The following is a 72,089-nucleotide window of genomic DNA, read 5'->3' as shown; positions in this document are numbered from 1 at the left end:
TTGGGAGGACCCAAAATGCCACAAAAATAAACAAACAAGAAAAAAACAAAATCAAAAGCGAAAAATAAAAATAAAGCCAAAAAAAGCCTTGAGTCCCAAATTAACTAATTTGTTCGTGATTGAGGATTAAATGGGAGGAAAGTAAAACGAGAAAAGAAAAAACGAATAGAAAGGAAAAAATAAGAAAAAGAGAAAAACGAAGGAAGGAATAAAAAAGGAAGAGAAAAAAACAAAATAAAGCAAAACAAAAAAAAACAAAAGAGGAGAGAGTGAGAGTTAAGTGTTTTGGAGTATAACCTTAAAGGAGGGTGAGGATGAAGAAGAGAAATAAAATGTAACACTTATGGGTAGTGTAGTTCAAGAAAAGGGAAGCATAAGATGGGCAGAGAATAGAAGGACCGAGGTGAAGGAAATAAAGGCAATAAGATAGAAGAAACAAACAACAACAACAAAAAAAAATTAGTGGAACAAGTTGTAAAGTCTGTGGATTTTTCTTGATTTTGAGATGTTAACTTCTTCCTTTTTCTTTTCTCTCCCTCTTCCTTGTCGGTGACTCTGTACCCCAGGCTCTGCCCCTGTGTCACACTTAGGTAGGGATTTGCAGTTGATGGGATTCTATGGCAATGTCATATAATTGGCTTTAGTCTTGCTGGTAGTCAAGGCTTGTTGGCGTTTGCAGGGTCCAACGATGAGAGAGTTTGCTTTCCTGGATTCTCTCTCCTAGTCCCCCCTTCCTGAATTAGCAGCCTGGTGATCCAGCTATAAGGCTGCCACTGCTTCTGCCTGGGGAGTAAGAGGCTCAAAGAGCTGGGAAATCCCCACTCTATCCCCACTCAGTGCAAGGCTTTGGGAAAGGCTCTGGCAGTCAGGGCCTCCAGTGTAATCAGGCGGGGGTGGGAGTCAATTGTTGTCAAGGTGACTGTTCAGCGCCTAGCATTCAGTTGGACCTCTCAACCCAGGCTTTCCACACTTTGTAGCCTGTTTTGGCTGGGAAGAAGAGGCACTAGTCTCTGCTTGCGACTAGTGTAGTATAGATCTTATTATCTGCCAAGTCCTTCTTGTTAGCGTTTATCCCTGAATATGGAGGCTCTATCAATCAGAAGTTGCCCCCACCCCTTTAGCGAGAGGCACTAAAAAATATCACGCCTCTTGTCTTGGATCGCTGAACTGAGAGAGATCTTATCAATTAGAACCGAGGGTGCGCAGATTTCACGGGTTAAGTTAATTTCAGTGATTGGTTCCCAGCTGTGCTCCCAAAGGTATTTCAGGCTGCCTGCGCGCGCCCCTCCCCCAACGCTTGATTGTTAGCTTGAATGGCTGGGTGAGGTGCCCCGCCCACGGAGAGAATCTCCCAAGTAGGGAATACCGCCCTGGGGCCTCTCCCGCTCCCCCAGCTGCTGGCGGCTGGGGCGCACCGGGCGCAGGATGATGGGGCACCCTGGGTGTGCGGGCCAGCAGGGCGCTCTGGGTGCGTGGAATGCCCAGGGTACACGCGCGAATGGGGTGCTCCGGGCACCGATGGCTGGCGACTCTCACTCGCAGTGCGCGGGCCGCTGGGAACGTTAGCGGTGCTCGGTCTGCAACCGGACCGGGCGCGCGCCAGTGGCTGCTCGCCACTCCGGAGTGTGGGCGGTGCTCGCTCTGCAACCGAACCGGGCACGCGCCTGCGGCTGCTGCTCGCGGCTGCTCGCGGCGGCTGCTCGTGGCTGCTCGCGGCGGCTGTTCGCGGCTGCTCACGGCTGCTGCTCGCGGCTCCCGAGTGTGGGCTGACTCACCACCACCACAGGCGCACTCCCTCGCGGCTTGAATGAACGTCCCTGCGGTAGCTTCCTCCACACCCTCGTCTCTCAGATTCAAGTGATAACAGTCCTTTCGCTTTCAGTTTGTGTGGAACTCCAGAATGCTCTGAGGATAAATTTTCCTGTTTCTAGTTGATAAATTTGTTGTGATTTTGGGGAGATCTGTCGGACGCGCTGCTCATGGTGTCATTTCCGTGACGTCACTCCAATCTTCATATCTTAAAGTCATTTGAGTAGCAACCTTAATTCCATCTACAACTTTAATTTCTTTGCCATTTAACCTAACATTTTTATAGCTTGCAGGGATCAGGACATGGATTTCTTTGAAGGCCACCACACTGACGACCATAGATACAGAGAGATAGTCAGATAAATGACAGATGGATAGACACACAAAAATACACATTATTTTCCCACCTGTATCTGTTTCCTCATTTATAAATCTTTACAATTTATAAGTTGTGTAATAGTTACTATATAATAATAGTATCTCTTTCAAAGGGTTGATAAGAAGATTCTATGAGTTAATATGAGTAGTGGTCATAGAATATACCTGGTATATAGTAAGAGCTCCATTAAGTATTTTTTACAAATTCTCATTTCATTGTTTTATCATTTTTTTATTAAATGTAATGCAGTGACATTGATAAATAAGGGTACATGTGCTGAGAGAAAACATCTCCAGATTATTTTGACATTTGATTATGCTGTATACCCCTCACCCAAAGTCAAATTATCTTCTGTCACCTTCTATCTTTTTCTTTGTGTCCCTCCCTTGCCCCACTCCTTCGCTCCTTCCTCACCCCATCCCCCACTTCCCCCCACCCCCATTACCATCACATTCTTGATCATGTCTCTAAGTCTCATTTTTAAGTCCCATCTATGTATGGATTCATATAGTTCTTAGTTTTTTCTGATTTACTTATTTCACTCCGTATAATGTTATCAAGGTCCATCCATGTTATTGTAAATGATCTGATGTCATTATTTCTTATAGATGAGTAGTATTTCATAGTATATATGTACCAAAGCTTTTTAATCCACTCGTCCTCTGACGAACACTTGGGCTGTTTCTAGATCTTCGCTATTGTGAACAATGCTGCCACAAACATGAAGGTGCATTTCTCCTTTTAGAGCAGTTCTATGGTGTTCTTGGGGTATATTCCTAAAAGTGGAAGAGCTGGGTCAAAAGGCAGTTCAATTTTCAATTTTTTGAGGAAGCTGCATTCTGTTTTCCACAGTGGCTGCACCAGTCTGCATTCCCATCGGCATTGCAGGAGGGTTCCCGTTTCTCCACATCCTCGCCAGCACTTATTCTTTGTTGTTTTGTTGATGAGCGCCATTCTGACTGGTGTGAGGTGATATCTCATTGTGGTTTTAATTTGCATTTCTCTAATGATTAGTGATGTTGAGCATTTTTTCATATGCCTATTGGCCATCTGTATGTCCTCTTTGGAAAAGTGTCTATTCATTTCTTTTTTCCATTTTTTGATTGGATTGTTTGTCTTCCTGGTGTTGAGATTTACTAGCTCTTTATAAATTTTGGTTATTAATCCCTTATCAGACGTATAGTCAAATATGTTCTCCCATTGTGTAGTTTGTCTTTTTATTCTGTTCTTATTGTCTTTAGCTGTGAAAAGCTTTTTAGTTTGATATAGTCCCATTTGTTTATCCTGTCTTTTATTTCCCTTGCCCGTGGAGATAAATCAGCAAATACAATATATTGCTCCAAGAGATGTCGGAGAGCTTACTGCCTATGTTTTCTTCTAAGATGTTTATGGTTTCATGGCTTACATTTAAGTTTTTTATCCATTTTGAGTTTATTTTTGTGAATGGTGTAAGCTGTTGGTCTAGTTTAATTTTTTGCAGGTAGCTGTCCAATTTTCCCAACACCATTTGTTAAAGAGGCTGTCTTTACTCCATTGTATCTCCTTACCTCCTTTGATAAATATCAGTCGTCCATAGAGCTGTGGGTTCTCTGTTCTGTTCCATTGATCTATATGCCTGTTCTTATGCCAGTACCAGGCTGTTTTGAGTACAATGACCTTGCAGTATAACTTGATATCAGGAGGTGTGATATCTCCCACTTTATTCTTCTTTTTTAAGATTGCTGAGGCTATTCGTGTTCTTTTCTGATTCCATACAAATTTTTGAAATATGTGATTTATATCTTTGAAATATGTCATTGGTATTTTAATTGGTATTGCATTGAATTTATAAATTGCTTTGGGTAATATAGACATTTTAATGATGTTTATTCTTCCTAAATATGAGCAGGGTATGTGCTTTTTCTTGTTTGTATCTTCCTTGATTTTTTTTATCATTGTTTTATAATTTCCCAAGTACAAGTCTTTAGTCTTCTAGGTTAAATTTACTCCTAGTTACTTTATTATTTTGGTTGTAATAGTGAAGGGGATTATTTCATTAATTTCTCTTTCTGACTGTTCATTGTTGGCGTATAAAAATGCCTCTGATTTCTGAGTATTAATTTTATATCCTGCCACTTAGCTGAATTCATTTATCAGGTCCAGTAGTTTTTTGACTGAGACTTTAGGATTTTCAATATACAATATCATATCATCTGCAAATAATGATATATTTACATCTTCTTTTCCAAGTTGAATGCCTTCTTCCTCTTCTCTGATTGCCATGGCTAGGACTTCCAGGACTATGTTTAATAAGAGGGGTGAAAGGTGGCACCCCTGCCTTGTTCCTGATATTAGGGGTATTGATTTTAATTTTTTCCCATTGAGTATGATGTTGGCTGTGAGTTAGGCATAGATGGCTTTTATCATGTTGAGGTATGTTCCCTGTATTCCCATTTTGTTGAGAGTTTTGACCATGAATGGGTGCTGGATTTTATAAAATGCTTTTTCTGCATCTATTGAAATTATCATGTGGTTTTTCTCCTTTTTTATTTATGTGATGAATCACATTAATTGATTTACGAATATTGTACCAGCCTTTCCTTGCCAGAATAAATCCCACTTGATCATGGTGTATGATTTTTTCCATATATTGTTGGATCCGATTTGCTAATATTTGTTCAGGATTTTAGCATCTATATTCATCAGAGATATTGGCCTATAATTTTCTTTTTTGTGTGTTGTCTTTGCCTGGTTTTGGAATCAGGATTACGCTCACCTCGTAAAAGGAACTTGGAAGTCTTCCTTCCCCTTGAATTTTTTGAAATAGCTTGAGAAGGATAGGAGTTAGTTCTTCTTTGAATATTTGGTAGAATTCACTTGTGAAGCCATCAGGCCCCGGACTTTTCTTTCTTGGGAGTTTTTTAATAACTGTTTTGATCTCATTTGGTGTAATTGGTCTGTTTAGGTTTTCTGATTCTTTCAGATTGATTTTTGGAAGATTGTATGTTTCACGAAATTTGTCCATTTCATCTAGGTTGTCTATTTTTTTTGGCATACACTTCTTCATAGTATTTTCTTACAATATTTTGTATTTCTCTTGTGTCAGTTGTTATTTCTCCACTCTCATTTCTAATTTTATTTATTTGAGTCCTCTCTCTCTTTTTCTTGGTGAGTCTACTTAAAGGTTCACCAATCTTGTTTACCTTTTCAAAGAACCAGCTCCTAGTTTCATTGATCCTCTGGATTGATTCTTTTGTCTCTATGTCATCTATTTATGCTCTGATCTTTATTATTTTCTTCCTTCTACTAGCTCTGGGCTTTACTTGCTGTTCTTTTTCTAGTTCTTTTAGATGCAGGTTAAGTTGTTAATTTGAGCTTTTTCTAGTTTCTTAAGGTGTGCTTGTAGTGCTATAAACTTCCCTCTCAGTACTGCTTTTGCTGTGTCCCATAAATTTTGAGTTGATATATGCTTACTGTCATTCGTTTCTAGGAATTTTTTTAAAATTTCTTCTTTGATCTCATTCTTAGGTGTGTCCTTTAAGTCTGCTGTTTCTTTGTTAATTTTCTTTCTTGAGGATCTATCTAGTGATGTTAGTGGAGTATTAAAATCCCCTACTGTTATAGTATTGCTGTTGTTCTTGCCCTTTAAATAGGTATCTCGCTCCTGATATAGGTATTGCTACCCCAGCTTTTTTTTCATTTTCATTTGACTTGAAATGTTTTTTTTTTCCATCCTTTTACCTTTAATCTATGTGCATCTTCTGTTTTAAGGTGTGTTTTTAGTAGACAGCATATGTACGGGTTTTGTTTTCTTACCCATGCAGCTACCCTATGTCTTTTGTTTGGATCACTTAATCCATTTACATTAAGGTTATTATTGATATGTAGTTGTTTATTGCCATTTTATTCTTTAAAGCTATATTCCTTTTTTGCTATATTCTTTTCCCACTTTAATCTGTTTACACCAGGCCCCTTAACATTTCCTGCAGCCTTGGTTTGGTTGTGATGAATTCTTTGAGTTGTTTTTTGTCTGGGAAGCTTTTTATTTCTCCTTTGATTTTAGTCTTTGTTGTAGGTTCTTGTTCTGCATTACTTTGAGTATTTCTTGCCATTCCCTTCTGGCCTCAAGTATTTCTCTTGAGAATTCAGATGTCATCCTTGTGAGGCTCCTTTGCAGGTGATAATTTTTTTTTCTCTAACAGCTTTTAATATTTTCTCTTTATCACTTAGGTTTTATATTTTAATTATGATGTGTCTTGGTGTAGGTTTCTTTGGGTTTCTCTTTAATGGAGTTCTCTGTGCTTCTTGAACTTGTGAGAGTTTCTCCTGCATTAATTTAGGGAAGTTTTCTGCTATGGTATGATTGAAAAAGTCTCTTTCTCTTGTTCTTTCTCTTCTTCTTCAGGAACCCCGATGATGTGGATGTTATTTCTCTTCATGTTGTCACAGAGCTCTCTAAGAGTTTCCTCAGACTTTTTGAGTCTGTTTTCTTTTTTCTTCTCTGCTTTTTTGCCTTCATTCAAGTTGTCCTCCAACTCGCTGATTCAATCCTCAGCTCTCTCCATCCTGTTTTTAATTCCTTCCATTGTGGTCTTAATTTTTGATATTGTATTTGTCATCTCCAACTTATTCTTTTTTAATATTTCAATGTTCTTTTTTATACTTGCTGTTTCTTCATTTAGGTGTTCATATTGACCATCCATTGTTCTTCTAAGATCCCTAAACATCCTTACAATCATTATTTTGAACTCCACATCTGGAAGTTTGATTATTTCCATATCACTCAGTTCATCTCCCGAAGGTTTCTCTTGTGGTTTCATTTGGATTGCACTTCTTTGTCTTCTTATTATCTGTGTTTGGGTGTTTTGTTTGTAGAGTTGGTTGAGTCTAGGCTTGGTGTTGTCTGCCTCCATTTTTCAATTGTGTTATTTCTAGGTCTTCTTGGGTTGGTATCAGCTATTATTTGTAATTCACTTTCAGATTTGGGCCGCTTTGAAGTCTTGATTTGTTTGTTTTCTTAACAGGTGATAGCCTTGTTTACTGATCTCAGCAGGGGGCTTCCTTGAAACTATCCAGGAATGTGATGTGTGTAACCTGAGACTCTGAAGGCCTCTTCCACCAATTAATCTCTCTGGGGGCAGGGTGTTTTCTCAGCTTCAGTAGGGGAAGGTGTATCTCAGATCTCCATGGAGACCTGAATTACTGCCCCATCTCCCCACTTCTTGTTTTCAGCTCTGTCTTGTTGCACTGATTGGAGCTGGAGAGATGTCTGGAGATCTGTGATCTGGAAGCAATTCAGTCTTGTGTTTTGTGGAAGGATCAGTCCCTCCCCCAGGTATGGCCGCCTCCAGCACTGATGAGTCAAGCTTTTTAGGTCATCTCCTGCATTTTTCCCCCTCACAGTCTGTCCCTCTCCCTCTCCTTTCCACTTGGGAGATAAGCCAGTTCTTTCAACACACCTTGCTCCCTATTCACCAGGCAAATGGCTGTGAGCAGTACTTTCTGTTCTTTTCCCTGGAATGAGAGCCCCTCTGGTTCTCAGCCTCAACCCCCTCCCCATTTCTGTAAGCAGGGGAAATTCAGGCACTCTCTACCAGGTTTGTTGTGGCTTCTTCTTTGCTCCTTGGTTTTTGAGAGCTGTTCTTGTAGTCCAGAGTGGGTTTTTCATGCTTATTTTTCCTAAATTGATTTGTATTCCAGTTTGATGGTGAGAGCTGGGCATCTGTGCGTCTGCTTACTTTGCTGCCATCTTTGATTCCCCTCTCATTTCATTTTTGTTTAAACTTTTCTCTCATTATGGAATGTATTTTCCCAACACCTGTCTAGCTATGTGTTACCTACACTTCTAGACCCTCTCTTGCATAAATCTTCCCCACATGCTATTACACTGCACTGTCTAGTACAGTTGCTACTAATCATATGCAGCTCTTGAATACCTGAATTGTAGCTAGTCAGAACTGAGAGAGTCCATAAGTATAAAATATATAATGGATTTTATAAACCTAGTATATAAAAAATACAAAGAATTTACATATAAAAAGAATATGAAATTACATGCTGAAATATTTTTCATATATTGAACTTAAAAAATTTTTATTACAATTCCCTGTCTCTTTTTAATGTTTTAATATGTCTCCCAGGAAATTTTAAATTACATATGTGGCTCATGTTTATGGGTCACATTGCAGTTCTACTGAGTAGTGCTGCTGTAGACAGAATTATTCTCTCCCTCTCATGTACAATTTAGCATTTAGTTTGCTTTCCTAGCACACACTGTATCAATCTGCTGTGTATTAGAGTAATTTGTTTACATGCTGGCTCTCCAAACAGATTGGCAGCCCTTAATGGGTAAAGCTCATGGATCTTTTCATCTCAATAAAATCCATGGTAATTGAACTACAGTGCTTGTGCAGATGAATGGAAAAGAAAACATTATTCATCTAATATGTTATTTGTATAACCATGTGATATATTGTTAACAGGAATACCCAGAAATCAATTTGTCACTCTTTAAAGCAACCTTTTCTTAGGCTAAAGATGGAATTAGGATGTATAGCAAATGGAAAAATAAAGTTTCATACAACAATAATTTGTTTATTACATGCAATGTACTCACCTATCTTCAACTCTATTCTATTCTATCCATTTTTTAAGTGGTCAGTGCAACCCATAAAACTATTTTCATAATCCACTAATGACTTATGACACTTCAGAAAGCACTGCCTTGATGGGTCAGGTGCAAGCCTTCCTAGATTAACACAAAGCATCTTAAAGATGTCATGTTTTACTTAGCACTCCTTTGACCTCCATGGCTCCACCAGGTAAGGGATTAATCCTGTGTTGTGGTCATGGTCCTACATGGGCCAAAGATGGGCTCATGTGTGGGAATGCAGGTCCACTTATGCATTCTTCTACTAGCTCTCTTATTCAGATTGGGGTCAACAGATGGTATGTTCAGGATCCACTCCCCTGTGATGCAGATCCCAGCTCAGTCTGGCCAAAAAGAGTTGATCAGTGCTGAAGGTACAAAGAACATGAAAGAGTTCATGATGGCATAAATGAAAGTAGAAACTGGCCAGAGTTTCTGGACTACTCTTGTGTAAGGAGTTCCCAAGCAAACCTGGAGAAATGTCATCAACTCAGTACTATGTATATAAAATCAAATTATAGCCTGACCAGATGGTGGCACAGTGAATAGAGTGTCAGACTGGGATGCAGAGGAACCTGGTTCGAAACCCTGAGGTTCCCAGCTTGAGCATGGGCTCATCTGGCTTTAACGTGGGTTCATCAGCTTGAGTGCAGGGTCACTGGCTTTAGTGTGGGATTATAGACATGATCCCATGGTTGTTGGCTTGAGCCCAAAGATCACTGGCTTGAAACCCAAATTTGCTGGCTTGAGCCCAAGGTTGCTGGCTTGAGCAAGGGGTCACTTGCTCTGCTGAAACCCCCTGGTCAAGGCACATATTAGAAAACAATCAATGAACAACTAAGGAGACTAAGGAGCCACAATAAAGAATTGATGCTTCTCATCTTTCTTTCTTCCTGTCTGTCTGTCCCTATCTGTCCTTCTCTCTATCTCTCTCTGTCACGAAAAAAAATTATATATTAAATCAAATACTAGACATGTATTTTTCTCAAAGAAGAGAAAGAGAGAAGACATAAGGGAAGTAGAGGGGGGAAATGGTAGAGGGGAAAAATACCAGGACTTCAGAGACTTTTATGGATCAAGACTTGGGCTACTGGCTATAGAGAACTTACAAAAAGAGGATGCGATGGAGGAGAAACTGAAAACAATAGGTAAGAGAATGGCATCACAGTAATCAAGGAAAATAATGGAAATTAGTAAGAAATGTCCCTTCAGAAAGAGGCTTGATATGGAGTCATTGAAAAGACTAATGCAATAATACTGTAATAAAAATGTATGGTATCATCAGGTGGGTATTACACTTATTGGGGTGACCACTTCATAATTCTATAAATGACTAATCACTAAGTTGTACAACTGAAACTAATACTGTATGTCTACTGGAATTGAAAAATTAAAACATATACTAAAAAAGAAAATAAAAGACTAGTGGATAAGTCTAAGTCCATAACTGTTCAGAGTTAAGCAAGTCCAGACAGACTCTGAACCAAACTAGCCTCAAGTTTCTAATACAAGGTAAAGAGTAAAAGAAACTTGCTAGAAAGGAAGAAAGTGAAAGGAATCTCTCTTTAAATTATAAAAAAAGAAAGGAAAAAATTAATAATTGAAGAGATCCTAAGAATAAAGGGTATCTATGTTACAATTTCAATTGAGGAGTTTTTTTATATTTTATTTTGCTATTAGTTTACATCTTAATGATAGTAGAAGGTGGACTTGACAGCATCAAATAGGACTGGTGGTCTGCGGGCTTGGCACTTACCACCTCAGTAACCTTGTAACTTTGGACTAAAATGCTTTCATTAATTAGATTTTATGCAATTAAATCTTCATCCCCTAATACAGGTGCATTTACAAAAGTAGAGGTAATAAAACAATTCTTAACATCTTACACAATTGCTTCCCAACTTTCTGTTAAAGCTGTCTGGCCCTGCCTTTGGAGCGCTCTATAATAATCAGTAAGATTCCTCCAGACTCTTCAATGACTATCAATAAACACTTTTTGTGCTTTTCAACTAGAGATAATCCTGCAGAGTTACATGCAATGAAATGCATTAAGGAGGTTTCTTATTTAGATAAGCCCTTTAGCAAGCACTTTTTTAAAATTTATTTATTTAAGTGAGAGGAGGGGAGGCAGAGAGACAGACTCTTGCATGCGCTCCAACCGGGATCCACCCAGCAAGTCCTCTAGGGTTGATGTTCTCCCATCTGGGGCCTTGCTCCCTTGCAACTGGAGCCTTTTTTTAAAATTAATTAATTTATTATTATTATTATTTTTTAATGGGATGACATCAATAAATCAGGATACATATATTCAAAGATAACATGTCCAGGTTATCTTGTCATTCAATTATGTTGCATACCCATCACCCAAAGTCAGGTTGTCCTCTGTCACCTTCTATCTAGTTTTCTTTGTGCCCCTCCCCCTCCCCCTTTCCCCCTTCGTCTCCCCCCTCCCCCCCATAACCACCACACTCTTATCAATGTCTCTTAGTCTCACTTTTATGTCCCACCTACGTATGGAATAATGCAGTTCCTGTTTTTTTCTGATTTACTTATTTCACTTCGTATAATGTTATCAAGATCCTACCATTTTGCTGTAAATGATCCGATGTCATCATTTCTTATGGCTGAGTAGTATTCCATAGTGTATATGTGCCACATCTTCTTTATCCAGTCATCTATTGATGGACTTTTTGGTTGTTTCCATGTCCTGTCTGATGTGAACAATACTGCAATAAACATGGGGCTGCATGTGTCTTTACGTATCAATTTTTCTGAGTTTTGGGGGTATATACCCAGTAGAGGGATTGCTGGGTCATAAGGTAGTTCTATTTGCAGTTTTTTGAGGAACCACCATACTTTCTTCCATAATGGTTGTACTACTTTACATTCCCACCAACAGTGTATGAGGGTTCCTTTTTCTCCACAGCCTCTCCAACATTTGCTATTACCTGTCTTGCTAATAATAGCTAATCAAACAGGTGTGAGGTGGTATCTCATTGCAGTTTTGATTTGCATTTCTCTAATAACTAAAGAAGGTGAGCATCTTTTCATATATTTATTGGCCATTTGTATTTCTTCCTGGGAGAAGTATCTGTTCATATCCTCTTCCCATTTTTTTATTGGATTGTTTGTTTGTTTTTGAGTTTTATGAGTTCTTTGTATATTTTGGATATTAGGCCCTTATCTGAGCTGTTGTTTGAAAATATCATTTCTCATTTAGTTGGCTTTCTGTTTATTTTGTTATCAGTTTCTCTTGCTGAGCAAAAACTTCTTAGTCTGATGTAGTCTCATTCATTAATTTTTAGCAAGCACTTTTGAAGAGTAAATATTACCTATTAATTTATCATGTTTCAAAATTTGAATTTTCATACATATATGTTAAGCACACCCATTAAAAGTGCTAACTAGATATATAAAAACTATCAGTACCAAGGAAACTACTGAAAATATGATGGCATTTCTGCCAGAAAAGGAATTAGTATACTTATTTAAAAGAAAATCAATATGAAACAGATTTTTATTATTAAGATGATCTTTTCATTAAATATTTTCCTAGAGATATTTTCCTACAATGTGTGAGATTTATCTATGCTACTTAATGTGCTGCCATTTCTATTACCACAATCAATTTTTTAATTCTAAATTTTCTGAATGGTAAAATAAAAGTATTGTGCAATAAACATAACGAAATAGAATGACACAGCAGTCAACTTTATTTTCTACTCTAAAAATAAGGAATGAGAAAGATGAGAAAGACAGACTGGGGAAAAAAAAAGATTTTCTAGTGAGCATTACACCAGAAAAGGTATGAAGTGCAGTGCCAGAGATAAGGCTGGGACTTTGTTATCATCAATACTAATCCTTAAAATAGTTACCTAACTCCTTGTCCAGGATATCTTAACCATGCAGATTTCATTAATTTTCACTGTAAAGAAATGTCTGTGAAAATGTTAGGATGTTTAAACAAACTAATTTTAAAGAGGTATTTTTTTTTAATTTTTAAAGAATAAAAACAATAAGGAAAAAATTATAGAAATTAATATGGTCTTCCCAAAAGAAGTCTGAGTTGGCTATGCCCATACCATTTAAATATACATTAGCATCATATATGTTATATGTATGACTTTCCAGCTACTACAACAATCTCTATGTTTATAAAACACAAATCACTTTTTTTGAAGAAAAACAAATAGGAAATACCATTATTCTCCTTATTCCAAAAGTCACTCGTTTAGTCATTCAATTCATCAAGCATTTACCAAGTGCTTACTATATGTGAGCTACTATGACAGGCACTGAGGACACAAAAGATCATTATAAGATGGCTTCCACCACCAGCCATTCTTTCTCAGTCTTTTTCACAGGAAACTTTTTATCCAATCGTTCCTTAATATAGCTTTCTCTCCTCTGTTTTTCCTTTGATTCTCCTTAACTTTCACTTTACATTGCTTTTGTCTCCAAATCCCACACCTGTCCTGCCTCAGGTGACCACACTTACTCTGGCAGAACAGGCTACCAAACTAGTTTTTACTCCCTAGAAAAACCACACTCTTACATCCACCTGCATAGCTGTTATTCTTCAATCCTCAGTTCTGGCATTCTCTTCCTGAAAGCCTGGCATAACTCCTCCAGGCAAAGGTTGCTGTTCTGTGGTCCATGCATGCCCCCTTCCCACAAAGGTCCCAGTGTCCAAACACAAAACAAATGGCTTGCCCCGGGCTGTGTACTGCATATAGTTGCAAGGCACATTACACAAATTACAGCAACATGACAAATTATACAATTTCAACAATTACAAAGGTATATTTCACCAGTTTCTGAGTACTTTGCCAAAAGCAAAAAATGTCCTCAGCCTTCTTTCTAGCCATGGGACAAGCTTCCCAGGACAGAGAAAGGGCCTCTAGCAAAGCCGCCCCCCACCCCCATCAGGGTATTTCACATTGTCCAAAATCCGTAAGTACATCCAACAAAGGAGCCAGTGCTCACTTGGGTCGTAGTCCAGGAAATCAGTCCATGCACATGAGGCCTCAGCCACCCCTCTCATCCCTGCCATCCTGGCAGGTCTTACACTGTCCCAAAGAGGAGCACATGGCAATGGCAGTCAGCATTTCTATCTCTGCTCTGGAGAGCAGATGGCATTCACCCCTATGTCCCAAAATGTCAGCGAACCCACCAGTGGCTTAGCAGGCACTCCCTGCTGTTCCAGTAGCCACTCTGTGATGCAAGCCTGGCTTCCATTCATCCTCCTGCCACAGATGCCACCATCTACCTTCTGGAGTCTGCGAATCACAACTTCGGCCCAATTCTCCACATACTCCAAAGATGAACTGAAAACACCAGCTCGCACTGCCGGGCTCGAGCCCCAGGCTGCTGCCATCTGCATCTGGGAGTCAGCGGTTACTATAGCACACATAAGCAAGAACAGAGCACCAGGGCCTGGGGGCCCATCAGGGGCAATTCTCTGGGCCCACCCGCCAAAGCCTCCACATCCCCTCAGGTGTTGGGGTGCACATGCCCACCATGAGGTCTTTTCTGGAGCACTGAAGACCTCCTCCCCTCAGGCATAGTCAGTGTGGAGAAGGTCAGGGCTATGGCTTTGGATGGGTGAAGACCCACTTAGTGGGTGCCCAAGAAACCCTGTCAAGCAGGTTGGGGGATTTCTAGGATCCAAATTGGCTAAAAAAACACAAGCATAACCTCTCCCTTGCATTAGAAGAGGTGTGATCTCTGCCACTGTACCATGGCTGGGACCTTCCAGCGTCATTTCAGAGAGAGGGGCGGGGAAGAGAGAGAGCGAGAGATACAAAAAAATAGACAAGACAGACAGACAGAAAGAAAAAAGACACATGGGGGTGTATAGGCTGGCCCATAGGTCTGCAGCAGAAACACATGTTGAAGAAAATGGCATCTGAGAAGTTGGGGTGGGGCATTGAGTCCTGGCAAGGTATGTGGAAGTAACGACTTCTGCTCTTTCTGGTGGCAGAGCTGATGGCACAGTTAGCAATTTGGTTGGTTTTGTTTCTGCACTCTCAGCTGCGATTTTGTCAAACTCGGAGGCTAAACTACTTTCCTCCTCAGTGGAGGAGGGCGAATAGGGAGGTAGGGGCTTCCCAGAGAGAGAAGTAACCTGTAATATTTTTGGCACTGGCGGATGGTCCCCAGGAGGAGCACCAGTCAAGCAGGCGCATATTGCCAATAAGGCAGGAGTGAGGCCGAGAGGGAACATTTGCGGCCCATACACCATGGCCTAACAAACACGTCGGAGAGCTCAGGCTCAAGTATTCGGGTCCCAGAGAGGTGCGTCCCTAATCCAGGGATTGAAACCAGAGAGTATCTTCTAGTAGGTACAGGGATCCTTTTCACAAACTTTAACTTGCCTATTCTGTAATAGGGCATGCAGGGCTCAAGTCTGCAGGGCTCGAGAGTGGGGAAAGAGGTTTCCCATTGCATAGGGTCACTCACCCATCCCTTGGACGCCGGTTAGGTCCCTACTCGACATTGGGTGCCAGTTGTGGACAAGTCCTGCCGGGGGTGAGGACAACGGAGATGCAAAGACCCGACTCCAGGGACCAGGTTCAGTGATGCAGATCCACTTTATTCAAGAAGTAAGCTAGCTTATATACATGGGTTCAGCCAATAGGGTGTTACAGTATGTCCTTCATAGCCAATAGCTGAAAAGACCAGGGAGCTGCATGGTTGGCTCTAAGAAGTCACTTCCTTATAGCAGGCGAGCTCCCTCCCTGGATATGCCCAGGAGGGTTCTGGGAACTGGAGTATTCTCACAGCATTGCATTAGCCACAGCTGCGAGGAATACACTCAGCGCTCCACCCACAATGTTTTAATGCTATCAGTTATTCTGTAAAACCTTAACAACTGGCACTTCCCTTTTAATGGCTTATTTCCAGGACTACCACCCCTTATGAACCTGGAAGGTAGGGATCTTATTCATTTTTATATCTCCACCATCTACTAATGAACTTGACATACTGTAAGCACCCCATAACTGTCCTAAGAATGAATGAATGAATGAATAAATGCATAACGATGTGCAACACAAGAGGCTGTACCAGTATGTTGAGAATCTACTGGAAACATCCATTAATACAGATATTTTTAAGAAATAAGAAGAGGATAATCAATTAAAATTTACTGCTAGAAATATAAATTAATAAAATAAACTTGAAGGAAGCATAAAATACCTTAATTAGAAAGGTGAGCTATTATGAAAAATGGAAAGTGACCCATCTTCTGGCCATTTTCAGGCCTCAAACTCATCACTTGTATTTCTCTAAAACTCTGCTCTAGGTTGGGGTTTTTTTCACTTAAATAATGGTCCTATTTATACTGAACTTATCTAAGATGTGCATAGAGAATCAAAATGAGAAAAAGATAAATGTGACATACATTGCCTCTATCATGCATTCCAACACATTTCCCTAAGATAAGTCATTGCCTCCCACTTTCAAACTGTCACCACATCCACAAGCACATTATTATCCTGCTAGTTTTTGTTAAATTAACCCACATTTTTTAACTTAAATATCAACTTAAGATTCTTTGTATGGCATACAAATTGATAAAATCACAGATTTGATTCACTCATTGCATGCATTTAGTACACCTTAAGTAAATACACTGCTCACAAAAATGAAGGGATCAGAGAACAGGCAAATACTCCAGTACTTTCATTCAGCCTTTTCTACAGTGCATTTTCACCAATGAAATAAAAGTTGATTTTGCATCTCATTTGCATAATTGAACAACTTTCTTGACTTGTCATGTGCTTTTCTGATGTTCTTGTTTAATAAAAAAAAATCCGGGATGACGTCACAGTAATGGTGGGGTAGAAAGCGATACCGATAAATCTCCCCCAAAACTCAACAAGATCTTCAACCAGAAACAGAAAAACCTATCCTTGGAGCCTCCAGATGTTTTGCATACACCCGAAGGTATAGTCGAGTGAAAAATTGGCTAAATATATAACCAAACCCCGAAGGAAATAGGGAGTAAGAAATGCTCCGCCTTCCTCACTAACCTAAACAGGGTGGCTTTCTCTGGGATCTGTGAATATAGAAACTGAGGCGGGCAAAGGGGGTGAATAGATCCAGGCCACGGCATAAATGGCTGAACCAGGCTGTGGCACGAAGATCCAAGCCAAGGAAAAACTGTTCCTGTGGCAACCCGGGCAATACAAGCTAACACTCGCGCCAAACCCAGACAAAGAAAGACAAGCGGGGCAGCCATTTTCCCTGATCCCCTGGTCAGCACGCGCAGATAGTAGGCGAGAGATTTCTTCCAAAGCCCCGGGAGTGGGTACCCGTGTTACCCCACAGAGAGGCAGAGTCAGAGGCCTTTGTGTGGGCCAAAAGCTGAATCTCTGGGCAGCCCCAGCATGCTGGGAAAGCAGTGCAAGGGAGGGAGTGAGAACTAATTCCAATGGTGGAACTTTTCTGTGCTGGTAGGGGATTCACTCAGAGGGAAACGCGGCCAGACTGATATCCTGGTCTGCGCGAAGATAGCGAGAGATTCCTCCGAGTGCCTCGGCAGTGCACGCCCGTGTTATCGCACAGAGGCGCAGAGTCAGGGGCCTTTGTGTGGGCCAAAGCGGAATCTCGGGCCGCCCCAGCACCTTGCAAAAGCCACGCACGGGGACGGAACGAGAGCCAATTCCAACGCTGGAACTTTTCCATGCGGTTGGGGGTTTCACTCAGAGCATGAGACTGCTGGCCAGATATCCTGGTCTGTGCGTGCAGATAGTGAGTGAGAGTTTCCTCCAAGTGCCCCGGAAGTGGGCGCCCGCCTGTGTTACCGGACAGAGTGGCAGAGCCAGAGGTCTTTGAGTGGGCAGAAGCCCTGCCTGATTATGCTAGCAGCTCTGACTGACTGAGCCTTACCCAGAGCCCTGTGCTGAGTGGAAATAGAGTGGGGAGTTGCCAGCTCTTTGAGCCTCTTACTATCCAGGCAGAGGCAGCAGCAACACCATAGCTGGATTATCAGGCTACTAATTGAGGAAGGAAAGACTAGGAGAAAGGCTCCAGGAACACAGACTCTCTCACTGTCAGAGCCTACAAATGCTAATGAGCCTCGACTGCCAACGAGACTAAAGCACAATACATGACATCAGCATAGAGACTTATCAACTGCAAACCTCTACCTGAGCGTGCCAAAGGGGCAGAACCCGGGATACAGAGTCACCAACCAGGAAGAGGGAGAGAAAAGGAAAAGCAAGAAGATAACCTCTCAAAATCAAGAATAATCTGCAGACTTTATAACCTATCCCATTTTATTATATTTGTTCATTTGTTTCTCTTATCTTCATTCTTGATATTTTTTTTCCTCCTCCAATTTGGTCGATTAACTCTCTGCCGGTCTTACTCTCTCCTCTCCTTGAACTACACTACCCATAAGTGTTACATCTCCCATTATCTTTTCTTTCCTCTTCCTTTCTCTCTATGAGGGTTGCACTCCAAAACCCTTAACTCTCTCTCTCTCTCTCCTCTTTTTTCTTTTTTCTTCTTTTAGTGGTTTCCTCTTTTTTCTCTCTCTTTCTCTTTCTTTTCTCCCTCTATATTAGTTTCTTCCTTTCTCTTTTATATCTCCTCTCATTGAAACCTCAATAACAAACAAATTATCTTATCTGGGACTCAAACTTATGTTTGTGGCATTTTGGGGGGTGTTTACTTCACCTTTTTAACTCACTAGCAGTGCTCCCATCCATGGCTCTCCATTTTATTTAGTTCTTGTTCCACTAAATACAATAGTAATTTTTTAATTTGTCCCCCCATTTTTCTGTTTCCCTCTTATTCCTCTCATCATAACTGTTAGTCAACCAACACCTAAAAGCAAATCATTTTATTCTTGACCCAAATTTTTTCCTTATTTGCTTTGTGTGGGTCCATACTGCCTTCTTTTTTCTTTCTATTTTTCTTTTTTTTTTTTTTTGGCCCTTTATTACTTTTCCCCCAATTCAGCCCCTCCATTACAGTCATTGTTTGTTATAATTTACAGTTCACCACAAGATTTTCTCAAAAAAAGGGGAGAGGAGAGGAGAGGAAAAAAGAAGGGGGAGAATAATTTTCTTTTTTAAAAAATTTTTTATTTTATTTTATTTTTCTTTATTTCATTATTAATTTTTTTAAAAAAAAACAACTCTTTTTGATTTTTTATATTTTTAACTTTTTATTCTTTATTAAATCTCATTAATACTATCAACAAAACCACCCTCAGATGCCATTAAGGAAGAGAAAATTGAATATCATGGATACAAAAGAAAGAGAGGTAACACAGATAGATGAGGAAAAATCTATGGAGAAAAAATTTAATATATTGGAAACCTTGGAGCTACATAACAGAGAATTCAAGCTAGAAATCCTAAAAATCCTCCAAGATATACAAGAAAACACAGAAAGGCAATTTAGGGAGCTCAGAAAACAACTCAATGAACACAAAGAATATATGTCCAAGGAAAGTGAAAGTATAAAAACAAATCAAACAGAGATGAAAAACTCAATTCATGAGCTGAAAAGCGAGGTAAAAAGCTTAGCTAATAGAACAGGTCAGATAGAAGAGAGGATTAGTGAAATAGAAGACAAGCAACTTGAGGCACAACAGAGAGAAGAAGAAAGAGACTCAAAAATTTAAAAAAATGAGATAGCCCTACAAGAATTATCTGACTCCATCAAAAAGAATAACATAAGAATAATAGGTATATCAGAGGGAGAAGAGAGAGAAAATGGAATGGAGAACATACTCAAACAAATAATAGATGAGAACTTCCCAAGCCTGTGGAAAGAACTAAAGCCTCAAGTTCAAGAAGCAAACAGAACTCCGAGTTTTCTTAACCCCAACAACGTACTCCAAGGCATATCATAATAAAATTGACACAAACCAACAGCAAAGAAAAAATTCTCAAGGAAGCCAGGGAAAAGAAGAATACAACATATAAAGGCCCATTAGATTATCATCAGATTTCTCAGCAGAAACTCTACAAGCTAGAAGAGAGTGGACCCCAATATTTAAAGTCCTGAAAGAGAGGAACTTTCAGCCATGAATACTATACCCATCAAAGCTATCCTTCAAATATGAAGGAGAAATAAAAACATTCACAGATACAGAAAAGATGGGGAATTTATCATCAGAAAACCCCCACTCCAGGAATTACTAAAGGGGGTTCTCCAATCAGATACAAAGAACAAAAAAAAAAAAACAGAGCCACAAGTAAAAGCTCCAAGAAGAACACAATAAAACCAAATTTAAACTGTGACAACAACAAAAAGAAAGGGGGGGAGAAGATGGAGATTAACAGTAGCAAAGGACGATGGAGTGCAAAAGTACTCACAAAATAGTTCGCTAAAATGAACAGGGTAGGGACCCTTTTCATCACTAAATGGTAACCACCATTGAAAAAACTACCACAGAAGCACATGAGATAAAAAAGATAGCAACAGTGGAAAGATGTATGGAATACAACCAAATAAAAACAAAAGATAGAAAAACGAAAGAGAAGGATCAAACAAGACACAAAACTAACAGAAAGCAAGATATAAAATGGCAATAGGGAACTCACAAGTGTCAATAATTACACTAAATGTAAATGGATTAAACTCACCAATAAAAAGGCACAGAGTAGCAGAATGGATTAAAAAAGAAAATCCAACTGTATGCTGCCTACAGGAATCTCATCTAAGTAACAAGGATAAAAACAAATTCAAAGTGAAAGGCTGGAAAACAATACTCCAAGCAAATACCATCCAAAAAAAAGCAGGCATAGCAATACTCATATCTGATAATGCTGATTACAAGACAGCAAAAGTACTCAGAGACAAAAATGGCCATTTCATAATGGCTAAGGGGACACTGAATCAAGAAGACATAACAATTCTTAATATATATGCACCAAACCAAGGAGCACCAAAATATTTAAGACAGCTACTTATTGATCTTAAAACAAAAATTGACAAAAATTCAATCATACTTGGAGACCTCAATACACCGCTGACGGCTCTAGATCGGTCATCCAAACAGAGAATCAACAAAGACATAGTGGCCTTAAACAAAACACTAGAGCACCTGGAGATGACAGACATCTACAGGACATTTCATCCCAAAGTGACTGAGTATACATTTTTCTCCAGTGTACATGGATCTTTCTCAAGAACTGACCTTATGTTGGGCCAGAAAAACAACATCAGCAAATTCAGAAAAATCGAAGTTGTACCAAGTATATTTTCTGATCATAAAGCCTTGAAACTAGAATTCAACTGCAAAAAAGAGGAAAAAAATCCCACAAAAATGTGGAAACTAAACAACATGCTTCTAAAAAGTGAATGGGTCAAAGAAGAAATAAGTGCAGAGATCAAAAGATATATACAGACTAATGAAAATGACAATACGACATATCAGAATCTATGGGATGCAGCAAAAGCAGTGATAAGAGGAAAGTTCATATCACTTCAGGCATATATGAACAAACAAGAGAGAGCCCAAGTGAACCACTTAACTTCACACCTTAAGGAACTAGAAAAAGAAGAACAAAGAAAACCCAAAACCAGCTGAAGAAAGGAGGTAATAAAAATCAGAGCAGAAATAAATGAAATAGAGAACAGAAAAACTATAGAAAAAATTAATAGAACAAGGAGCTGGTTCTTTGAAAAGATCAACAAAATTGACAAACCCTTGGCAAGACTTACCAAGGATAAAAGAGAAAGAACTCATATAAACAAAATCGAAAATGAAAGAGGAGAAATCACCACGGACACCGTAGATATAGAAAGAATTATTGTAGAATACTATGAAAAACTTTATGCCACTAAATTCAACAACCTAGGAGAAATGGATAAATTCCTAGAACAATACAACCTTCCTAGACTGATTCAAGAAGAAGCAGAAAGCCTAAACAGACCTATTAGTACAGAAGAAATAGAAAAAAACATTAAAAACCTCCCCAAAAATAAAAGTCCAGGCCCTGACGGCTATACCAGCGAATTTTATCAAACATTCAAAGAAGATTTGGTTCCTATTCTACTCAAAGTCTTCCAAAAAATTGAAGAAAAAGCAATACTTCCAAACACATTTTATGAGGGCAACATAACCCTCATATCAAAACCAGGCAAGGATGGCACAAAAAAAGAAAACTACAGACCAATATCTCTAATGAATACAGATGCTAAAATACTAAACAAAATACTAGCAAATCGAATACAACAATATATTAAAAAAATAATACATCATGATCAAGTGGGATTCATCCCAGAATCTCAAGGATGGTTCAACATACGTAAAACGGTTAACGTAATACACCATATCAACAAAACAAAGAACAAAAACCACATGATCTTATCAATAGACACAGAAAAGGCTTTCAATAAAATATAACACAATTTTATGTTTAAGACTCTCAACAAAATGGGTATAGAAGGAAAATATCTCAACATGATAAAGGCCATATATGATAAACCATCAGCTAACATCATATTAAATGGCACTAAACTGAAGGCTTCCCCTCTTAAATCGGGAACAAGACAGTGTTGTCCACTCTCTCCACTCTTATTTAATGTGGTACTAGAGGTTCTAGCCAGAGCAATCAGACAAGACAAAGAAATAAAAGGCATCCATATCGGAAAAGAAGAAGTAAAGGTATCACTTTTTGCATATGATATGATCCTATACATCGAAAACCCCAAAGAATCCACAAAAAGACTACTAGAAACAATAAGCCAATACAGTAAGGTCGCAGGATACAAAATTAACATACAGAAGTCAATAGCCTTTCTATATGCCAACAATGAAACAATTGAGAACGAACTCAAAAGAATAATCCCCTTCACGATTGCAACAAAAAAAATATAATACTTAGGAATAAACATAACAAAGAATGTAAAGGACTTATATAATGAAAACTATAAACCATTGTTAAGGGAAATCAAAAAATATAATGAGATGGAAGAATATACCTTGTTCTTGGATAGGAAGAATAAATATAATCAAGATGGCTATATTACCCTAAGCAATATACAAATTTAATGCAATTCCCATCAAACTTCCAATGACATTTTTTAAAGAAATAGAGCAAAAAATCATCAGATTTATATGGAACTATAAAAAAACCCCAAATAGCCAAAGCAATCCTAAAGAAAAACAATGAAGCTGGGGGCATTACAATACCTGACTTCAAACTCTATTATAGGGCCATGACAATCAAAACAGCATGGTATTGGCAGAACAATAGACACTCAGACCAATGGAACAGAATAGAAAGTCCAGAAATAAAACCACATATATATAGTCAAATAATTTTTGATAAAGGGGCCAATAACACACAATGGAGAAAAGAAAGCCTCTTCAATAAATGGTGCTGGGAAAACTGGAAAGCCACATGCAAAAGAATGAAACTGGACTACAGTTTGTCCCCCTGTACAAAAATTAACTCAAAATGGATCAAAGATCTGAACATAAGACCTGACACAATTAAGTACATAGAAGAAGACATAGGTACTCAACTCATGGACCTGGGTTTTAAAGAGCATTTTATGAATTTGACTCCACAGGCAAGAGAAGTGAAGGCAAAAATTAATGAATGGGACTACATCAGACTAAGAAGTTTTTGCTCAGCAAGAGAAACTGGTAACAAAATAAACAGAAAGCCAACTAAATGGGAAATGATATTTTCAAACAACAGCTCAGATAAGGGCCTAATATCCAAAATATAAAAAGAACTCATAAAACTCAACAACAAACAAACAAACAATCCAATAAAAAAATGGGAAGAGGATATGAACAGACACTTCTCCCAGGAAGAAATACAAATGGCCAACAGATATATGAAAAGATGCTCATCTTCTTTAGCTATTAGAGAAATGCAAATCAAAACTGCAATGACATACCACCTCACACCTGTTCAATTAGCTATTATCAACAAGACAGGTAATAGCAAATGTTGGAGAGGCTGTGGAGAAAAAGGAACCCTCATACACTGTTGGTGGGAATGTAAAGTAGTACAACCATTATGGAAGAAAGTATGGTGGTTCCTCAAAAAACTGAAAATAGAACTACCTTATGACCCAGCAATCCCTCTACTGGGTATATACCCCCAAAACTCAGAAACATTGATACGTAAAGACACATGCAGCCCCATGTTTATTGCAGCATTGTTCACAGTGGTCAGGACATGGAAAAAACCAAAAAGCCCATCAATAGATGACTGGATAAAGAAGATGTGGCACATATACACTATGGAATACTACTCAGCCATAAGAAATGATGACATCAGAACATTTACAGCAAAATGGTGGGATCTTGATAACATGATACGAAGCAAAATAAGTAAATCAGAAAAAAACAGGAACTGCATTATTCCATACGTAGGTGGGACATAAAAGTGAAACTAAGAGACATTGATAAGTGTGTGGTGGTTACAGGGGGGAGAGGGGAATGGGAGAGGGAAAGGGGGAGGGGGAGGGGCACAAAGAAAACTAGATAGAAGTTGACAGAGGACAATCTGACTTTGGGTGATGGGTATGCAACATAATTGAACGACAAGATAACCTGGACTTGTTATCTTTGAATATATGTATCCTGATTTATTGATGTCACCCCATTAAAAAAATAAAATTATTATAAAAAGAAAAAAAAAAGAAAAAAGAAAAAAAAAGACTTAAATGTAAAAACTGAAACCAAAATAAAATACATAGGCACTAAAAAAAAAAAAATAATAAAAAAATAAAATAAAATGCAAATTCACTCTCATCTCCTTAATTTAGGCCTAAATCAAATACTCAAAATTAAATACAAACCTAACCCAAACTGGGATAGCAAGATGACTAACTTAAGACTTCAAACACCTTCTGTAGGGGGCTGATAGAATTAACAGGCTTTTCTATTGAGATGTAATAATGTTACTGGCTGTGAAAATTCATAAATTAAGGGTAAACAAAGGAATTTACAACTCAAATTTTTTTCCTGCTTGAGTCTTCATTAGGAAACATAATTCACATGACTATGGTTCCCTAACTATCTGATTCATCCAATCAACTTTCAGTGGATGAAAGGCACTGAACTGGCCCCATGGAGGACAAGCACTAATATTCCAGTAGGAACCCCTCACCTTTTTCCCCACAAGTCTAGCTCTCACCAGGTTTGTCTATGTTTATTTATATTTTTTACTTTAAATGACAGCATTTTTACAGGACAATCAATTACATTCACTTCTTCATAAGGTCAGAAAATGAAACAAAACTATGGAAAATAGTTAAGGTTAAACATGAAAGTGTTTGGGGAAAAAAACAACTTACCTCTGCATCTTCCCCCCAAAATCTATACTTATATCCACACTCCACACACAGAATTGCATCTTTCTGCTGCTGCTTCATTTCTAGTTACTGTAATTCTAGTGGCATGTATACTCTTTTTGTCCTTTTGTTAGGTGGCTTAGAATCAGAAATTTTCTGTAAGTTTTGATAACTCCCCTGTGGTGATCCAAAATGGCAAAGATCAGAGGTGTCTTGTCCTGGCAACCAAGAGACTTTTATAGGTAAAAAAGTGCTAACCATATGTTGGTCAAATAAGTTTGTAAAATATGATTTTTTTTTTGTTTGCTCACTTATAGTTTGCATTGGGGGCTGGGCAGCACCAGGTATATGTGGTCTGTGAAATTGTAAATTAACTTCCTGCTTGGGAAGGGCCATTATCTTGCTAATGTTTGCTGGGAGGTTTTTGCAACAAAAGTTTTAAAAGGAGAGAGAAGAAGAAAGAAGCCATATTTGCAGAGTGAGAGAAGAGAGAACGCAGAGTGCTGAAGAAGAAGCCAGTTTGTGCAGAGAGAGATGTGCAGATGGGAACCAGAGGTGAGGAGCTTTGCGAGCTTCACTTAGACTGGTGGGGCCTTTGATTCTAGGAGGAACCAGAGAAGATTCTCCTGGTTGTGGAACCAGATAATGTGTCAGGGCCTTGGGAGCCCTGAGTGAAAGGGAAGTGTTTGTTCTGAGTGTTTGCTCATTGGCCAGGCTCCACTGTTTCTTTACCGTCTGTCCGAATCCAATGAAAACCTTCATGTGAATGGCCACATCGGCTGTGACTACTGGCCATACACCATAACATTAGTTCCCAGAGACAGAGAATGTGAATTGAATATGAAGCTAACAACTGGTGAATCTTAGGAGTACACAGTATATGAAGGCAAAATTTTTTGTAGGTTTAAATATTTTTCAAAGTAAAAGACAAAAAAAATTATGAGCCAAACTAAACTACTATATAATTATTAAAGCAAATTTTGAAAGTCTAAACATTATCATGTTTCGTACACTTCTTTTTACACTTAATTTTATTAAACCTATTGTAATTAACATTTTTCTTTATTATTTATTTCAGGTGTGTAAGGCAGATATAAATCTGTCTCTCTCTAGTTGTAAGGCAGAATCATATACTACTTCTAGGTGTTCATTCTAACAAGCATGCGAGCCCTAAAGTAGCAATATTTGACATTTCCAAGAACAGTCTACAAGAAAGTATATTCTATAAGTAACCCAAGAAAGAACCACAATTAGAACTTTTTAAGAAGTAGTGTTCAAATTTAAAGAATTTTTATTAAAATTTTGTGGGTGACAGTAATTTAGGGATTTTAGGGCTTTAATTACTAGTATACTTCATGGAATAAATAAAATAAGGAAACTTTTGGAAAACGTAAACCACAAGGTTACATTTTCAACATTAGTATTCCTGCTATCCTTACTTTCCTGTATGAAAACCATAACTAATTCCAATTCACAGCTTGGAGCAAACTCCTTGCTTATGAGCCTTATTTATACAAAAGGTAAAAAGAGACACATTTGTAGAATATAGCCAACTTCTAATTAATTGTCATTGTATCACTGCCAACATCCAAAAAAATTTACCAGCTACCCCTGAAATTAAAAATATAGCCTGAAAAACCAAGGACCAACAGAGGAAAAAAAGACAGAAAAATATCCTATATAGCCCAGAGAAAGAACTCTGATCCAAGAAAACATGTACTTTATTTTTGCTAAATGTTTTAAAATTTTTAGCTTGGCTGGGACAGCAAGTAGAGACACAATTTATCTGAAAGTATAGCCTAGCAAACTTCTAAAGATCAGCAACAGGCCTTAGCCGGTTGGCTCAGTGGAAGAGCATCTGCCCGGTGCACCTGCCCAATGTGTGGATGTCCCAGGTTTGATTCCTGGTAAGGGCACATAAGAGAAGTGACCATCTGCTTCTCCAACCCTTCCCCACCCTCTCTCTTCTCCTCCTGTAGCCATGGCTGGATTGGTTCCAGCAAGTTGGCCTCAGGCACTGAGGATGGCTCCTGAGGCCTTGGCCTCAAATGCTGGGAAAAAAAATGGTGATGTGATGCGATATAATATAAACTGACAGTGCTCAACTGCTAGCGGTTGTGTCACTCTGAGACTCACACAAAAGCCACCTACTCCTTGCAAATTCCCCTCACAATGCTGACTGCAGCTACAGACTAACAGTAAAACACAGGCAAGTACAATGTTCAGAAGAACTGGTCAGGAAAGATCCCAGAAAATTGAAACAGAGGCACTCAGTCTCCTCCCTGTCATCACTGGAAGCCTCAAGCTGGGTTACCTAATAACTATCTTCATTTTAATTACTGTATAATAGTCTAATGTATGATTAGGTAACAGTTACTTTTCCATTGCCCTACTCATAACTAGGCTGCTCTAGTTTTATGATAATTAAAGCACTTGTTTCCATTCAAGATAGGAGTACCTCCCATCTACTTGTGCCAAAAAAAGGGAAGTTATGACATAATCGAGCCCTTTTATGGTTTGAATCATGTTCCCTACCAAAAAACACATGTTGAAGACCTAACCCTCTTAGGATATGACCTTTCTTGGAAATAGGGTTATTGTAGAAGCTATTAGTTAAGATGACATCATACTGCAATAGGGTAGGCACCTAATCCAATATGACTATATCCGATGGAAAGAACACCATGTGTGGAGATATGTACACGGGAGGACACCACATGACTGTGAAGGCAGAGATAAAAGAGAGGCATCTACAAGGTGAGTAACACCAAACACTTCCTCAAACCACTATAAGCTACAAGAGAGGTATGGAATGGATTCTCCCTGGGCTCTGAAAAGATCAATTCTACTGACACTTTGATCTTGGACTTAGAATCTCCAGAACTATGGGGCAAATTTATGTAGTTTAAGCCATCCAGTTTGTGGTACTTTGTTACCCCTAGCAAACTAAGATACTGTCTAAATCACTCGTTATAGAATTCAAATTCTACAGGTATGGCCTTAAACAGCCATAGGAAAATCACAATATGCCCAAAGATTTCTAATTGAATACATCCCGACTCAGCTGTGTTTAGAATTACGAGTTAGAAATTTTACACATGATTTAAAACTAGCTATTCCTAAGGTAGAAGATGACCCCTTCCTATCATCCAGCCTGACTTCCTCACTAAGTCACATGATTTTCTCTAAATAACATCCACCTATTCTAATTCCACTAGGGGTGTGACAAGAATACAACATGTTGACAAATTTTGTTTTCACACCACTAGAAAGAAAAAAATGAGTTCTCAGAACCATTCCTGAGAACTAAAACAAGGAATCATATAAAGAAAAATTACTTCTAAGGTTCTTTAAAATAAACTTTTTCTTAGAAAAATAAACTTCTCTTACATATGTGTGCCTTTATCAAAACCTACATAAAACTCTAATGGATCCTTTGTTCATAGTTTCTTGATCATTTATTATATTCAAATAATCATCTATTGTATTCATATGAGCCATCAATGCATTTGCTGTATGTTGGAGGTTGGTGGGGGGGGAAGTTGAGCAGAATTAAGAGAAATTAACTTTCTACAGGGGAAGAAAGAAGAAAAAGGAGAACTTCTCAAAGGACATATTTGAGTGAGGTCTTGAATGATTCACCTATAATAATTCATTCAATAGCCTGACAGGCAGTAACACCATGGATAGAGCTTTGGACTAGGATGCAGAGGACCCAGGTTCCAAACCCTGAGTTTGCCAGTTTGAGCTCAGGCTCATCTGGTTTGAGCATAGCTCACCAGTTTGAACCCAAGGCCACTGGCTTGAGCAAGGGGTTACTCAGTCTGCTGTAGCCCCACAGTCAAAGCACATGTGAGAAAGCAATCAATGAACAACTAAGGTGCTGCAGTGAAGAACTGATGCTTCTCATCTCTCTCCCTTCCTGTCTGTCTCTATCTGTCCCTCTCTCTGTCTCTGTCACACAAAAATAAAATAATAATAATTCATTCAATAAATACTTCTCAAATGCTTGTTATAACTGAGTTTGTGAAAGACATTAAATATAGATAAGCAAATATCAATTTAAGTCCAATAAGCTATTGAAAAATGATACAGGAACATTACTAGGATTAGAAGGTCAGAGAAAACCTCTATGATGAAGTAACACTTTGAAGTTGAGACCTAAAGGATAAGGAGTTAGCCATGTAAAAATCAAAGAGAAGGGTAGCACTCTCTAGGCAGAGAGACAAGATAAGAAAAGGCTTTGGGATGCTCAGGAAAGAAAGGCCAGAGTGATCAGAAGACAGTGAATGCATGAATGCAGAGAAGAGTCAGATAGAAGAGCCATGTTAAAGAATTTTTATTTTATTTGAAGTACAAAGGAAAGTCAATTAAGAGTTGAAGGCAAGGAGTAACATGTTCTAGTCTTTATTTTGAAAAAAGGGGTCCATTAGGGGTTATTGCAGCAGTCCATCCAAGTAAGAGTTGATGGTAGTTATGACTGGGGTGACAGCAGTCAAGATGGCCAGATATGCACAGATTCTGGATATATTTTAGAGGTGGAAGCAACAGGACTGAGCATTAGATTAGATGTGGCTGTCAGAAAGGACATCTCTAGCTCCTAAGTCTCAGGTCTCAGGAACTCTTAACACTGAAAGGATGCAGACAGAATGAGAAGCTAGCAAAGGAAACTGAAGAATAAAGAAGCCAGCAAACCAGAAAGAAAACAAAAATTAGCAGAAGTTTCCACTTTGGCAAAAAAAGATTAGACTATACAAAGGTTTAGAAATAAAGCACACCTTGGTGTGAAGTAAAAACTGTAACATGTAAAGAGCAATATAATCAAATATACATTTAAAAAAATAATCTACAGGTAGTGCAGAGTAGATATAGAGAAGGGCAAGCCCAGAGGCATAAAGATGCTTAGCTTCCTCAATAAACAAAAACCTTCTCATGAAAAGACTTGAATCTTACTGCCTCTCATAAAGTGATAACATTACAAAAATCAAGATGATATACTACTATGTCTTGCCGAAGATTCAACATTCTCATTGTTGGTAAAAATCATTCATCCATTAGAAGGAGAGGAACATCTCTGAATCTGCTTCCTGGTTAACAGTCTGCAGCTCCATGCATGAGTGCGTACAGAGAGATAACCTGTGTTTCCAAGAAATCACTCTCCTACTGCAGGAAATACTTTTCTCCCCAATCTGTTTTGCCAACTCAGACTGAACATTTCCTGAGGCAGAGATAATGCCCCAGCAAATATGGGTCTGGAGATGCTGGAAATAAAGGTGACAAAGTCAGCAGTGGCACATAAGTTACAAGAGAAGCATGGCCACAGGCGAGACCTTCAGTAGTGCTAAAAGTGAGAAGTGGCCCAGAAGAGAACCAGGGTAACATCATCATTTAAGGTGCAGGGTGAAGAAGAGGTATCCATTGAGGAAAAGCACAATTTAACTGTGTTTAATATTTTAACATATAGAGTAAGTTACTGAATCTTGAATACATCTAAGATGACCAAATCTGCCCTGGAAATTAATATTTTGCCTACAGCATCATTTTAGAGACTCTCTCCAGACTTTTCAAAGTTTCTTCCCCCCCAATCAATATTTACAAGCAGAATTTTAATTTTCAGGCTTTTACAAAACTATTAAATACATAGGATATGTATATAAAAGATTGGCAAGACCACATCTACTCAAAGAAACAGAAGAAATTCAAAGATAGAAACTCAAAAAGAATTTAATATAATTTACTTAATTTTAAAAGTCTTTAGGATGAATGGTTTGCCAATGTTACAATCATTTATGAGAAGAAGCCAGAGAACTATGCTGGAGAATATTTTTGCCTAAAATTAACAGAAGTTAATTGATCAAAAGTATCAATCATAACACATAAAAAAGCCTGACCCATTTATAAAACCTTATGTGGCTTCAGTAAAATAAAATTTGGTCTCAATAATCTAAGTGAATTCCTTGAATCAGTCAGAAAGTATAGGACAAAAGACATTTCTACTTTCCAAAGTCATTTGTAAATTCTTAACCAAGGTGGTCATTTTATGGAATAAAATGTGGAAGTGAAAATCCTCTGAAACTTGAAACTTTTGGTCCTGGATTTATGAACTATAGGATTTCCCTGGGAACTAAAACAAGATAATCATATAAAGAAGATCTTAAGAGATTTAAGAGAATTTGTGGATGGCGGACAAATAATGGGCTCTTGCAGAACTTTGGAGGAGCTGCTTTATTGCTGACTTCCCTTGTCACCAATCATTTGTTCTCTGATCTCACCACAGAAGAGAACCTGGTCCTGAACTAACATCTGGCTGCCAGTGTCAGAGAGAGCATTTTCCTGGCTGAACCAAACCACTGATGCAATCTGCATGGAGCCTATGTTGTTTTAGGGGGGAAAACAATAATAAATATATAACTGACACACTGACTAATCAGCTGAAGGTTTTCTCAATGAATTTGTTTGGATTAGGTTGCAAGTGCCATTAAGATTTAACTGGAATTCTTTTGAAGTGGATCTTAAAAGATTAGAAAGTTTTAAAACTATGATCTAAAATAGAAAGGGAAAAAGTTTTGTGTTTTTGCAGCTCTGTCCATGTTTAGGCTGGTTGAAAGTTCACACTTGAAGCGTTAGTGTTCAACGCATGGCATATTCTCTCTCAGTCTTCCTGAAAAGGGTAGGGTCACAAGGGATACACGATTGAGTCTCTAAAGAGCATACAACTAGGTCTACTGAATTTATCTCAAGTCAATTTTGGTTATAAAAAAGAAATTTAATAATAGAAATAAAATTTTTATTTGCATGAAAACGTCTTCCATGAGTCTGTTTCTGATGAATATGTTAACAAAGCAAATAAAATACAGAGAACTGCTGTGGGTGCTCAGGCAGATGTCTTCCCACCATGCAGAACACAACACTCCACAGCAGGGGTCCCCAAACATTTTACACAGGGGGCCAGTTCACTGTCCCTCAGACCATTGGAGGGCCAGACTATAAAAAAAAAACTATGAACAAATCCCTATGCACACTGCACATACCTTATTTTAAAATAAAAAAACAAAATGGGAACAAATACAATATTTAAAATAAAGAACAAGTAAATTTAAATCAACAAACTGACCAGTATTTCAATGGGAACTATGCTCCTCTCACTGACCACCAATGAAAGAGGTGCCCCTTCCAGAAGTGTGGCGGGGGCTGGATAAATGACCTCAGGGGGCTGCATGCGGCCCACGGGGGCCATAGTTTGGGGACCCCTGCTCCACAGGCTGCTGTCTAGAAACAATCTGCAGAAAGCCATCTCCTGTGCTGGTGCTACACAAGATATCCTCATTTCATTTGAATACTGAACCAAAATAGACACTTCTGTTTTCAGAATTTCTTCTTTACCTAGTCAGCTTCCCTTGTTCAAAGGTCTTTATAGTCAAGAAAGGGAACTGAAATGCCCCACTAAAAGCTGAAGTGATCTGGTAATTATCATAATCAAAGTAATTTCTTAAAGTTTATTACTAACACTAGTAATAGTAGATGCTATCCTTTCTTGAAGATGACAATTTACTGTGTGCAGCATAAAATGCAGTCAACAGTGAGGCTATTGTGCAGTTTAAAACAGAAATGCACAGGAAGCCCCTTGCAGAGCATGTGCTATGTAATAAAGGCACTCTGAGTTACTCATTTCCCTATCCTAAATGTCCTCCGCCAGATCTCTCCTTCAGAGTCCTACTGGTGCTGACTCAGCTCAGGTCCTTGGAACCTCTCCATAAATGTGGTAACTTGCACCACCACTTTGTCCCCTCCTATGCACAAGCCCAGCTCTGATCCTACTGCTCCCACACTCAGAAACACTGAATTAACTTCCTCTGGCAACCAACTCCTCAGCACAACCTTCAAAGCTCTCCACACAAGGCTCTCCACCCTGTTGCTCCAGCCCCCCCATCTCTTTATGTTACTGAAGACCAAAATGGCCTAACTCACTTTCCCCAACACACCCCATGTGTTCCAATCTGCAAGCAGGCTCTTTCTTGGGGACAAGAAAAAAATCCTCACAATATCAAACAGTCTCTTACTAGATACAACATAAAACCTTCCCCAATTTAAAACTGTTTTCTTATAAGTCATGGTAACTCTGGTTTTAAGGAAGCCAACATACCTTTACTTTCACAACTTTATACAATTTCTGATTAAACACACACACAAAAGAATTCTCTTTACCTTGATTTAAGGAGCGGCTGAGTCACCCACTTCTTTAACTTCCATCTCCCAAATGAAGTTTTAGTGTGGTCCAGAACCGAGAATAAACTCCCTTTGGTTTTCATATCAGTCTAAGAAAGAACAGAAAACAAGTTTTATTATCTAGACAATTACACTTGAACCAAAATTATTAGTTGATAATGTGCCCTAATTATTCCCTATGTCACAATTTTCTTTTTTCTCATGACAGAGACAGAGAAAGAGACAGAGAGGGACAGACAGGGGCAGACAGACTGGAAGGGAGAGAGATAAGCATCAATTCTTTGTTGTGGCTTTTTACTCTCCTTAGTTGTTCATTGATTGCTCTCTCATATGTGCCTTGACTGCAGGGACAGGGATGTCAGGGGTGGAGGAGCTACTGCAGAGCGAGTGATCCCTTGCTCAAGCCAGCGACCTGGGCTTCAAACCAGCAACCTTTGGGCTCAAACCAGCAACCACGGGGTCACTCAAGCCAGTGACCCTGCACTCAAGCTGGTGAGCCCACGCTCAAACTGGATGAGCCCGTGCTCAAGCCAGTGACCTCAAGGTTTCGAACGTGGGTCCTCTGTATCCCAGTCCAATGCTCTATTCACTGAGCCACTGCCTGGTCAGGCGTGTCACAATTTCCAATGTTACATACGCCTAGCACAAAGTAGGGCTCATAATAAGTGTTTATTTGATGTTTGATGAATAAATATGTGTATATAGATATAAGATAATATGCACACACACAATATCCATAAAATGTATTGATATTTTGCACAGAAAAGCAATAGACTACATGTCTTTTTTGGTTAACTAAGAATAAATTATCCATTAATCCCTTGAAATATACATTTTTCCTAAGCATCTTGAAAAATATAATTATATACTTTCCTACCTTGGGCAATATAGTGAAGATAACTTAATTTTCCTTTGGCAATTCAGGGTCTCCTACTGCCTCAGAATTACTGTTCTAAAGACCAATGCTCTCATGACAACACTGAATAAGTAGAAGGTATTGGAGACAGACATGAACTTGCACTGCTCTCAGGGAATTTATCCTGGAAGGGTTTTATTTTAGTTTATTTTATTAAATCCTTAGTAAAAGTTTATCTATATATACTTTGCTATTTGAAAGTTGAGTTATTAAATAATTACAATTAACTACAGATGATGGTATATTTTAACCAAGGTTTCACAGTATTACAAAAATCTATTAATAGATTGTCTTGTTTAGAACATAAAATTGAGGTTTTCACCTGAGTGGTTTTTTGTTTTGGTTTTTTTTAATTAAACTGTTTCCTTTTTCTTTCCAGTCATCAAGCAGACACTCAGAGACTACCTCACCAGGTGTCCAGCTGTGTAGTTGGCAAAGGTGTATTAGAACATGCTCCCTCCCTCAGGGCACTTACATCCAACTTCAGGAGAAAAAACTCAGTATAAGGACACAATGCCACCTGACAGAAATAAACTATACAAACTATGACAGAAACTCTGCAGGCCTTAGGAGTTCAAAGCAGAGCACACCATCAGCTACAGTGGTATTGGAGACTCCCCCGATGGAGCTGGACAGGCAGAGCTGACCTATGAGGATGGTCAGTGACACAGCACCTCCCTTTCAGAGACAAGAGCTCAAATGGCCTGCCTGCACTAAAGGGTCTGAGCAACAGGACAGTAGAGGGAATTGGATTCCAGTGACCTGGCATCACTGCAGAGGCAGGCTCAGACATGAGAGAGACAGACAGACATACAGAGAGGTGGAGAAGACACTCTGCTCTCCCCAATACCCTCCTCCTCCTCATTACTGCTCATCCATAAGGGAGGCCAAACAGTGTGCAAACACACGCAGATGTTTATTTGCAGCTTCTGTTTCTACAAGGGCACAAGTCTGGGTAATGAAAGGATGTTTAAAGGGTATTTTGATTATTGATGACTTTTGCCTTAGGAATGTAACTGCAGAACTGACTCCACAGTAGTACGATTTGAAAAGGAAGGATGTGGTAGAGTAAGGAAAGCTTGGAAAGCTTGTGCCTGCAGCTCTGTGAGCTCTTCTTCATCCAAGAAATATCTTTTTATTCCTACTGCTTAATTCCTATCACAGGGATGTATGTAGAGTTGATGAGAAAGACTTGTGGGAAGGACTCTCATTTTTGGATAATGGAATGACAAGACAGAAATGTTATAGACTGAAAGTAAGGTGACCTCTAGTATACAAGGACAGCATAAAAGAGGGAGAAACTAGTTAGTAATAATACAAATTCAGGGGTCAGGAAAATAAATTCAGCATTTACTATATATAGTTCACAATAGTAATAAGTGGTTTCTAAACTATTTGACTCAGATGGCTCAGTTTCTCTACCACTTACTCAAATGAGTTGAAACTGCTTTTAATTTCTATGAATTTGTAATGATAACATTTATGTTATAATATCTCACATTACCAAGTGACAATTTAATAAATGATAGCAATAATTTCAGTGACTCAATTATCTTCCTAATCAATCAATAAAGCTCATATAAACAATAAAAGTTAACACACATCTTACAATCTAATTGAATATCACAATAACTTCTTTTATATGTGCATAATGAAATAAGACTGCAGAGATTTCAAGAAAATGTTAAAGTACGTAGAAAAATAAAATCAAACAGACAAAAGAATCCAAGTCATATTAATTTTTAAAAATGCTGCTCTTCAAAGAACTATTTGATAAAGAAATTATCTGGATAAGGACATCACTCCAATCATTAAAAAGCACAGTTCTATAGCTCCCAAAGTAACCCCACAGAAGTATTTTTATATTGTATTTGATTCTCCAAAATAAAGATGCTACAATTATCAACTAATAAAGAGATAACAGGTAGTTGAAGACAAGGTTGTAGTTTTCACCTATACTACTAGGAGGAAATTGTTACCTTATTTTAAATTTTGTTTTCAAAACCATTTTGAATCAACTAGCCCTTATGTTTACCTGACCTGATTCTGTAGGATTTCAAGATTCCTCGATGTTGTTCTATTAATTGTCATAAATTCCATTTCACCTGACAACTGTTTAAAATTCCTGTAAAAAAAAACAAAACATGAGCCATGATGTAAGTGCATGAAGAACCTTTAAAAACTAATTTAGGCATTAGAAATATTCCGGTAACATCATGATAAAAGTTAGTTCTTTGATAAAGAATTAAACCAAAAGGAGCAAAAGAATATTTATGGGGATATTGTCTTCCATTGATGATGGTTTCATTAAACAAATTGATGGCAAAACAAAGACAGTTGCTCTCAAACCAAACACAAGAATAAGGAAGGAAAGTGTTACCAACAATTTTTTAAAATATATTTTCATAAATAGAACCAAACATAGTCTTTTATCATTGGTAGAGCACATGGCAGTATGGCACCTTCAGGAAACAACTATTCAATTAGCTAAGAAAAAGGTCAAGATACTCAAAAACATCCTTATTCTTTAGCATAAGATCATCTTGATAAGCCCTTTAACATATTTTAATCAACATTTTGATGTGCAACAAATATTATTTACTCTATAATTAACAATGCCCATTAATGTGTCTGTTTTAGTAGAGCATAAAACTGAAAAAGTAGCAGAAAGTATTTCCTGAGTTTACAGAATTCACATTCTCCTTATATCCCTGTAACTGTCCAAACTAAATGAAAAGTTCAATAAATTTTAAATAGACTTGAGTATTGAGTTGCAACATGATTAATAAATGTATGCACAATTTCAATTCTGTTCTTATTAGTCTTTTATGTTAAAAAGTATGTTAATCAATGTATTACTGATACAGGCATTCAATTTCCTATATAAGCCAGTTAGTTCTCTGATATTTCTATCAATCACACTTACAGACTTGACGGCTTAAAGAGAAGACACATAATGACAAGGTCACTAAACTATTTGGAGGGAAAGCATGAGTGTTTGCACTATGAGCCTAACCACACTTATCATGGCTGGAAGAAGATTTCAATAAAACCCAGTTTCCCAAGCCTTTTATGGAAACAAGCCTCATCTTGGAATCTAGAGCCTAAAATCAAAACCAGCATTCATTGCAAGATGCCTCCACTTCTAGATGGCTCCAGAGCCCTGGAAAATAACTTACTACACATTAGGAATGTTGCTGCACATTAGGAACATTGCCTAGTAACTGAATGCTGTCCTTCTGCAGTATAAATTTATCTGCAACATCTGACCTAGCTTCCAAAGGATGATTAACTTGTTAATGATTTTCACAAGGAAGCAATTTCAATAACCAATACCAGTTGTATGTAGCCCTTTCTCTCCTTTTCATAGCAATTAACTTAATTTGCCTTGCATTACAGCGATTCATGTTCTTGGGCTGCCTTAATTAATAGTTCTTAGCTCCTTGGTGGAAAAGGTTATTAATGTCACACATTTTGCAGCACCTGCAGGGCCTTGCAGAAAACAGATGTTCAGCAAATGTGTGCCATCTTCCTACAGAAAAAACAGTGTGGTTTGTTTTTCTTTGCTCAGAAATGTCAGTAAATACCCAAGGTCACTAATAAAATGTAAAATATTATTTTCAGGAAGAAAAACTCAGGCAGTGACTAGCTGTGAAGGTGTTAACACAGTTTCACGGTCAAAAATCAAAGCTGGAAGAGCTAATAGCCTAGATTCAGAGCTGGTATCTAACCAATTCTCACATATTCTTTTTTTTTTTAATTTAGAAATTAAATTTAATGAGTATTTAGATATGTCAATTATCTCCCCTGTTCATGAAAGTTGGGTTCACCCTACCCAATTAACATTTGAGTACCTTAATCAGACATAGATTCTAGAGCAGGGGTCTCCAAACTTTTTACACAGGGGGCCAGTTCACTATCCCTCAGACCAAATACAGTGGTCCTCTCACTGACCACCAATGAAAGAGGTGCCCCTTCCAGAAGTGCAGTGGGGGCTGGATAAATGGCCTCAGGGGGCCGCATTGTGGCCCATGGGCCGTAGTTTGGGGACGCCTGTTCTAGAGGGATGCTTAGCTATCATGACAGAAAGGCTAATCAAGAATCCATAGCCTGACCAGGCAGTGGTGCAGTGGATAGAGTATGAAATGGGGACATGAGGAACCAGGTTCAAAACCCCAAGTTTGCCAGCTTGAGCACAGGCTCACCAGCTGAAGCACGGGGTCACTGGCTTGAATGTGAGATTATAGACATGACCCCACGGTTGCTAGCTTGAGCCCAAAGGTTACTGGCTTAAGCCCAAGGTTGCTGTCTTGAGCAAAGGGTCACTCGCTCTGCCATAGTCCCTTGGTCAAGGCACATATAAGAAAGCAATCAATGAACTAAGGTGCTACAATGAAGAATTGATGCTTCTCATCTCTCTCCTTTCTGTCTGTTTGTAGCTATCTGTCACTTTGTCTCTTTCTCTCTGTCTCTGTAACACAAAAATGAAAGAACCCATAATCCAGCAGCCTTTCCTAAAAACATCACAGCAAGCTGCCTTTATCTCCCATGAACACCAGAGATATGAATTAAAATAAGTCGCATTTAGGATGTGTAGACTATCCAGAAATACTGCTCAGTTGCTTCACCCTCACAAGAGCATGTAAAGCCAACTGCCCATACTCTGAAGAAGGGTGCTTTAGGTTTAGGATTTTGAAAGCATCCCATTCCATCAATTATCAGAGGGTTTTGTCACCTAACATGAATTAAAAGTGAAATCCTGCTTCTCCTGTGGCTCAAATAAACCTTTGAAGCAAGGAACTGTCAGAACATAAAGAAGACCCAGAGACCCAGAGATGGTGGCAACGGAGTAGGCAGATGCACAGACTGCCACTTCCTGTGACCAAACTAGGTGACAAATTAATTTAAGAAATATCATCAAGAAAAACCAACTTTGAACTAAAAGTCAGGACATGAAAACCAAGGAGCACAGAAGAATCCACACCAAGCCTGGCAGGGAGTGTGAGGGTGCAGTGTGGGCTCCACCACTCCCAAGAGCAAGGGGAGGCTGAGGCTGAGTGTCCAGAGAGTATCTCATTGTGAGGAGAGAGACTGTAAGAGATGGGGGTCCTCAGTTCCAGGACCGGAGCCCCACCCTAGAAACCCAGGGACTGGAGGAGACAGCCTGACAGCATTGAGTGTGGAGAAAAGCAGGAGTTCTGTCTATGGGAAGTGAAAGAAGTTGCATCCTTAAAGGGCCAGCACAGATAATATCACACAGAGCCACCTGCTTAGGGCTCCGGGGCAAGGAGAGCTGAGAGGATTGGTCTTGTATGAGGAGAGTGGGGAGTTTGAGGCATGGTGACATCAACAGTGACAGGAAGAAGAATACCTGAGCTGAATCATTCTCCAGTGCCAATGTGGCCATAGCTGGGGGAGTGGTCACTTCTTCTATCAAGCACAAGCCTAGCATGGAACCAGTTGACCCATGTCCAAAAAGCTCTCCAGCTCAAATCAGTGCAAAAGTTTATTCAGAAAGGAGAAAGTAAAGGGGAGGGGCAGTTACTCAGGTTTACAGGGAGACCTGAGCTACAACTCCCCCTTCTGATACAGAGAACGTGCCCAGCCCCCAAACAGTCATTGGGCAGACCACATCCTCTGGTTCTCAGAGGTCACACCCACCACATTCCTGGATACAGTTTCAACTGGGGCCAAAGACCAAGATGCACCCACATCCCTCATCCTAAACACAGAAGCTCCCTGCTGTGCTCAGCAAACAAACAGCAGAAAAATTAAGACTTTTAGGCAGCTCTACTAGTTAAGGAGAATTAAAATCCGTGCAACCAGCAGAGGCTGAAGGATAAAGTACTGGAGGAGAAGCCACATTGCATAAACCAACCTCAGACCCACAACTCTAACAAGCTTGCAAACTGCACACAGAAAGAATGGAAAGACAGAAGAATGTAAACCATATGAATCAACAAGAGAAATCCCCAGAAAAAGAACTGAATGAGATGGAAGTAATCAAATTATAGGATGCAGAATTTAAAATAATGAAGCTTAGGATGCTTAAGGATCTCAGAGCTACAATGGATGGACTTGATGAGCACCTAAATAAAGAAACTGCAAGCATCAAAAAGGACACAGAAATTGTAAAAGAGAATCAATTAGAAATGTCAATTACAATATCAGAAATAAAAACTACACTAGAAGGAATCAACAGCAGACTGGATGAAGCAGAGGATCAAATCAGCAAATTAGAAAACAAGATAAATAAAAACACAGAAACAGAGCAGCAAAAGAAAAGAGGCTCAAAAAGTCTGAGGAAACAATAAGAGAACTCTGTGACAATATGAAGAGAGATAACATCTGCATCATAGGGGTTCCTGAAGGAGAACAGAAAAAACAAGGAATAGAGAACTTGTTTGAATGAATCATAGCTGAAAACCTTCCTAAATTGATGAAGTGATGAAGGAAAAAGTCACACAAATTCAAGAAAGAGGAGTGAGAGAGAGAGAGAAAGAGAGAAGGGTGTGGCAGAGAGGAGCAGGAAGCATCAACTTGTCATAGTTGCTTCTTGTATGTGTCCTGACCAGGCAAGCCTGGGGTTATGAACTGGTGACCTCAGTGTTCCAGGTTGCTGCTTTATCAACTGTGCCACCACAGGTCAGGCAAATTTTTAAAAATTTTGATAAAAAGAAGACAGAGAGGAAAAAGTGTTATGTTAAAGAAATGGACTTTCTGTCCAGTTAAGTGACCTTTATTATATTTTTCACATGAACAGCCAATTTTTTTTTATTTTAGTGAGAGATAGAGAGAAAGGGAGGAACAGACAGGGACAGACTGGCTGAAAGGGAGAGAGATAAGCATCAATTCTTCATTGCAGCTCCTTAGTTGTTCATTGATTGCTTTCTCATATGTGCCTTAACTGGGGGGCTACAGGACAGTGAGTGACCCCTTGCTCAAGCCAGCTACCTTGTACTTGAGCCAACAACCATGGGGTCATGCCTATGATCCCACGCTCAAGTCAGCGACCCTGTGCTCAAGCTGGTGAGACTTCACTCAAGCTGGATTAGCCCGTACTGCAGCTGGCAGCCTCAGGGTTTCAAACCTGGGTCCTCAGCATCACAGTCCATCCTGGAGAAGCAAGACCCTCTAGACCAGTGGTCCCCAATCTTTTTGGGCCACAGACCGGTTTAATGTCAGAAAATATTTTTACGAACTGGCCTTTAGGTTGGGACAGATAAATGTATCATGTGACCAAGACAAGTGTCAAGAGTGAGTCTTAGATGAATGTAACAGGAAATCTGGTCATTTTTTAAAAATAAAACATCGTTCAGACTTAAATATAAATAAAACAAAAATAATGTAAGTTATTTATTCTTTCTCTGCGAACCGGTACCAAATGGCCCACGGACTGGTACCGGTCCGCAGCGCGAGGGTTGGGGACCACTGCTCTAGACAACACTCTAGTTACAAATTAGGTAAGAGAAAATCATTTATAGATTTTAGTTTCTCTGAGTCCTCAAGAAAGGCTTATAAGTATGGCCTAGGCATGTGGGATGGACTTTGGATAGGCCTGGATTTAAGCTCTACCAAACTGAGGATTTAACACTGGAGCTTTGTGCAAATCTTACAAATTCTCTGAGCTCTTGAATGCTAATATGTAAGGTGAAGATACATGCATATATTTTTTGACAGTATTCAATTCAATTTATTTATTTATGTATGTATTTATTTATTTTTTAGGTAAGACGAGGGGAGATAATGAGGCTGACTCCCCTATGCACTCTTACTAGGATCTACCTGGCAACCGCAGTTCTCGAGTACTGAGCTGTTTTTTAGCACCTCAGAATGATGTGCTCTGGCTAACCGAGGCCATTCTCAGCACCCAGGGCCAACATTTGAACAAATTGAGCCACTGGTTGCAGGAAAAGAAGAGGGAGAGAAGGGAGAGAGGGGAGAGGGAAGGTTGGAGAAGGCAATGGTCACTTCTCTTATGTACCCTGACTGGAATCAAACCAGGGACATACACTGAGCTTATGCTCTATCCACTGAGCCACTGGCTAGGGCTTAAATTCAATGTAAAAGAACTGACACACACAAGTTGTCCAATAAATGCATCTCTGATAATAGCAACCATACGTTGTTGGTGTTGAATACCTGGCCTTTCCTCAATCCCTAACATATAATATAATGTGCCCTTAATGAATATTTTATGAATAACTAATAGTTGGGAAGTTATACCTCATAATGGGAAGATCTAGAAACAAATATTGCATTGGCCATCCATAGTCAGTGTAGAGGGTTACTATTATAGAGGCTCTCTGAGCCAATAGTTGACAAAGGATAATACCAGAGTATATAGAAGGGCAAGTGATAATTTGATGGGAGGAGATTCTGTGTTTTCTAACAAAATAGGAATTTCTAACAATCCAGACCCACCAAACTCACTCTTCTCCAACTTAGAACTCAGGAGAAAGGAGACTGAAGTAAAGATGTATAGCCTCTGAGAAAGAAAAGGCCATGTGTACCGAGGTCAGCAAGCCCCAAGATGATGACTACCTCTGTAAGTGACCCTCACAAAGCATGTTATTTCTTCATACAATAATTTCATCTGGTCATTTGGCCCTTAGAGCATTCCATTCCCCCATGGACTTGCACTACAGAATTGAGGCTCAATGATGTGAGTCCCTGCACTCTCTCTGAAGCTCTATATGTCCAGGAACATGCACTACACCTTCCCTAATTCCTGTTTCTCTCACTCCCAGATTGTGAGAAGTGTCAGAACTTCTTCATTGACAGTTGTGACATGCATGGGCCCCCTACATTTGTAAAAGACAGTGCAGTGAATAAGGGGCATCGAAACCATGTAGCCCTCACTCTGCTCCCTGGGTTGAGAATCAGACCATGGGGCATCCTTGAGGCTGGGCTTGGAGTGTGAAACAAGGCATCTGCTCTGCCAGTGGGTCTGCACTTTTGTCCTTATAAGGGCCAGATCACAGAAGATGAAGAGGCAGGCAACAATGGATATTCCTGGCAAGTGAGAAGTATTTACCTCTTTCCCTGTCTTGTGGCTTCCCGCATCTCTCCAATGGCTTGGTAGGACCTGCCCTTCTATATACTAGGACATGGATGGAGACAATATGGTTAGCTCTGGGTACTGAGTGGACATTGCAGACCACAGAACTCCTATTGAGTATTGCAGCTTAAGTGGTAGCAAAGTGGTACAGACACAAAGGAATGCCTGCTCCCAGCCCTGAGTTGACAGGACAACTCGGATATGATAAGTAAGAAAAATATCATATGGTCACGAGTGGCAATGCATGCAAGCTGAAAGAGCTTTGTTGACTTAGGGTAAAATAATTCTTCTATTACCTCCTCACCCAAAAAAACCTTTATTTTTTCTTCCTGAAATGCAGATCACCAAAGGGAGAAAGTGCTATAAGTATGTGAATGGGAAAGATGAATCCTGGTCTAACTGGATGAGGTATGGTCAGTAAGTTTCTGGGAGTCACGAGAACACTCATCCCTCTCAAGCCCATACATATTTTCTTCTCATCATGCCTCCCTCAGTGTTCTGACTCACCCCTCTGTTCCTACTTTTTCTCCATTCAGTGCTCTTTCAAAGCAAGAGGTATTTAGAAAAAGAAAGGAAATAAAAATATAGCATATGTCCTAAAAATATAAATTTCTATGCTAGACAAAATTTAGGCACTGGAAAAACTTTTGAGGGCCTGGATTATACTTTAATTACCTAATTAACATTATTTAAGCAAGCTCTTACTATATTTCAGTTTAGAGGAAGGTATCCATTACTTAAACAGATCATATAACCCATCTTTTTATGGAGGACTAATTGCAGAGTGAAACAATTGATTTTAGAAATATTTAACTAACTATAATTTTTCTATTTTTTGAGAAGTGCAGAGTGCCAGGATACCTAAACCAAGGATAACCTAAACCTGTGAGGGCAGCAAATTATCCCAGCCTTACTTCTAACTAGAACTGAGTTCTGAAGCCTGCAGAGCAATGATCATGGGCCACTTCCCTGAGGGGCTCTTTTATCAGGGGCAACAGAATGTGAATAAGCTATTATTATTCCTTAAGATTTTGCTAAGACAAAGATACTGTGAGCCCTGGCCAGTTGGCTCAGTGGTAGAGTGTCAGTCCAGCCAATGGAAGTCCAGGGTTTGAGTTTCAGCCAGGGCACACAGAAGCACCCATCTGCTTCTCCACCCTTCCCACTCTCCTTTATCTTTATCTCTCCCTTCCCCTCCCACAGCGAAGTCTCCACTGGAGCAAAGTTGGCCCCAGCACTGGGGATGTCTCCATTGCCTCTGCCTCAGGTGCTAGAATGCCTCCGGTTGCAGCGGAGCAATGATCCTGATGGGTTGAGCATTGCCCCCTGGTGGGCATGCCAGGTGGATTTCAGTTGGGTACTTATGGGAATCTGTCTGCCTCTCCACTTCTCACTTTGGGTGGGGGGAAACCTCCAGGTTTTTATGAGAAACTGGTTGAAGCATCAAATGCTACCTAGATAAAATGTGAGAAGAATGGAGAAAGGCCTCTGAAGAAAAGATGGACTTGGGCTGAGTATTGAATGATGTGAACTAATCTAGACACAGAGTCCAACATCAAGTAGCAAGTTCTGTGATATAAAACAGAACCTGATTTAGTTTAGAGAAGCTAGAGGTCACTGGGTTTTATGGCCAATCAGGGTAGAGGTTGCATCTGGAATTGGCTTTGGAAAATGGTATTAGGCAGAATGAGCACCATAAGCAGGAGCTGTACATAGGAAGACGTATGACATTGTGGCAGGCTCAGATATTGAACAGAAGGTTCTCCGGAAGCACTGTGGGAGTGGGCGACATCAGAGCCTGAGTGTCAGGTGCAGAGATGTTCATATATCTGAGAGGTAGTAGGAACTCATCACCTGTGGGTTTCTTTTTTTCACCTGCCTCAATCCCAGGTATGTGAACTGTGCCTGGGATGATAAAGAGCAGAACCTGGTGGTCTTTCAGTATCGCAGGCAGGTTTTCTACCAAACCTGCCAGCTCATCAGGCCAGACTGTGCGCTGCTGGTCTGGTACAGTGACAAGTATAGCCATAAGCTGGGCATCAAATGTGGCAGAAAGAGGAAGAGAGAACTCACAGAAGCTAGAGCTGGGCACAACTGTTCTTCAATATAGAAAGAAAAGAGAGCACTCTTCTTAGAAATTTTCATGGTACACTCTAAAGTCAGTAAGATTTCAAATCAGATGCTTCAGAAATTAAGGATTCATTTCATATGCCTCTGATTCTGAGGAAAAAAATTTTACTTTTAATTTTTTTTAAGTGAGAGGAGGGGAGACAGACAAGATTTCTTCATGTGCCTTGACCAGGTTCCACCCAGCAACCCCTGTCTGAGGTCCACTCTCAGACTAGCCGAGCTATCCTCAGCACCTAAAGTCAACACTTGAACCAACTGAGCTATCGGGCTAATTCTTGAACCAATCGAGCCACTGACTGTGGGAAGGGAAGAGAGAGAGAAGGGTAGAGGGAGAGGAAAAGAAGCAGATAGTCGGTTTTCATGTGTGCCCTGACTGGGGATTGAACCAGGGATGTCCTCATGCTGGGCCAACACTCTGTCCACTGAGCAAACTGGCCAGGGCCTGTTTTCTGAGGGCCACTCCTGTCTATCATACAGGGTAAGAGCAGAGGTTGGATAGATGCCCAGCAGCCTGGAAATGAAGTGCTGTGATCCAAGCTGAGATGCTGGAGACCTTCCTGAGTGAGGTGGGACAGTGGTGCTGTTCTCAGCTACAGGGTGGCTTGTTCTCTAAGATTTGCTTTGTTAATTTTTGAAAAATAATCTTCAGTGGGGAATCCTCTCAGAGATTTCTTCATTTCCAGGAGAGAGATGATGGTGGATTAGCTAAAGAGGGATGGGAGTCAAGCATGTAAGAAGCATGGTTGGGGGCCCTGGCTGGTTAGCTCAATTGGTTAGAGCATCATCTTGTAATACCAAGGTTGAGCCCAGATCAGGGCATATATGAGAAATGACCAATGACTGCACGTCTAGGTAGAACAATGAATAAATGCCTCTTTCCTCTCCTTCTTCTTCTTCTTCTTCTTCTTCTTCTTCTTCTTCTTCTTCTTCTTCTTCTTCTTCTTCTTCTTCTTCATTTTCTTCTTCTTCTTCTTTCTCCTCCTCTTCCTTTTCTTCTTCTTCTTCCTCCTTCTCTCTTTTTCTCTCTAAAATCAATCAATTTTTAAGAAATATGGTTGGGAAAATATTTTGAAACAGGAATTCCCATTGTATATGAAATGGGCTGACACTGAATGAAATCAAATATAAATATTTGGTGTGAGAATTGAGGAAGGACATATTTTTAGTTTAACTTCTGTGGGAAACTATGAGGGAAGCAATTCCTAGTTGAGGCCAGTCATCTTTCTAAACAACTGTGTTAAAAGCTACATGTGTATAGGAAAGATCAGCATTGTTCCACCATAGAAGGGGGAAAACAGCCCCTGATGCTACTTAACAGTCTCATCTGACAATTTGTACAAAGGACCCTTGATATGGGCTTTCTGGATTTCTAAAGAAGATATAGGACATAAAAATTAAAAGAGAAAACAGAGTGTAAAGAAACACTTTGTAGGAGACAGAGATTACACTGTCAACCCCATAAGAATGACTTGTGGGACAGGTCTTAACAGCAGACAAAACATATGGCCCAGGCAGCCTTATCAACCTCTGCCCTGACCAAAATTTTCTCTTTCAGCAGAACCACCGCCAGAGATAAACCCATGTCTCTCCTACTCTCTGGCCTTCTCCAGTCAGAAATTTCTCAGCATATATTGCCTTGTTTGTTCACCCCCCCAAGTCAAATCTCCCTCCATTGCCATCTGCTCCCCCTATCCTCTTCCATCTTCCCCAGCTTCAGCTGGAGGAAAAAAACAATTTCTCAGAAAACACATGGGATGCAATCACCCCTCTCAGATTCTCCCATGAACATCTACAAGAAAACATCTCCAATCAGAGAATTCCTCCCCAGAGGATCCAAATCAACAGCAGCAACATACTGATACACACAGCTGGGATGACAAAGTTGAAGGTCAAGAGGTAAAAAAAAAAAAGTCCAAACCTTTGCTTAAAATGACCAGGCAGAGGAAAATTTCAAGGGTCTTTTAAAAGCCTTCCAAAGGACACATGGGGAGCTCTACTGAGCAAGAAAGAATGATGCAGGAAGTGCCCAGCAGAGTCCAGGAAGTGAATTCAGTGGACACTGGCAAACTATGGGAGTAGGAATGTCAAGAATTGTAGCTATCAAGTATGGAGAGTGTGGGCAAGGCTTTGATGATGGCTCACATCTCAGAGGACACACTCAGGGGAGAAGCCCTATGTTTGCAGGGAGTGTGAGCGAGGATTTAACTGGAAGTCATCTCATACAGTAGAGGACACACTCAGGGGAGAAGCCTTATGTTTGCAAAGAGGGTGAGTGAGTCATTAGCATTAAATTGCATCTTCACAGCCATAGCTGTTACACAGGTCATACCCCAGCTCTGAGGTGACTTTAGAAGGAGTCTACTGACCCCTTCCCTCCCAGGAGTGTAATTAGTACAGAAGTAACTGGTTAAACAAATTCTTTACTTTCATGACAAGAGATGAGCTAGACAAACAGTTCCTTAAGTGTTATGGAAATGTCAACACCAATCTCCTCCATGGTCTCTTGGCCTCCTGTTTTAATAAATCTTATCTTCATGAAACTATGAATCCCACATACCTCAATCCCCCCTGTCTGAAACCATAGAGTTCCAGGAGGGCCACAGAGAACTCACACTCTCAGGCACAGAAACTCAACCCCTGAAAATGTGGAAGTCTGGAGTCAATCTATTTAGCTTACTTGTCAGGTAGAGTGATTTGAGACAGACTCACCAGGAAAGGAATTTCCTTGACTCCCGGGAAGTGAAGCATTTTCTCCTAGTAGGCTAACTTGTACAAAAAGCTGAAAAATTGATATTCTAGGAGGAAAGGTCAGGCTTTCCTGTCCCGTTCTTCTTGTGGGAAGGGAAGGGAGAATATGGAAGGTTCTGGCTTGCAAGAACAATGGGTCATTTAGTTTTAAATCTAAAATAAACATTAACTGAGAAACTTCTTCTCTTTCAATGGGAGACAGGATTTACATACCACCTTACATTGATTGTAGTTCCTCCCCCTTGCTCGAATCTTGAGAGTAAAATACCTCTAGGCTAGTGAGGGAAGATGAAACCTAAAAGATTTGTAAACATCTTTGATTTTGTTACCTTGAAAGTCTTAATGTTTCTGTATGTCCTCTACACAAATGTCAGCTTGAGCCATGATGTCATGCTCTCCCCCGCCCGTGTGTGATCAAGGGTATATAAACAGCCCCTGAAATATTTTGGGGGCTCACACATGATTTAGGTCTGTTTCCCCTTGTCAGCTATATGTGGCTGGCATATTTAATAAATCTTCTCCTTTAATAAAACTCTTCAAAATTCATCTGGACTTGGTGTCTCTATGTAAACCTGCAGAATTGAGGTACAGTACCTTTCAGCATCTGGGGTACAGGTACTTTATAACATAACTACTTCCTCCCTTGGCTTCTCTTGGTTCCTGTCCTGGTTTCCTCTGACCTCTGTAGCCTCAGTGGTGTGAACCAGGGAAGACATGTGCGTTCGCACGTCCATGTACCTGTCTCAGTCTGAGCACTTTGTCTCTTTCACACTCTCCTCGCTGCCCCTTCAGGATGAGTATCTCATTATGTAAAACACATGGACTCCAGACCATTCCATAGTTGGTTTGAATCTCAACTCTGTTCTCACCAGCTGTGTAACCAGCAAGATTCTCAACTTCTCTTTGCCTGTTTTTTAATCTAGAAAATGAGAATGGTGCTTGACCAGGCAGTGGTGCAGTGCATAGAGCACTAACCTGGGACACAGAGGACCCAGGTTCAAAACCCCAAGGTCACCAGCTTGAACACAGGCTCACCAGTTTGAGCATGGGGTCATGGGCTTCAGCATGGGATCATAAACATGACCCCATAGTCACTGGCTTGAGCCCAAGGTTGTTGGATTGAGCAAGAGGTCACTTGCTGTGCTGTAGCCTCCTGGTCAAGACATATATGAAAGCAATCAATGAACAACTAAGGTGCTCCCCAAAAGAATTGATGCTTCTCATCTTTCTCCCTTCCTGTCTGTCCCTATCTGTCCCTCTCTCTGTCTTTGTTGCAAAGAAATAAGAAAGGAAAAAATTGCTTCTCTCTCTCCACTCTCTAAAATGAATAAAATAAAAAAGAAAGAAATAGGCCCTGGCCGGTTGGCTCAGCGGTGGAGCGTCGGCCTGGCATGCGCGGGACCCGGGTTCGATTCCCGGCCAGGGCACATAGGAGAGGCGCCCATTTGCTTCTCCACCCCCCCTCCTTCCTCTCTGTCTCTCTCTTCCCCTCCCGCAGCTGGGGCTCCATTGGAGCAGAGATGGCCCGGGCGCTGGGGATGGCTCCTTGGCCTCTGCCCCAGGTGCTAGAGTGGCTCTGGTCACGGCAGAGCGATGCCCCGGAGGAGCAGAGCATCGCCCCCTGGTGGGCAGAGTGTCGCCCCTGGTGGGCGTGCCGGGTGGATCCCAGTCGGGCGCATGCGGGAGTCTGTCTGACTGTCTCTTCCCGTTTCCAGCTTCGGAAAGGTGCAAAAAAAAAAAAAAAAAAAAAAAAAGACTGGACTTGCCTGATCAAGGCATATATGAGAGTTGATACTTTCTGCCTCTCCCCCTTCTCTCTCTCTCTCTCTCTCTCTCTCTCTCTCTCTCTCCACTGTCTAAAATAAATTTTAAAAAATTGAATTGCTACACTATGAGTCTGTAGGATTGAAGATCTTCATCCCAAACATTTGGAGTCATTTTGGCTCAGATAAACTACTAAACACTCTCAGTTTTCATGTTTCTTATTTTGATGAGACCAAGCACCTAACCTTGTAAAAATAAGCTCTGCCTGATGTATCATTAGGAAATGACCAAATTCAGACTATAATAATATAGCACTCACACCTAATAGAACTGTTAAACTCCAAATATGACAGTACCAATGTTCTTATGCATCCATTGTTTAATTCTTGGGTGTCCCCTGACTGAGGATCAAGCCTACAACCTTGGTGTATCAGAATGACGTTCTAAGTAACTGAGCTACCCGGTGAGGGCATAACGATAGGTTACATCCAACACTCTCATTTAGGGATAGAAAATACCTTTTAGAACTAATATATTACCATAAAAAAAGAAAATCAGTATAGAGATAAAAAACATTCTTAACATAAGCAGGTAAGTGAATCAACTAAGGAGGGAGGGGCATGCCCCCTTCTCTTCCCAGAGAAGGAAGGAACAAGAAAAATGCAAGAGAAGGGAGCCAGTAGGGGTAACTGAGTCAGCCAGTTATAAATTAACTACTTCCTATAGTTCTCTGAAAGGGTGTCCAGGGCCACTTACTACACAAAGCAAAGAAGATAGTACTTATCTGGAAACCCCTTCCCCTTTTCATTTTTCAAAAGCTTTTAAAAAACAATGTTTAAATACCTTAATTGAAAAAATTCCAACACATCCCCTGAATCTACCTAAACTCACCCTCCCATCCTGGAGTCATGAGAGTGACTTATATCTCTAGACAAAGGGATCATGAGCCCCTTGCCTGATTCTAAACCTCTATTCTGTAAAAGGTATATAAGATGTAAAAAATCTAGCTTCAGGGAGCACATGTTTGGTTGACTCCTTTGGGGTAACGCTGCTTCACCGGCTAAATAAATTCTACTTCCTTTATCAAGTCGTCTGGGCTTTTTTGTCCTCTTTTGATTCCTACTATACAACCACTGACATATAATGAACTGTACCCACACATTTCTCCTGACTGGCACCAACATGTTGTTCTCAAGATGCACATGACCTAACAGCAGAAACACACCCTGAGGACATATTTAAAAGGGACCATATTGCACTATAAAGGAAGTGACAACAAACTTCAAGTTTGAAATTACATAACATATGTTTCCTCCTCTCATGACAGTTAACCTTGAAATCATTAGTAACAGATAAACCAGGAAGACCTTATCCTTACACTTATAAAATACAATTTTAAAATAACCTGTAACATACATTGCAATTGGAATTCTAAAATAATTTCATCTACTGAAAGATAATAATTTTTAAAAAAACCTATGATGCCCTGACCAGATGGCTCAGTGTATGAAGTGTCCTCCCTGTGTGCCAAAGTTGCGGGTTTTGTCACAGGTCTTAGCACCTAAGAGAAGTGACCAAGGAGTACACAACTAAATGGAACAACTAATTGAAAAAATAATTTTATGCTTCTCTCTATCTCTCCCAAATCAATGTAAAAAATGTAAAAATCTAATGGAAAAAGTGGTGATAGACCTGCAACAAACCTAGTGCATTTCTCTTGATAGAAAGGCAAAAAAAAAAAAAAAAAAAAAAAAAAAAAGGAAAGAAAAACAAAGTATAAAACCCAGACATCTCTTTGGGCCATGTTTCACCTAGAAAAGACTACCTATTTTTACCATCAACAATCTAATTCTGCACCTCACAGTGTTTCTGGCCCAGTTCTGCCTCCCATGGTGCCTCTCCAACAAGTGGAACCATTTCCCTTTCACTTCCCCAAACACATGACCAGCACTGCCTTGGAGAAACTCCTCCCAAACCTGAACCAGAGGGCTGAGGGAAGATGGATATCTAAGAACACAATGGATTTCTCTAATGTGTCATCAAGCCTATTAATATTGGAGCCTTCTGTCAGATTTGACTAAATGAAACCTTGACACTTCTCTCTGGAGCAGGTATTCTGAGTTTTATAGAATAGAATCTCCCATTCACTTTGCTCTCTTTCACCATTCATATCTAGCTTCCTGCCTAAATGAACACAACAATCATTACTGAACAGTCACCAGAGTCCTTACACAGAATCAGGGCCCCATGGACCCTAGACGAATTAAACTGAGCAATGGACCAACCCCCAAACTAAAAAGGGGACTTGGCACCAAACACCAAACACTGGTTTACAGATCCAACCGAGACCAGAAAACACCCATGCCAGAAACTGACATGGCACCTTGGACACCAGAGTCCATACATTATGCCCTAGAACTGGAGCTGCTTGTGGGCCTCACACTGGAACTGGGATATGAGGCTACATGCAAAGGGACCCCAGGTGCACAACAGAATACAGATTCAATGACAAACCCTGGAGACAGACTACTGATCTCTAACCAAGACCCTATAACCAAACTTCAGACATGGAGCCAAATGACGGACCCCACTTGCTGCATGACAGATGCAGGAGCTGAACCCGATACTCACATTGCAAACACAGCCAGGACTCCATAAAGGACATCTCATGACTCCTGAAGTCCAAACAGTGAGCTTCAAAATATATTTCACTACCAATGTAAATGTAGAATAGAGAAACATCACTAGCAGCCCTACCACATTCTACCAACCCCCCCAAAAATAAACCAAGTAACTGACAGAGGAAACAGAAATAATGCTTACCCTTAGTCAACACATGTCCATGATCTCAGCTGCAGGACTCTCCAGGATTTAGTGCCCAAGCTATTCATGTCACATACCTGGCTCATCAACATTGTGGGGAATGGAATAAAAAAATGTCCTTATACTTTGAAAGTTCTAGCAGCTAGGCTAATAATCAAGTAAAATAATAAGATGAACAAGAGATATTCTATGTATAATAAAGGCTCAAGGGGAACTGATATTTCCAAGAATACAAGAAAATGAGGTTATACTGGGTGTATAGAACACTTCAAAAGACTGAATAACAAAATCTAAAATTCTTTCAAAAAATTATTGATTGATTTTAGAGAAAAGACAGAAGAGATAGAAAGGGGGAAGGAGCAGGAAGCATCATCTCAGAGGAGTTGCCTCTAACATGTGCCTTGACCCAGCTAGCCTCAAGTTTCAAACTGGCAACCTCAGCATTCCAAATCAATGCTCTATCCACTGTACCACCACAGGTCAGGCCGGAATCTTAGTTTCACAAAGGTGACATGGATAATGTGCAGCTAATTTGAGAACATGTGACACACCTGACAGATTACTTTTGTTGGGAAACCCCCAAACCTATTAAACACAAGAATTAAGGTAAGGTGTCAACAAGCTGTTCCTTGGAGTCTTTATGTTAACACTAAGGTGATTGTACTTAAGTTCTCTTCTGAAACTGCCATGGACACAGAGTGACAACAGAGAAGCATACTTCAAACATATTGAAAAGGGACCACAAAGCAACAGAAAGCAACATCCAATGAGCTTCCAGGTTTGAAAGAATATAAAATGTGTGTTTGGTTCTCAAAATATAGGTTGAGAGAGGGACAGAGAGGGATAAACAGGCAGAAAGTATGAGAGATAAGAAGCATCAGTTCTTCATTGCAGCACCTTAATTGTTTATTGATTGCTTTCTCATATTTGCCTTGGTTGGGAGGCTACATCAGAGCGAGTGACCCCTTGATCAAGCCGGCAACCTTGGGTTTCAAGCCAGTGACCTTTGGGCTCAAGCCAGCAACCATGGGGTCATGTCTATGATCTCACACTCAAGCCAGTGACCTCACACACAAGCTACTGAGTCTGTGCTCAAGCCAGATGAGCCTGCACTCATGCTGTGGACCTCAGGGTTTAGAACCTGGGTCCTCTGCATTTCAGTATGATGCTCTTTCCACTGCACCACTGTCTGGTCAGGCTAAAAAATATTAATCAAAGGGACACATTATCTCCTTATGCTTTAACACATAAATGGCATTTTCTAAATAACCCCCCAAACACATCACAATTGGAAATATAATGTAACTTTAAATGAATGATGATTAAAATATTACATTTTAAAAAGCCTATGAGGCACTGGCCATGTAGCTCAGTACATATAGCATTGTACCAAACACCAACATGACAGGTGTGAGCCCAATTATTGGCACCTAAAAGGAACAACCAATTATTGTAAAGTAGCATACCTTAATTCCTTGGGTTTTAGAGAAACCAAGGCAGATACAGAAAAATTTTTAGAAGAAGATTTATTAATAAGCTGGCTGCATATGACTTACACAGGGTATAGCTAACCCAAATCATGTGTGAGCAAAATAGCCCTGAAGCTAGTTATCTAGACTTTGATCACATATAGGTTGGGGGAGCATGACACAATAAGCTTACCACATTCGTCTATAAGATCTATAAAAACATTTCTACATATTAAAACTTACAAGTTAACACAATACTGATGTCATTTTACATATCAAAGACATTCACATATCTGTTAATGTCTACCTCCCATTTCTTTGTCTAGAGCAGTGGTCCCCAACCCTTGGGCCATGGACCGGTACCTGTTCGTGGGCCATTTGGTACCAGTCCGCAGAGAAAGAATAAATAACTTACATTATTTCCATTTTATTTATATTTAAGTCTGAACAATGTTTTATTTTTAAAAATGACCAGGTTTCCTCTGTTACATCCATCTAAGACTCACTCTTGATGCTTGTCTCGTAAGTTTGACAAAAATATTTTAAAATACCACAGTTTTTACACCAGTCACATAATTTTATTTTGTGCATTTATCCATCCCACCCTAAAGGCCGGTCTGTGAAAATATTTTTGGACATTAAACCAGTCTGTGGCCCAAAAAAGGTTGGGGACCACTGGTCTAGAGGTATATGTTACTCTTAGGACTCCAGGAAGGGAGGAAGCATTAAAAGCAGTGTAGGATACATAAATCTTGTCTCTTATTGAAAGGGAAAGGAAGTTCTTCAGACAACCTTTATTCTTTCAGAGAACTATAATTAAACTAAATGACCCAGTCATCCTTGTAAGCCAGAAAGCTCCCACATCCTTCTCCATCCATTCTGTAAAGAAAGGAGAGGGCAAGAAGCCTGACCTTTTCTCTTTAAAATGGCATTGCCAATACTAAGTTTTACTGTTCTTTGGTACTTTAATTTTTTATTTATTTATTTATTTTTTTTATGGAGACAGAGAGTGAGTCAGAGAGAGGGATAGACAGAAACAAAGAGAGATGAGAAGCATCAATCATTAGTTTTTCATTGCGTGTTACAACACCTTAGTTGTTCATTGATTGCTTTCTCATATGTGCCTTGACCACGGGCCTTCAGCAGACCAAGTAACCCCTTGCTGGAGCCAGCGACCTTGGGTTCAAGCTGGTGGGCTTTTGCTCAAACCAGATGAGCCCGTGCTCAAGCTGGTGACCTCAGGGTCTCAAACCTGAGTCCTCTGCATCCCAGTCTGATGATCTATCCACTGCGCCACCGCCTGGTCAGGACAGTTCTTTGGTACTTTATCACACAATGAGCACATTATTAAATGGAACAACTATGCTGAGCAATCAGTGCATGGTTGTCTCTCTCTCTCTCTCTCTCTCTCTCACTGTCTCAAATCAATAAAAGAAATTAAAATCCTGAGAAAAATTGAGTAATAAATCTGCAACATGCCTCATGCTTTTCACTCAGGAGAAAGGCAAAAGAAACAGCAAACAAACAAATAAATAAACAAAAAGCCCAGATCACTGTTAGGACCATGTCTTTATTTTTGGGCTGGGATGTACTACCTCTCCTCTCTGTAAACCATCTCAGATCTGCACCTCTCAGAGTTTCTCACCCATTTTTGACACTCATGGTGCCTCTCCTACAATGAAATCATTTCCCTCTTGCTTCCCCAAAACACCTGACCTGCAGTGCCTTGGGGAAACTCCTCCCAAATCTGAGCCAGAAGGCTGAGGGGACAATGGACTTCTCAGGACACAATGGTTTCCTCTAATATGAATGGTTTCCTTTAATATGCCATCAAGCCTATGAATACTGGAGCCTTCTATTAAATTATACTAAATGGAACCTTAAGGCTTCTCAGAGTTTTGTAAAACACAGTGTCCAACTCACTTCTCTTTCTTTTTCCACCAATATTTACCTTCTTGCCAACATGAACACAACAAGCATTACTGGACAGGCACTAGGAGCCAGAAAACTTATAGCTCACCAGGATCAAGGGGTAGAATGTTACAGTAATATAATGGTATAGTAATTAAATATATAGAAATATAGAAACTATAGAAGATATATAGAAATGTTAGGATATAATATTAAAAGCAATTAAGGCAAGTGAATAAGGCTACACTATCTGGCTGGGAGCTAATCTAGTGTACAGGTATATGATACTCAAGACCAAACCATTTATACAGGGCCCAGTTAGTGTGTGTTAGCTCAGTTGGCAATGGGGGAAGGTCACATAAGGAATCAGGTCTGGAACTTTGGCTGGAACCGCCCACACCCCTGTGCACCAAAAGAAACTTCCCAGGAGTCTTTGAAAGAGAATGACTCTCTGTCAGCCAATAAAATTTTGCCCTATCATATCAACCTGACCACCCTACCAATGCTATAAATTACCCCTGGGTGGGAGAATCCACACTACTTCTTTGGCCCCCCTCTCATGGACCAGAAAACCTCTTTCAGGAATTGCTCTACTAAATAAAGCTTTTGCTATTCCACACTTTGTGGCTATGTTCTTCTTTATTCCTCAGCAGGGAAAATACCTTACATTTGGTGCCGAATCCTGGGAGGAGTTTGAAGCCTGCTGGGTCCTCTCCTCTCCTCTTCACTTCTGAGGAAGAACCAGGACCTCTGACCTCCCACCCACTTCAGCACATGATGCAGTAAGTCCCCTGCCTCCAGCCTCCCCTCAGTTCTTTCTGTTGAGACTCCCTGTCCATAATTGCAGCTGCATCAGGGACCTCATATTTGTTCCAAATGAGTGTGTGCCCATGGAGACATCCTGGACACACCAACTCTCCAGACCATCTGGTGGCCAGAGCTTGAGTTGTGGGATGCCAATTCTCATCTCTGATCACTCCAAGGGCTGAGGGTGGCCATAAAGGCACAGGAATCTAAACCTGACTCAGAAACACTCCTGGAGCCTGACCAGGAGGTGGCGCAGTGGATAGAACATAGGACTGGGATGCAGAGGACCCAGGTTAGAGACACTGAGGTTTTCAGCTTGAGTGCGAGCTCATCTGGTTTGAGCAAGGCTCACCAGCTTGGATCCAAGGTCACTGGCTCAAGCAAAAGCTTACTCGGTCTGCTGAAGCCCCATGGTCAAGGCATGTATGAGAAAGCAATCAATGAACAACTAAGGTGTCACAACAAAAAACTGATGATTGATGCTTCTCATCTCTCTTTATTCCTGTCTTTCTGTCCCTCTCTCTGACTCTCTCTCTCTCTCTGTAAAAAAAAACAATAACAAAAAGAAAAAAAAAACAAACCCAAAACACTCCTGGAGTTTCTTATCAAGAATCTCTCTCTCCCTAAAAAAGAAGAAACTGATCTTCTTCTCCGATGTGGCCGGGCCACTATAGCCACTGGATAATTGAACCAGGTGGCCTCCTGAAGGGACTTTTGATTTTAACACCCTAACCAATTTAACTATTTCCAAAGAATTAAGAAATGGTTGGAGATCCTGGGAATCGGGTAGAAGGAGGAGAGAGTTGAGGGTTGGCAAAGGAGGAAAGATCAGGAGTGGAGGGTTTAGCTTGAGTCTCTTCCCTCCAGGAAGCCCCTGCCCCTGCTGGCCAGGAGACCCTCCCTTCTCCACTATGCTCTTAAGCCCCTCACCCATCAGGCCCTCTTCTGCTGGCTATTGGCCCTCACACAGGTTTGCAGGGCTCCTGAACCCATGGCCTAGTCCCCGTCTTCTTGCAGGAAGGCCTGGCCCTGTCCTGCCTCTGGCTTTGGCGTTTCTGGCTGGATCTGGGTGCCGGGCTCCCAAGGAGTCTCCCTCCTTTTATTTTTAACACTCAAACCCCTATTCAAGTCCTGTGAACATGGCATTTAAAGTTTTTAATGGTCACACTAGTAGAAAAAGGCCGAGATCGCTCGCCAAACCTGCATGCAGCAAAAGGTGATGCTCCAAACCCAGGCTCTTGTGACATCCCTGAAGCTGAAATGTCAACAGGGGCAAGACATAGGAGGTACCCGACCCAAGTCTGGACCGCAAAGAGGAACCCTGCCCGAGTCCACCCACTAAACCCTGCCCTGATTGCAAGCAGCCTGGTCACTTGCAGAACGATTGCACCTTTTGGGCAACAAGCTCTTCCTAGGTGCCTCTACATAGAGAATAAGCCACTCAAATGAGAGGCCAAGCCAGCCAGGCGGGCCCACCACTTGAACTCCTAGGCCTTATGGACAACTGACACGGCCTGGACTCAGAGACCCTCATCACCCTCACTGAGCCCAGGGTAATACTACAGGTAGTAGGTAAGTCCATCTCATTCCTTGTGGACATGGGGGCTGCCTTCTCTGTTTTTCCATCACACTCTGGACCTCTAGTTCCCTCACAGGTTTTAGTTATGGGAGTGAATGGGACCCATTATTTTCCCCTTCGCACGCCACTCCTGACATGCAGTTCGGATGGAATCCCCTTTTTTACACTCCTTTAAATTCTTTCTTTCTTTGATCTAATAAGCTTCTTTTGACATTGAATTCCCAATTTTACTCTCTTAGTCAAACCCCCCTACTCTTGCCACCTACCTCCCCTTTCTGTCTTTACTCTGACATCTTCTCAGGGAACACATGGACTGACTGGACCCTTTCTCCCAAAGGGGTTCCAGATGAAGCACAACCAGCAGTCCACCTCCAGCCAGGAGACAGTGTTCTTCTGAGGGAGCTACAGCTTGACTCCTTACAGCCCAGGTGGAAAGGACCCCATAAGGTAATATTGAATACTCCTACTGCAGCCAAGCTCCTAGGGCAAACATCTTGGTACCATGTCGCCTGCCTCAAGCTTGCCTCCATACAGGACTGCTGGCAGTCAGAACCACTGGGCCCCACCCATCTCTGGCTCACTAAAAAGTTGTGCCCTGAAGATCCTCCTGTTGCTCCTATCCCTCCCACTGGGAACCTGCCAGCAGAGTGAGTTAAAGCAGGGAGCAATGCTGCTCAATAAGACTTGCCTGAAGCCTGACCAGGCGGTGGTGCAGTGGATAGAGCATCAGACTGGGATGCGGAGGGCTCAGGTTTGAGACCCCGAGGTCACCAGCTTGAGCGCAGGCTCATCTGGTCTGAGCAAGGCTCACCAGCTTGGATCCAAGGTCGCTGGCTCGAGCAAGGGGTTACTTGGTCTGCTGAAGGCCCGCGGTCAAGTCACATATGAGAAAGCAATCAATGAACAACTAAGGATTCACAATAAAAAACTGATAATTGATGCTTCTCATCTCTCTTCATTCCTATCTGTCTGTCTCTCTCTATCCCATCCTCACGTGGACTGCCCCTATCCTAGGTCCTCTTCTAGTTATCAGCATATTATTCATATTTGCTCCTTTTTTTCTTATATTCTTACAGGGCCGCATCCGCAAGTTTTCTCGAGTCACGATCAACCAAATGTTTCTACACCCATATATGCGACTCCCTTCAGAACCACCATCTTCTGACCTCCCTTCCCCATGAGGCCCCTAACCAGCAGGAAGTAGCCAGATGAATAGTGGTGCCCCTATCTAACATAAATGGTTGGAATGTGAGGTCGGTTGGCAATGGGGGAGGGTCATGTGAGGAATCAGGTTTAGAACTTTGGCTGAAACTGCCCACACTCATGCATGCCAAAAGAAACTTCTCAAGAGCCCTTTGAAAGAGAATGACTGTCTGTCAGTCAATGAAATTTTGCCACGTCATATCAACCCAACCACCCTACTGATGATATAGGGCAGGAGAATCCGCGCTATTTCTCTGGCCCCCTTCTCACAGACCAGAGAACCTTGTCCGGGAAGCGCTCTACTAAAAAAAAGCTTTTGCTATTCCACATTTGGTAAATACGCCCTTCCTTTTTCCTTGGCAGGGAAAATACCTTACAGTGTGTGTGTGGAATTATATATAGATAAAAAGAGATCTCTGCAAGGAACTCCTTAAAGAGGCTTGATATGACAATTATGTAGAGTCACATAAAAAACAGCTCCCTGCAAGGAAATCCCCAAGGTGGCTTGTGATAATCCTGGAGATTAACACCTGTTAGAAGGTGTATGCCAGAAAGGGTACTAAAGCCAAGTGGTCCCCAGCTGCAGTTAGTCACCCAGACTCCAACGTTAAAAGTGGACCGTCTCCAAGATGGCTGCTCTAACAAGGGACACCTGAGGGGAGCACACTGATTTGGGCCCCATTAAGCTGTACCCAGGCATACAATAGGAACTATGAGTAATAAACTGCCTGTGATTCTTGCAACTAACTTGTGTGTCGGTCATGTCTTTCCTCCGGTTGGCAATTGGTCTCAGTACCAATAAGTAGCATCCTCATAGCCTCCTCAAGAGTAGTCTCAAAGAGGCTGCCAGCCCTACTGCTAAGCAGGAGTGTTCCACTGCATGGGAAATTCAAATTGGGGACACCTAATAGACATAAAGCTCGGGCTCTACTGGGGCAGGGGAGCACTTCTCTAGGAAGCCAGCGTCTCTCTAAGGAGGGTGTGGACAAAAAAGGGGCCACATGCTGAACCTGACAAGCTCTGGGGAGGCTTGCATGGTGGCCTTACAAATTCAGAGACATAAAATAACCACACAAGATGGTCTGAAATTAAAACCTTCTAACTAAAAGCAGTTTATGGTGGGTAGTCATTACCTAGGGAAGTATTTTTCTCTAACAAAGGTCAAAGACTTACTTTAATTGAGCCTGTCTCTTGTCTTTTGCATCTACAATAATGTACCTAATAATGGCACAGAGAAAACTCAGGTCCAACAGGGCTTCTCAGGTGAGAAATAATTCAGGCAAGAGACAAGGTGCAATGTCCAAGCAAAGCAAGCAGTTTATTAAGCAAAGCTGTGCACTTGGCACAGGCACAAGTGGGCAACTCAGCTCATCTGAGCACTGCTTCATGTTGGGGTCTTAGAGTGCATATATTTTTTAACTGTAACATTCAAGTTTACCTTTCACTGATACTCTGACCAGTGTACAGTGTTTCAAGGCCATTTGGACATCTGGTGATTTTGTCCTGGTAGACCACGTGATCGCTGACTCCCTCCTTCAGTGGGTGAGATAAAACCCATTTTGTTCCCCTTCCCCTTTTCCTGCACTGATGCCTGTCTATCCTATCTAACAATAGCATGTCTTTGAAATGTAAGGGTAATTTTTTTCTGCACTCCTCAGAGCAAGCATATCAGCAGAGCAGAAATCAACCACCCCCACTGTTGTTATTATCATGGTCATTGTTAGCTATTTTATTCCCGCCCACATAAAAAAAAAATTTAGTATATACATTTTTACTTTCAATCAGTTTCACAGATTAACCTGTTAGCATTCTCGGCCTCCCTAATCTATCACCAGTCAATTTCATGTAACCCCTTTGTCTTCTGCTTTGCTTCTGATGTACAAAATATGGGGCAAAACACCTTTTTCCAGATCACTTTTTCAATCTGCTGAGACTTTACCAGCAATTGTAGACAGTTTGGCTCATCATTAAAATTCTACAGGTGTGGATGTTGCTTAACTTGACAAGGGAGTTCTGTCAGGGGGAGGCTCCCTCCCCTCACTAAACATCTCCAGGGAGATGCCACTCCTCCATGGAAAGAGAGCCATTCTACAGAGGGAGGCCCCTCACTTGGAAGGTCACCAAATCCTAGGAGGAGACCCTCTCCAGGGAGTTATCTGCTCTCCAGGAAGGAAGCTCTTAAGGTGAGGCTGGAGCTTCTTTCCTGGGACTGACCCCACCACAGGGAGGTGTCCTACCTTCACTGTCCCCACCCCATGCCGTCAGCCCTGGCACGCCTGCCTCAACCCATCCACCCCATTCACAGTCCATGCTCTGGCTATCCACCCCACCTGTTGCCATCCATGCCTCACACCAACCCCACCCCTTGCCAAACTGCCCAGCCCAGTCACTCGCTATCTCTGCCCTGTGCTGTGCATGCCCCTCAAAGTTCACAGTGCACGCCCTAAGCCATTGGCCCTGCCCAGCACCATGATGGCTTCATGCTGTCTCTGCCCTGTGCCATCCATGTGCCTCGCCAGCCCAAACCAACTTGACTCCCACTCCACTGCTCCCACCATCCCCACCCTGCACCAAGCTGCTCCTCACCATGCCATGCCCGAACCACCTTTCTCTGAAACAGCAGGCGCCATCCAACCCTACCCATGCCATCCCCACCCTGCCCCACCATGCAGTAATGTCAGCATGGGCAACCTTGGTAGAGATCCAAGAGGGCATGCACAATCCCCTAGGTGGCTGCTGAGAGCTGAGCCAACCGAGGCAGTCCCAGAGGTGGTCCAGGCAGGCGCTTGGGCATGTGCCAGCCTGACCAAGGCAGCAACGGTCATGGAGGTGGACTGGAGCCAGCAGCATTTGAGCCCAAAAGCCCTGGGAAGCAACAGCAGCAGTGGCCAGGTAGAGAGACCACAAAACAAGAGCTAAAATGTCTGGATAGAAAAACACCTGAGGCAAAGAAATAGGCCACATCTACTACTGTAATAGTCATTGAATTACAGTACTGAGCTCAACAAGTAGCCAGCAATAAAAGACAACAGAAGGCAGAGTTTAAGGGAACTTGAACTTTTAAAGTAACTTCTTCCAGACCAAAAGTAGTTAAAAGCAAGCCTACGAGCACAGTTGATATTTACAACAGCACCTGGACCCAGCAGAGATAGCCACAAGATCTGGATAACCTGTAGCTCCCAAGTAGTGGATAAGAACCAGTCACAGGCAATGACTTCCACCAGTCTCCCCCAGGTCCCAGCCAGGGAAGTCCAGGGCAACACAGACAAAAATGGGAAAACAAGTGCAATCCAAATGACTCAACAAGAGAAACCCTCAGGAAAAGAACTGAGTGAGATAGATATAAGCAAACTACTGGAGGCAGAGTTTATAATAATGATTATTAGAATGCTGAAAGATCTTAGAACAACAATGGAAAGTCACAGTGAGCACATAAATAAAGAAATAACAAGTATTAAAAAGGACATGGAAATAATAAAGAAGAACCAATCAGAAATGACAAATACAGTATCTGAAATGAAGACTATACAAAAAGCAATTAAAAGGAGGTTAAATGAAGCAGAGCATCAAATCATCAATTTATAAGACAAGATAATTAAAAATACAGAAGCAAAAAGAAAAGAGAATAAAAAATTCTGAGGAAACTCTAAGAGAGCTGTGTGACAATCTAAAGAGAAACAACATTCACATCATAGAAGTTCCTGAAGAAGAAGAGAAAGAACAAGGGTTAGAAACCTTGTTCAATCAAATCATAGCAGAAAACTTCCATAAGTTGAGACAGAAAAATGTCCCACAAATTCCAGAAGCACAGAGAACTCCATTAAAGAGAAACCCAAAGAAATACAGACCAGAACACATCATAATTAAAATAGCAAAGCTAAGAGATAAAGAGTAAATATTAAAAGCTGCTAGAGAAAAGAAGGCTATTACCTACAAAGGAGCCCCCATAAAAATGACATCTGACTTCTCAATAGACTTGAGGCCAGAAGGGAATGGCAAGAAATATTCAAAGTAATGCAGAACAACAGCCTACAACCAAGACTACTTTACCCAGCAAGGCTATTGTTTAAAATCAAAAAAGAAATAAAAAGCTTCCTAGACAAATAAATACCCAAAAAATTCATTACAACCAAACCAATGCTGCAGGAAATGTTAAGAGACCTGTTGTAAATAGAACACAGGGGGAAAAGAACACAGCATAAGAAAAATAGAGCTTTAAAGAACAAAATGGCAGGCCCTGGCTGGTTGGCTCAGTGGTAGAGCGTTGGCCTGGCATGCAGGAGTCCCAGGTTCAATTTCCAGCCAGGGCACACAGGAGAAGCACCCATCTGCTTCTCCACCCCTCCCCCTCTCCTTCCTCTCTGTCTCTCTCTTGCCCTCCTGCAGCCAAGGCTCCATTGGAGCAAAGTTGGCCTGGGCACTGAGGATGGCTCTGTGGCCTCTGCCTCAGGCACTAGAATGGCTCTGGTTGCAACAGAGCAACGCCCCAGAGGGGTAAAGTATCGCCCCCTGGTGGGCATGCCGGTTGGATCCCGAACGGGCACATGTGGGAGTCTGTCTGACTGCCTCCCCATTTCCAACTTCAGGAAAAAAAAATACAAAAAAAAGAACAAAATGGCAATAAACAACTACATATCAATAATAAACTTAAATGTAAATGGATTAAATTATCTAATCAAAAGACATAGAGTAGCTGCATAGATAAAAAAAGCAGGACCCATACATATGCTGTCTACAAGAGACACTTCAAAACAAAAGATACACATAGACTAAAGGTAAAAGGATGAAAAAATATATTTTATGCAAATGAAAATGAAAAGAAAAGCTGGGGTAGCAATACTTACATCAGACAAAATAAACTTTAAAACAACAGCTATAAAAAGAAATAAAGAAGGTTATTACATAATGATAAAGAGAGCAATCCAACAGGAAGATATAACCATCATAAATATCTATCTACGCACCTAATATAGGAGCTCCTAATTATATAAAACAGACTTTGATGGATATAAAGGGTGAGATCAACAGCAATACCATAATAGTAGGAGATTTCAATACCCCACTAACATCACTAGATAGATCCTCAAGAAAGAAAATTAACAAAAAATCAGCAGATTTAAAGGATACACTAGATCAACTCAATTTAACAGATATCTTTAGAACCATTCATCCTAAAGTAGCAGAATATACATTCTTTGCAAGAACTCATGGTACATTCTCTAGGATAGACCATATGTTAGGGCACAAAAGTGGTCTCAACAAATTTAAGAAGATTGAAATCATATCAAGCATATTCTCTGACCACAATGGCAAGAAACTAAAAATCAACCACAACAGAAAAACTGAAAAATACTCAAACACATGGAAACTAAATTGCATGTTATTAAATAATGAATGGGTTAACAATAAAATCAAAGAAGAAATAAAAAAATTTTTAGAAACAAATGATAATGAACATACAACAACTCAAAATTTATGGGACACAGCAAAAGCAGTACTGAGAGAGAAATTCATAGCACTACAGGCATTTCTTAAGAAGCTTGAAAAACCTCAAATAAACAAGCTAACCCTACATTTAAGAGAATTAGAAAAAGAACAGCAAGTAAGGCCCAGAGGTAAGAGAAAAAAGGAAATAATAAAGATCAGAGCAGAAATAAATGACATAGAGGCTAAAAAAAAATACAGAAAATCAATGAAACCAAGAGCTGGTTCTTTGAAAGGGTAAACAAGATCAAGGAACCTTTAATGAGATTTGCCAAGAAAAGAAGAGAGAGGACTCAAATAAATAAAATTAAAAATGAGAGTGGAGAAATAACAACCTACACAACAGAAATACAAAATATTGTAAGAAAATACTATGAAGAACTGTATGCCAAAAAATTAAACAACCAAGGTGAAATGGACAAATTCCTTAAAACATATAATCTTCCAAAAATAATCTAGAAGAATCAGAAAACCTAAACAGACTGATAACAACAAATTAGATTGAAATAGTTATCAAGAATCTCCCCAAAAAACAAAACCCTGGGGCCCAATGGCTTCACTGCTAAATTCTACCAAATATTCAAAGAAGAACTAAGTCCTATCCTTCTCAAGCTACTTCAAAAATTCAAGAGGAAGGAAGACTTCCAAGCTCCTTTTATGAGGCAAGCATAATTCTGACTCCAAAACCAGGCAAAGACAACACAAAAAATGAAGATTATAGGCCAATATCTCTGATGAATTTAGATGCTAAAATCCTCAACAAAACATTAGCAAACCAGATTCAGCAATACATGAAAAAAAGTCATATATCATGATCAAGTGGGATTTATTCTGGAGAGGCAAGGATGGTACAACATTCATAAATCAATCAATGTGATTCACCACATAAACAAAAGGAAGGAGAAAAACCACATGATAATTTCAATAGATGCCGAAAAAGCATTTGATAAAACCCAGCACCCACTTATTATCAAAACTCTTAGCAAAGTGGGAATACAGGGAACATACCTCAACATGATAAAGGCCATCTATGACAAACCCACAGCCAACATCATAATTAATGAACAAAAATTAAAAACAATTTACCTAAAATCAGGAACAAGGCAGGGGTACCCCCTTTCACCACTCTTATTCAACATAGTACTGGAAGTTCTAGCTACAGCAATCAGACAAGAAGAAATAAAAGGCATCCAAATTGGAAAAAAAGTGAAACTATCATTATTTCCAGATGATATGATACTTTATATAGAGAACCCTAAAGTCTCAGTCATAAAACTACTGGACTTGATAAACAAATTCAGCAAGGTGGCAGAATGTAAAATTAATACATAGAAATCAGAGGCATTTTTATACATGAACAATGAAATGTCAGAAAAAGAAGTTAAGAAAACAAAGTACCTAGGAGTTAATTTAACCAAGGAGGTTAAAGACTTGTACTCAGAAAATTATAAAACATTAATTAAAAAAATCAAGGAAGACACAAACAAGTAGAAGCATATACTGTGTTCATAGTTAGGAAAAATAAACATCATTAAAACATTTATATTACCCAAAGCAATTTATAAATTTAGTGCAATACCAATTAAAATACCAATGACATAATTCAAAGATATAGCACACATATTCCAAAAATTTATATGGAACCAAAAAGAACACTAATAGCCTCAGCAATCTTGGGGGGGGGGGAAATAAAGTGGGAGGTATCACACTACCTGGTATCAAGTTATACTACAAGGCCCTCATACTCAAAACAGCTTGGTACTGCCCTAAGAACAGGCATATAGATTAAAGGAACAAAACAGAGAACCCAGAAATAAACCCACATCTTTATGGACAATTGATATTTGACAAAGGAGATAAGACCATACAATAGAGTAAAAGATAGTCTTTTTAACAAATGGTGTTGGGAAAATTGGACAGCTACCTGCAAAAAAATAAAACTAGACCACCAACTTACACCATGCACAAAAATAAACTCAAAATGGATAAAGGACTTAAATGTAAGTCGTGAAACCATAAGCACCTTAGAAAAAAACATAGGCAGTAAGCTCACCGACATCTATTGCTGCAATATATTAGCTGATCTATCTCCACAGGCAAATGAAATAAAAGACAAGATAAATGTGGGTGGAGCTCAGAGTGCATTCCTAGCAGCTGTGGCTGATGCAATGCTGTGAGAATACTCCAGCTCCCAGAACCTTCCTGGGCAAACCCAGGAAGGAAGCTCTCCCACTATAAGGAAGTGACTTAGAGCCAACCATGCAGCTCCCTGATCTTTTCGCCTATTGGCTATGAAGGACATACTGTATGTAACACCCTATTGGCTGAACCTGTGTATATAAGCTAGTTTACTTCCTGAATAAAGTGGATCTGCATCACTGAACTGGTCCCCGGAGTTGGGTCTTTGCATCTCTGTCATCCTCACCCTCGGCAGGACTTGGCCACAACTCATGCCCAACGTTGGGCAGGGACCTAACCGGCATCCAAGGGACAGGTGACCCTCTGCAATGGGAAACCTTCTTCCTTACTCTCGAGCCCTGCATGCCCTATTGCAGAGTAGGTGAGTTGAAGTTTGTGAAAAGGATCTCTGTATTTACTGCGAGATTCTCTCTAGTCTCAATCCCTGGATTAAGGATGCATCTCTTTGGGACCCAGATACTTGGGCCTGAGCTTTTTGGTGCATCCATTCGTCCAAAGTACATGAAGGACAAACCTTCCCTCTCGACCTAATTTCTGCCCTGTTAGCGATACATGCCTGCCTGACCAGTGCTCCTGCTGGGGATCCTCCACCAGTGCCAAAGATATTGAAGGCTGCCTCTCTCTCTGAGGAGCCCCTACCTTCATATTCACCCCCCTCCACTGAGGAGGAAAGTAGTTTAGCTTCTGAGTTTGACAAAATCACAGTTGAGCACGCAGAAACAAAACCAACCAAATTACTAACTGCGCCCTCAGCTCTGCCTCCGGAAAAAGCAGAAGTTGCTACTTCCACATTACCTACCAGGGCTCAATGCCCCACCCCAGCCTCTCAGACACCATTTTTTCTAACATGTGTTACTGCTGCAGACCCATGGGCCAGCCTATATGCTCCCATGTGTCTTTTTTCTTTCTATCTGTCCATCTTGCCTGTTTTTCTGTATCTCTTGCTCTTTACCTCCCCCGCCTCTTTCTATGAAATGATGCTGGAAGGACCCAGCCATGGCACAGTGGCGGGGATCACACGCACTTCTAAGACAAGGGAGAGGTTATGCTTGTGTCTTTCAGCCAATTTGGATCCCAGGAACCCCCCAACCTGCTTGACAAGTTTTCTTGGGCACCCACTAAGTGGTTTAGTCTTTACCCATCCAAAGCCACAGCCTTGGCCTTCTCCACACTGACTACACCTGAGGGAAGGAGGTCCTCAGTGCTCCAGAAAAAGACCTCATGGCCGGCATGCACCTGGAAATATGTGGAGGCTTTGCCGGGGTGGGCCCAGAGACTTGCCCCTGATGGGCCCCCAGGCCCTGGTGCTCTGTTCTTTGCTTATGTGTGCTATAGTAACTGCTGATTCCCAGATGCAGGTGGCGGCAGCCCGAGGCTGGAGCCCGGCAGTGCAAGCTGGTGTTTTCAGTTCGTCTTTGGAGGATGAGGAGAATTGGGCTGGAGTTGCAATTCACAGACTCCAGAAGGTAAGTGGTGGCAGCTGTGGCAGGAGGATGAACAAAAACCAGGCTTGCATCGCAGAGTGGCTGCTGGAATGGCAGGGAGTGCCTAAGCTGCTGGTGGGTTCGCTGATATTTTGGGATATAGGGGTGGATACTATCATGCTCTTCAGAGCAGAGATGGAGATGCTGACTGCCATTGCCATGTGCTCCTCTTTGGGACAGTGTAAGACCTGCCAGGATGGCAGGGATGAGGGGGGTGATTGATGCCCTATGTGTGTGGACTGATTTCCTGGACTATGACCAGAGTGAGCACTGTCTCCTTTGTTGAATGGACTTACGGATTTTGGACAATGTAAAATATCCTGATGGGGGTAGAAGGCAGCTTTGCTGGAGGCTCTTTCCCTGCTCTGGGAAGCTTTTCCCATAGCTAGAAAGAAGGCTGAGAACATATTGTGCTTTTGGCAAAGTGCTCAGAGACTGGTGAAGTGTACCTTTGTAACTGTTGAAATTGTATAATTTGGCATGTTGTTGTAATTTGTGTAATGTGCCTTGCAATTATATGTAGTATGCAGCCCATGGCAAGCCATCCGTTCTATATTTGGACACTGGGACCTTTGTGGGAAGGGGGTGTGCATGGACCTACATCAATTTTTTACAATCAAAATGAAACTGTGTTTAACAGCTCCTAGAAGTTCTCGGTAACACAATGGGAGGGAAATGACATCCCGACCCCTAGAAGAAATCCCCTGTTTAATACCCCTGTTCTATTTCTTAACTATTTCTTTGACTAAACATTACAGAAGCTTGCCTCATTGTTTAGTCCAGCTAATCTATTAGCATATAGTATAATAGGTATTATAGTTGTTTTAATTCTACTATGGTTTCATTGCATAATGTGTAGCATTCAGAAGCTACAACAGCAAGCTGTCATTCATCAAGTCCAATTAGCCTTAATTAAAAAAGAAGGGAGAGATGTGGGTGGAGTGCAGAGTGCATTCTTAGCAGCTGTGGCTGATGCAATGCTGTGAGAATACTCCAGCTCCCAGAAGCCTTCTGGGCATGCCCAGGAAGAAAACTCGCCCGCTATAAGGAAGTGATTTAGAGCCAACCACACAGCTCCCTGATCTTTTCAGCTATTGGCTATGAAGGACATACCATAACATCCTATTGGCTGAACCTGTGTATATAAGCTAGTTTACGTCCTGAATAAAGTGGATCTGCATCACTAAACCTGGTCCCCAAAGTCGCGTCTTTGCATCTTCATTGTTCTCACCCCTGGCATGACTTGTCCACAGATAAACAAGTGGAACTATATCAAACTAAAAAGCTTTTGCACAGCTAAAGACAATGTGAACAGAATAAAAAGACAAACCACAGAATGGGAGAACATATTCGACAATACATCTGATAAGGGGTTAATAACTAAACTTTATAAAGAACTTGTAAAACTCAACACCAGGAAGACAAACAATCCAATCAAAAATGGGTAAAAAAAAATGAATAGACACTTCTCCAAAGAGGACATACAGATGGCCAATAGACAGATGAAAAAATGCTCAACATCACTAATCATTAGAGAAATGCAAATTGAAATTACAATGAGATACCACATTACAGCAGTCAGAATGGCACTCATTAACAAAACAACACATGATAAGTGCTGCTGAGGATGTGGAGAAAGGGGAACCCTCCTGCACTGCTGGTGGGAATGCAGACTGGTGCAGCCACTGTGGAAAACAATATGGAGATTCCTCAAAAAATTAGAAATGGAACTGCCTTTTGACCCAGCCATCCCACTTATAGGAATGTATCCCAAGGACATGATATCAACCGACAGAAAAAACGAAATGCACCCTCATGTTTATGGCAGCATTGTTCACAATAGTGAAGAATTGGAAACAGCCCAAGTGTCCGTCAGTGGACGAGTGGATTAAAAAGCAGTGGTACGTATATACAATGGAATACTATGGGGCCATGAAAAAGAAGGAAATATTACCTTTTGCAACAAGATGGATTTGCAACAACCTGGAAACTATTATGTTGAGTGAAATAAGCGAGGCAGAGAAAAAAATATATCATATGACCTCACTCATTTGAGGAGTCCAAGGAACAATATAAACTGAGGAATGAAATTAATCCTGAAGGGAAGGGGGGAGGGAGCTGTTGGGAGGGAGGCAGGGGAAATGTTGGGGAAATATGGGGGAGGGGGGATGCTCTATGTAAACACAATAAATAAATTAATTAAAAAAAATTAAAAAGTATATTTCCTGTCAAAATGCAGTGAATCAAGCATCTCTATTCCTGCATCATTTCAGGAATTTTACATTTTTTGAAAAAGGAGTATTTTAGCAATTGGTTTATATGTCCCAGATAGTTTTGCACCAAAATAATTAGTGTACCATTAAATAAACTTTAAAGAATGCCACCTGGTGCCTTGTGCTTATTGTAGAGGTCTTTTACATTCAAGCACAGTCTGGGATCCACTTACTATACAGTTAAACCATCAAATTAGGGGGTTGGGGATCAGAATAATTTTGGGGGGCTTCATGCTGTACAGTAGCAAATCGGTGAGGCCCAGTGTGGTGTGGAGCTCCCTGGATCAGGAGACTTAGAATCTGGCCCTCCCTGGCCACTGATAGATCCAACTTGATTACCTCAGGCAAAGAAGCCTCAGTTTTCAAAGCTACAAAGTTTTTGAATAAGTAATTAAAGTAATCAAATAAATCTTGCATTACCAGTTTACCATTCACAGCAAACTAGTTACATTAAGTTATGCTGAAAATCTTGTTTCTGAACATTTTAATTCATTAATTTATGATTTAAAACATAAAAAACAACTTTTTAAAGAAAAATTTAGCTATTTATATAGTAATATAAAGTTTAAATAAAACTGTATATATTTGCTCATTAAAACTAAAATCTATATTGGCCCTGGCCAGTTGGCTCAGTGGTAGAGCGTTGGCCTGGCGTACAGGAGTCCTGGGTTCAATTCCCGGCCAGGGCACACAGGAGAAGTGCCCATCTGCTTCTCCACCACTCCCCCTCTCCTTCCTCTCTGTCTCCCTCTTCCCCTCCCGCAACTGAGGCTCCATTGGAGCAAAGTTGGCCCAGGCACTGAGGATGGCTCCATGGCCTCTGCCTCAGGCACTAGAATGGCTCTGGTCGCAACAGAGTGAAGCCCCAGATGGGCAGAGCATCGCCCCCTGGTGGGCATGCCGGGAGGA

The sequence above is a fragment of the Saccopteryx leptura genome, chromosome 2, assembly GCF_036850995.1.
Source record: "Saccopteryx leptura isolate mSacLep1 chromosome 2, mSacLep1_pri_phased_curated, whole genome shotgun sequence".
Lineage (NCBI taxonomy): Eukaryota > Metazoa > Chordata > Mammalia > Chiroptera > Emballonuridae > Saccopteryx > Saccopteryx leptura.
This window is presented reverse-complemented; position numbering follows the sequence as displayed.